The sequence below is a fragment of the Hibiscus syriacus genome, unplaced genomic scaffold (genome assembly GCF_006381635.1).
Source record: "Hibiscus syriacus cultivar Baekdansim isolate YM2019G1 unplaced genomic scaffold, ASM638163v2 tig00117000_pilon, whole genome shotgun sequence".
In the NCBI taxonomy this organism is placed as follows: Eukaryota; Viridiplantae; Streptophyta; class Magnoliopsida; order Malvales; family Malvaceae; genus Hibiscus; species Hibiscus syriacus.
In genome coordinates this window covers 1929201-1998075 of record NW_024063516.1, presented here as the reverse complement: position 1 = coordinate 1998075, position 68875 = coordinate 1929201, and the positions used below count along the sequence as shown (strand labels likewise).

At 35.9% G+C, this 68875-nt stretch overlaps 2 protein-coding genes and 3 pseudogenes across 2 annotated transcripts; 3 read left to right on the top strand and 2 right to left on the bottom strand.

The window, feature by feature from the left end:
• Positions 1-5660: 5660 nt before the first annotated feature.
• Positions 5661-7085, top strand: LOC120194582. Its single transcript, XM_039196845.1, has 2 exons — positions 5661-6343; positions 6617-7085. The coding sequence occupies exons 1-2, from the start codon at positions 5737-5739 to the stop codon at positions 7012-7014; spliced, it is 1005 nt and encodes a 334-aa protein (XP_039052776.1). The 5' UTR covers positions 5661-5736; the 3' UTR covers positions 7015-7085.
• Positions 7086-8265: 1180 nt separating this feature from the next.
• On the bottom strand, positions 8266-12664 carry LOC120194655 (pre-mRNA-splicing factor SYF1-like). Its single transcript, XM_039196904.1, has 6 exons — positions 12541-12664; positions 10971-12478; positions 10592-10776; positions 10205-10375; positions 9210-9662; positions 8266-8834 (listed from the first exon to the last, which is right to left on the bottom strand). Exons 2-6 carry the CDS (start codon positions 12457-12459, stop codon positions 8388-8390), a joined length of 2745 nt encoding a protein of 914 aa, XP_039052835.1. The 5' UTR covers positions 12460-12478; positions 12541-12664; the 3' UTR covers positions 8266-8387.
• Positions 12665-16289: 3625 nt separating this feature from the next.
• On the top strand, positions 16290-17053 carry LOC120194756 (annotated as a pseudogene).
• A 1079-nt stretch (positions 17054-18132) lies between these two features.
• On the bottom strand, positions 18133-52144 carry LOC120194656 (annotated as a pseudogene).
• A 1842-nt stretch (positions 52145-53986) lies between these two features.
• On the top strand, positions 53987-55965 carry LOC120194663 (annotated as a pseudogene).
• Positions 55966-68875: the final 12910 nt, after the last annotated feature.

Genomic DNA, 68875 nt, shown 5'->3' with positions numbered 1-68875 from the left:
AAAACAAATTTCGACAAGAAATGAAACACATTTCTTTATTATATATTTTTATACTTAAATTCAAATTTTAAATGATAAATTAAATATTTAAATATACAATATTTGAATTATTTATATATTCAAAATTTTAGTACAATTAAATATTGCCATAGTTGATTGTAAAACCAAACTAAAATTCAGTATCGTATTAAATGATGAATGAGATATGACTAGAAAGAAACCTAGACCGGAGTCCATCCCATGGATTAACATAAGCTGTTTTTCAAAATATTTTGAGGTACTTCGTTGTGCCTCAATCTTATCAAGTAATGATGAGGTTCACGAACTTGTATATCAAAACAGCAGTGCGATGTGTCTTTGGTTTTGGGCAATTTTGGTCTCTGGAGTTGCTTTCATGTATAGCATTCCTTTTTTTTTTTTTTCTTTTTTACCAAACTCTTTATATCCTTTGATGTAGTATAAAATATAAGTTTTAAAAGCTTTAAAAAAGGGAAGTGATATGATGAAGCAAGCATGAAATAAATTATTAAGACAGAAGTTGCAAAGAAGAATTAATTTCTTCCTTTGCTATTTTTTTTAAAAGCCTATATGTATTTTCACATATTTATTATATTTGAGTTGTGGAAACAGTATTATTTTATGAACAGATGGCTTGATAATTCAACCAGGTTTGCTAATCAAAAGGGGGGAGAGAGCGAAAATAAATAAATATATAAAAGAGGGAATGGTGGGTTTTGGGGTCCAACACAGCTCATATAACCACTGGGAGCCGAACCATTTACTATTCGGAAATTGGTAGGTCACGATAGCTATTATCCATGTATTTACATTGTAAATTCTTTTGCATAAAAACACCGATTATTTCCTTTTTTTTTAATAAATAAATAATTAGAATCAACCGAAACGTGTGTGGTGAAAACCATCTCTGGTAATTCTTTCCATCTAGTATTTTGAGCTTGGAAAGATTGGAAATCAGCTTGCTCAAAGGTGATGTCATATTTGCAGTATATGAATTCGTTTCTAAATTGTTGGTAATATTGACTGCAAAACCACACCGTTAGCACTGACTGTAAAATAAATAAATAATTTGAATCAATCGAAATCGTGATGTGGTAAAAATCACTGTATTAGAAACGAATTTGCCCCAATGTGTATAATCGCTCCAATAGGCAGATCGTCCCCCAAGGTTAACACGGTCACTCCAAATTTTGTACACCCAGAACCGGAGTAGAATGTTGGTTGTACTACTCCTCCGATCGCCGGAAAGACTCAGAAACTTAGAAAGCTTTGAGAGAGTTAAGAAATGTTTGAGTGAATTATGAATGAAGCCAAATGAGCTCTCTATTTATAGGATGCGTCTAAGGTAAAAACGTCCAAGAAAAATCAGAATTAAAATTCTGATTTAATTCCAGAAATTTAAACCTTTGTAACTCCTGATAAATCCAACCTATTTGTAATTCCAGAAATAAATTTATGTAACTTTTGTACTTTGGCACCCTAAAATTTCAGAAGAAATGTTAAAATGTTCCTTCACAATACATTTTTTTGTTCTTTGAAAATTCTTTATGAATTTTCTCATAAAAAATAAAATCTCATAGATTCTTGTCACGAGATGAGAAGGACGGACAGCGACGGCGGTAGTGTGTGAGAAGCTCTCTTTGTTCTTTATCATTTACCAAGGAAATAGAAAATAAAAGCCTTAAATATCTAATCCTGATACATTTACTCACTGAATTGAACATTACTAACAAAGAAAAGAATCCGAAAAGGGTTTTGTTGGTGTGCCAGTGATGCTCCCACCAGGTTGTAGGGCTGCTTGTCTTGTCCGAAATTTTGTTTTTCAGGTGATGCACCCATATTTTTTGGTACTCGAAATACTAAGTACAAGTAGTCTGGTCAGTGTCCCTGTTCCTTAAGTACCCACAAGTTTTCTCAAAAAAAAAAAAATTTGCCATAAGTTGGGTGCCAACATACAATTTGAATACCTGTATTTTTGGAATAAGGGTATCCAGTTTATACTCTCTTTTTTTAAATTATATTAATTTTATAAAATAAATAAAAAATAAAAAATTTAGAATTTTAAAATCCATAATACATAATTCACGCATATAATTTAAAATTTAAAATTACATAATTAAAAATAAAACTTATTAAACATAAAATTAAAAAATACAATTAAATTTAAAATATTCTAAAAGAAATAATTTGATAAATGATTAAGATTTTCAGGGTGAAATAATTCAAGAAATTAATATTTTAGAATGTTGTAGTAAAATAATTTAAGAAATTAAGAATTTAGAATGTTGTGGTGAATTAATTTGAGAATTAAGAATAAAAAATCTAATATAAAATAAAAATAATAAAATATATAAGAAATCGGGTACTGGTCGGAGAGTACCCGATTAAACATTATTTTATGATTTAGACCCAATCTTTTGCCAAAAATAAAGAATCGGATACCCAACCCAAAATTTAAATTTTTTTTATTATAAATCCTCGATAATTTTAGACTAAATTGACAGATCAACGACCCAAGACCGAACATTTTTAAACACCCTAGTTGAAGGTGAATCCCGTTTAGATGTTTGCATTTATGTGATGGATTTATGTTTAAAAAATATAACTTATACTAATAAATTAATTTAGAATAAAGAAAAATAATTTATGTTAAAGACAGGTTAATTCAACCAACGAGGTTGGTTCAAGTGCTTGATATCGTTTAAGTAATGTTCAAGCTCGAGTCCTTGTGTATGCATAAAATCTCCGCTGAGAGACTCCCCACCAAAGTCAGATGTGCAATCCGATCAAGACGAAATCTTGAAAAAGGGCAACCAAAAAAATGGTTAATTCAATTGATTTTGTTCTGAAATTTAGTAATCAAATTAATCTATTTTAGATGATTATATAAATAATCTAATCATAATAATTGATATAATCGAAATCGATAAAATCAAATGTCTATTTAAAGTGTTTTTCCTTGGCCTAAAAGTACAAGAAAGAAAATTAATTTACATATTTTTGTAAAAAAACATAAAATAAAATTAAACTATTTAGGTAGTTATTATTCTCATATGATATGTTTATTTTATGAAAATAATCAGGATATTTCATTTATCAAAAGATGTATCAACAAACGTCTTGTCAATTGCATATTGAACAAATACAGTCAAAACTATCGAAAATAAAATATAATAAGGATCACATAATGATAGCCTGATAAACAAAACCATTAAGAAGTGGAGTAACAATGTACATAAACTGAACACACCAACAACTTTGAGCATTAAAACATAGAGGAAAAAAACTTGAAAAAGAACTAAAATAGGCAACGGAAAAAATGATCTCTCCTTAAAAACAATCACATTCGGCACATATATGCGATAACTAACGGACCGTCTTGTACAAATGAACCGGATATAGAAAAAACAATCAACCATGTATTAAGTGGAAAAAAAATCGAGAAGAATACCAATAAAAATATTTGTATCGAGAGTCTAAAACACCTATAGTCATGATATACTTTACAAAAAAAAAATGGTCAAAATAAATTATTATTAAAAGTACAATAAAAAAGAACTAAAAATAATAAGGTGATGATCGGAAAAGACTATCACCGCTATCATGAAACAAAGAAATTTTAAAAACTGTTAATGTTAACCTTTGCTCTCAAAAGATATTTTTAAAATATGCATTTAATGTTAAAATTCTTGCAACCTCTACTTCTATTGTTACTTGTTTGGCACTACACACTTAAATTAATTAGATTAGCTTAAATTATTCTGACCAATAACATCAATAATAATAATAATAATAATAATAATGGTAAACTACATCATATATCACTGAATTTTAATCGTTTTTTAACTTTTAATTTTGTCAATTATAACACTGAATTTTAATTTTCGTTTCAATTATATCAATAGGCTGTTAAAACGTTAATAACCAGATCAAAACAATATTATTTTAGTGAGGTGTCTATGTCAATAGCCGTCAACTACGTCATCAACCATCAATCATGTTATCATTTCGTTAATGATTTAACGGTTTAGTGTTATAATTGAAACGAAAATTAAAGTTTAATACTATAATTGACAAAACTGCAAGTTCAGTAGTATAGACGATACAATGCCCAAAGTTCAGTAGATTATGATGTAGTTTACCCTGATAATTAAAATGTTTGGAAAATGGTAAAATTCTTGAAATCTCAGGCTTTGTTGCCCGAACTATTCCCCCCTAAGAGAACAAAATTCTAGAAATAGTAAATTTGCTTCTTTGTTTGAAATTGATTGAGAAAATAAGGTACATAATTGATTGGAAACGGAACTTGATTGTCAAAAAAACATTGTAACAATGATCAATTGTTTACCAGCAACTCGTTAATTTAGTGGGTAAGATGTTAGATTATATAATAAAATATCAAAGAGTTAAATAATGATATTATAAATAAATTAAATTAAAAATAGCATACGATAATAAATATTGTGTAATATTAAATTCAAATCAATAAGTTAACCAAAGGTAAACTGTACTAAAGTCCTTAAACTTTTAAGATATTTTCATTTTGGTCATCAAACTTTTTAAATTTACATTACAACTATTAAATTTTTAATTCGTTTTTATTACTGTCATTGCAATTAAAAAAATACTGACATGCAATATTAAAGCGTTCTACCCAAAAAAATTCATAATAAGACTCCATATTTATGATCACCATAAAAGGGTCAATATTTTTATGAACGAAACGATCGCCAGTTAATCACAATAATCGGAAGGATCCTTTTGGTCAGAATATTAGAAGATTAATCTAACGGTCAAATTTTTAAGTTCATATAGTAGTTAACATTGATAAATATTTTTTTTAGTTTTGATTAGTATTGAAGAAGATTAGAAGGTTAGCTAATGAGTTTGGACCGAAAGAAAGAAGATGAGAAGTTTGATGGTCCTTTATTACTAAAAAGATCATCAAGCGGTCTCATAAACAACGATGAAATGACGTAATAATCTAAAAAAATTAAAAGTTATTTTTTTAATCTATCGTTGTTAATCATCATATCAACTCGAAACCAAAATTTGTTAATCTTTTGGTTAAATAAAGCTGTTTTAATGTTAGGATTAATCGATAACCACCCCATTCATCATAAATTTAAGCCTATGTAAGAGCTACAAATTTTTTTAAAAAAAATATTTTTTAGTAAAAGGACTTAACATGCCACATCGATATTTTTAACAACACCTAACAATAGCAACTACAATAAAATTGAATTAAAAATCTAATGACTATAATATAAGTTTTAAAAGTTTGGTAATCAATATAAAAATATCTTAAAAACTCAATGACTACTCATGTACAATAAGAGTGAATTAAAAATTTAATAATAATATGTAAGTTTTGAAAACTCGATGGTCAAAATGGAAACAATAATATCCTAAAATCTCAATGACTACTGGTGTAATTTACTCATTAATAAATACAAAACCAAATAGTACCTTCAGGTCTCTACTCCCTACCGTCTACAGACATTAAGGTAAAACGATTCTGAACCGTCAAATTATAATTTCACTTAAATCAAGGGTCAAGATCAATTATAAACAGTATCCGCACTATCCCTCTCTATATATTTCCATTCACTTCGCTCATCACTCTGTCCAACCCACGTTAACCCGAAAAGAAGAAGAAGAGACCCTCTAACCTTGAAAGTGCAAGTTAAACAAACAAACCAATTTTCTTTATAACCTATGATAATGGCGTCGGCGAGTACTTGGATGTTTTTGCTGAAGGTACTCCTCATTTCTACTGGTATATTGGGCATAGCTTTGGGACTTAAAGTATCTGTTCCATTGGTTATGGAATTCTTTGTTTCTCAAGCTCCGTTATGGTGGAGTACGATCCGTTCTTGGCTCAAGCCTCCGTTCCTTTACTTCGTCATCAATGGAATCATCATCACAATTGCAGCATCGTCACGGTTTAACCAAATCAACGCCGAGAAAGATCAGACGGAGCAAATACAGCTGCGACCGAAGATCTCGGTGGATCGATGGCAAGCGGAGGAGTACGATACAAAGAGCGGCTGGGAATCCGATGTAGTAGAGCCCAGTGATTTATTGTACGATCAAAATTATAAAGGAAAAGAGGTGGAAACGACGATTCTTGGGGATGAGAGCAATGTGGCGGTTGAAGATGACAAAAGTGGAGATAGCGAGTTGGTTATCTCCAAGTCGGAGTGGATCCCTCCAACTAGAACGGATTCTTCGGAGATTCCATTGGATGCTCTGTTTCCACCGGAGAAACCAGCGCTTTCTTCTAGGTTCGGTCACCGGAAACCTGTTAAAACCAACCCTGAAGGTATATTCAGCATTTCCCTCTCGAATCTCTTTAACGGTTATTTTGTTTATATCTAAATTACCGAAATTCAAAAAAAAAATTTAAAAAGAAGCTCAGAAAACCACTTCGACGGCGTTTCAGTGTTCCGTGTTCCGCAAAGGCGTCTACCTGACGCACCGTTGTAAAAAGTCCAAAATAGTCCTTTTTTAATGTGAGTATACAATAAAAGAAAAGTAAAACATCTGAACTACTTAATTAAGGAGATTAATGCTCCTGTGCGGATGCCTAATTCAGGTGGGGGGGCGTTGAGAGTGGCAAAGCCAAAACTGCATGAGACGCTGGAGAACACGTGGAAGATGATCATGGAAAAGAAAGCAATGCCGCTGTCGGGACACTTGAAGAAGTCGGACACTTGGGAGAATCACGACCGTGATATCAACGGGGAGGCATCGACCGCCTCACCTCTGATGAAAAAATCAGAAACGTTCAAGGACAGGACCAATTATCAGCTGCCACCAGTACAAGCAAGCCCTTCCCCGGCTTCCGGAAAGGCGAGGAAAGAGCCATCGCTGAGTCAAGAGGAGTTGAATCGTCGAGTGGAAGCCTTTATTCACAAGTTTAACAACGAAATGAGGTTACAGAAACAAGAGTCGATTAATCAGTATATGCAGATGGTTAATGGTGGGAATTAATCATAACTATGCTTAGATTAGTTTATGGAAATATGTTTGCTCCAATGAGTTTTAGAAGGTTGGAGACTTTATCTTAAAGGTAGGTTACTAGGAATGAATAGTGTCTTGTAAACGAAGGCAAGTTTCAATGAATGACTCTGGCTTTACTAAATCCTCATGCTCACACTTCAATTTATGTGATTACTACTCTTAAATTGAAGCTTGGTGATAAAGACGTAGTCTAAATCCAGTAATTATTGTATGGGATTCCTTTCACTTTCTATAATAAAGGAGAGCTACCATTTAATGCATTATTTATGTTAGTTATTAATTTTTTTTTTCAGTGGCCCGAAATCCGTTAAAAGAAATGAAGTAAATGTCAAAAATAGCATAGAAAACACTCACGATGTTTTTAGTTTATTTTTTTAAAAAAAGAAAGTATTTATTTAACTGTATATCTTTTCAAGTTATTTTGTGCCACGTAAAGAGAAAAAAACCATAGATGTAAGGTTGGGTTAAGTCTTTGTCTTCTTGTCAACCTATAATTAGAGTAAGGGCTGGGTCCTTGAGTAGCAAGGGTTGGATTTATTGGGATCCATAACACATGTGCTCTGGTCGGCTTTCTTCCTCTAAATTGAAAAGAAAAATAGATTAGGGTTTGGTTTGATTATAAACCAATTGATTTTATGTTGGACTCTTTTCGTAACTTGGATGAAATGGTGAGACGAGAGAACGATCAAAATTTTGTTTCCATATGCTTAGTTGCATGTTTAACCACAGATAATGATGTGATAATATTAGGAAACTGAGTGAAAGTAGCCTACGGAATTAGGGTACAATCATTTGAGTCATGAAACACTAGCAATCATAATAGCATCTAGCCACTAACTCATCTTTAAGGGTCAAGCTTTACGGCAAAAGAAGCGTATTACTGTAACTTGAAGCTTGATACGACTAGTACACCACTATAGTGACAAATTGATACACATATAGCGACAGGTCCCATTCAAGCTCAAAGAAAAAGAAAAACTGACTTTAATCCACTTCGTGACTTGCGGAGTTATTTGATTGATGGTCTGTTGAGGTGAAAAATGGTAATGTCAGCTTCATCTGGTAATCATCAATTCTTCCAATTCACCTCCTTCCAGTACTTGACCACCTTACGGTGTGGATGTCTGATGAGCGAAATTTATTTGTTCAATCATTTTTATTCCCTTTTAACATATTTTTGTGTGTGTGTGTGTGGGGGGGGGGGGATAAGAAATCCAAAGCTTGAAATGGACTTGATTTTGATCCAAATATAGAAAACCCTAAAGAACACGCACATAAAATTCCAGAGTTAGTTCCACTGATTTATCAAAGATAACTTGGTAGGAGTTGAATATGTAGAGGTATTACTGAGCTTGCTTCTGCCTTTTGATTCGCTCAAGTGCACCCAGTAGTCCCTTCCCACCCTTGTCTTTGGCAGCAGAGGCATCGTCTTTACCATCATTGTCATTGCCATCTTCCCTCTTTCTAACACCTCCAAACACAGCAGATGGGACATCTTTCTGAGCAATTTCAACTCTTTCTTCGTCTGAATCACTTTCCTCCGGCAAATCGATATCTTCAATATTTGCTGTTGTTTTCATCCCACCATCCGCCTGTGACTCAACTCCAGCACTCACAAACCCTACTTTCCTAGAGTTGTCTTTGGCAACAGTATTATCAGCAGCAGGTAATAAATGCCTCTCAAGAGCAGCCATTTCATCCTCGGACACACCCGCCTCTTTCAATTTGTCTATAGCTTCATCAATGTTATGATCCTTCTGCATCAGACACTCGGGAAGAATGAAGTGTGTCTGGAAGAACAAAAACAGTGAGAATTACAATCTGGAGGGAAAAAAGTTGCAAAGATTATACATTAAAAAGTATAAAAGCATATATATATATTAATACATGCAACTGATAGGTTGATGCATGTTAACTCAGAAACATCTATCAATTTACGTAACATTGAGGCCACCCGCAATTCCATAGGAACAAATAGCATCTTTCAAGGTAGCCAGAAGAAGTAGAATTAAATCTAATCCTTAGTTGGTAGCTGATCTATGTAGACCCTATGCAAAATAATAAATACTAATGCGGATTTTGAGTTTACAAGGGACATATCTGATGAAAATAGAAAAATAGTCCCGAGTTGTGTGCAAGGAAAATAAAAAAAACAAGAAGCTTACCTGGCTATAACTTGCAGAGACACTCCGTTTAATCCGCAACATTTCTCTGAATGTATCTTCATTTCCATGTTGCACCTCAAACTCCCTCCATTTATCCCAAAAATCTGCATCAGAGCGTGGATCAGCAAACTGGGATGCAAATACATATATTCCACGGGCACGATCAATTTCTCCTAAGCTCTTTTCCAACTCTGCATATCGCAAACACATTGTCTTCACATCTTTATCCGGAAGACCAGACTCTATTGCCTGCTCATAAATTTCTCTCGTTTTTGGAACACCAAAGATCTCAGCTGCACGGGCAATGTAAATCTCATACATGCCAAGTTTCTCATGGTTTGGAACAACTTTAGTTGCTTGATCATAGACCTTCATAGCTCGCTTTGCTAGCCCAAAATCCTCCTCCAGCTTGGCATACTGAAGATAAAGGGGTTTTACTGCATCAGAAGGTGCCTGGAAAAATAAAGGAAAATTGATGTCGAAATGATTATCATAAAACGTTGGTAATTCAGCATCATTCAAGTCCAATATAAAGTTCAGGTAGAAAAACATAGGAGTGGGAAAAAATAAAGCCGGTCATAGACTTTATAAAGGAGGTCACCAAAGTCCAAGCAGCCAAATTCATGGTTCCATGTAATCGTATCACTGCACAGCTTCAAAACCTATGCTACTATCAGCATAGCAATCACCTAACAATTATTATTTCTTGCAGTACAAGGCACACCGAGTAATGCCATCAAACTAGTATAAAAGTTCTTTTAGAGGATTTTGGCAAAAATCTCTGTCTAGTGACCAAGCAGAAATTTTGAAATCAACCACGAACAATTGAATCATTTTAGCATTTAATCTTGGCTACAGAATCTTTAAATGACTACAATGTAATACGTGACCTTAAACCTACTTCGATTACATAAAATGTAAATCAAGCCACGCTCATAATACTTCAGCAACAATAATGTCTGCTTAAAGGTCTGAAAGGATAATAACATGCATACCGTTTCAACGGCATGCTCAAACAGTTCCCTTGCTCGTTCCAGTTTTGACTTCCCATATCTCTTTACAAACTTCGACAAATAAGTGACCCATATATCCTTCACGTGCGGATACTTGAATATCTTGACACCTCTTTCATATACTTTGAAAGCATCTTCAAAATATTTGTTTTCCTGCAACAATTTAGAATGCTTGTTAGTCTACAGAACATTTTGGGGGTGTTTGGTATGGATGGTCATCTCAAAATCCAAGGTGATCTGTTCAGATATCTTGTACTCAGTGCCTTTTTCTCCTTTTGATATCTAACATTGTGGTCATTATCACTGGAGATTTATAATGTTCTAACAAACATGATATTATATGCTGCACAAGTATTGAAATACTTTTACCTCCAATAAAAATGCATAGTTTATAATAATTTGTGGAGTAGCAATTCTTAAATCCAGTATTCTCTCATAAACTGCTCGAGTTGACTCCAGAGTACCCAAACTTTCTTCCAAGTCTACATAGAACGTCCACAGCCTCAAGGATTTATGTAGCTTCATCTGAACAGGTTCATTTCCGTCAGCAGCCACTGCAAACGACAAAATAGAAAAAAGAAGCAAATATATAAGGTATTATAGATGATACTATTCTCATTTAAAAAAGAAAAGAAAGAGGTTTTAAGATGAGACGAAAAAGGAAAGGATATGAAGCAATGCAAAGGAATGCAATAATGTAACAATCAAATCAGAGGCAACTGTTTCAAGAAATATAGACAGGGATTACCTCTTCGTTTGACCTCAACAGAAGGCTCAGCTGTGGCACGTCTCATCAGCTCCAGTGCCCCTTTGAAATTTTTATGCCTCAGTTCCATCTCCGCCCACTCAGCCCATACACTTGCCAGGTGATCAACAGTCTTGTAATTTACTTGAACAGCTTTATCAAAAATGACACGAGCATTTGCCAGATCTTTATAAGTCTCATATAGCTTTGCAAAAGCCACCCACAAAGTATGGGGCTTTCCGACAGCTTTCATTGGGTCAATCGTCCTAACCGCCTCTGTGTATGTCAATATTTGCTTGGTGGGATTTCCCTCAAATAGCTTGACCCTACGATGCCATTGCTCCACATTATGTGGATTCTGGCGCAAAAGGACACTATTAGCCAGTTCGGGCCTTCTATTCATTAAATGCTCTAACCGAGCCAACCTCAAATCAACATCATTATCATCATGTAACCAAAACCCCTTAAATATCTTCTTCTCAAACTTTGATTTTGATTTGCATAAAGCAATGTCCAAACGGATGTCCTCTTCATCCTCTTCAACATCATCTTCTTCCTCATCACTCAAATCCATGTTCTCCATTTTAAGAGCAACCATACTCTCTTCAAATTGTGAATAAGCATCAAATATGACACTGAAATCCCTCACGGTAACCACAGTCGTCATTCCCTCCTCAAAAATATCCCTTGCCTTCTCGAACAGATTTCTTCTGATGTAATAATCAGCAAGTGAAGTCCAAAGTCTCCCAACTTCATCTGTAAATTTTCTAATTCCACCTCTGATTATTGCATCCACGTTGAGCCCCGAAACATCTGTTGCGTGAGTTGTGAGCAAGTCACACAACTCTAACCACAACCTATGCTTGGTTTTACGCTTTATCGAATAAAACTGATCATCATTCAAAACAGATGCTAACCTCTCCGCTGCTTCTTGCCACAGACTTGAATTCACCAAAAACTCAATAAAATCCTCAATATGACTAGGATCATACTTCAAATATCTCCTATAAACCCTAAGCGATGTCTCAATGGGGATACCCCTTTGACTAACGAAAACTAAGTAAGGTTCCCAAATTCTATCATGTTGAGTCACAGGCAATGCACAAAGCGCTCGATCAAACGCCCTGCGTGTCTTGATAATCAACTTCTGCTCAGTTAACGTCGACAAGTACATTATCCAAATCCTAGGCATCTTATGCATTGTGACAAGCGCCCTCTCAAAAGTATTATTAAGGTTTTCATATTGAGGGTGAGTAACAGGTAAATTACGAACAAGTTCAAGACGCTCACGCAAATAAGCATGCCAAAGTTTGTAACTGCCAGGCAAAGCTTTCAAGGCTCGCTCGTATATTATAAATCTTTTCTTGAAAGGGGCGTCTGATCTAGCTATTAAATACCTCCACCAGAGTTTCAAACTAAAGGGGTTTCTCAACAGTTCCTCTTCGTAAAGGAGGTCATCTTGAGATGGGTATAGTTCCTTTGCCAGCGACATTAAAGAAAATATCACAAAACTAAACGAAATAAATATATAAAACCTAACCCTAAATCTAGGCAAAGGAACTGCTTGACTGACCTGAGTGGAGAGCACAGCAAATATTCCTAAAACTCAGAGAAACCCTTTGGTAATTGATAATGAAGAAGCTAGGGCTTTTGGGCGAAATCCCGATCCTCACGTATGAAAAGAAAAAAAAGAGAGGGGGAAGTGAATTGGATTTGGATGGGGATGGCGCCCACCAAAAGAAGAATAGTAAAAGCATTAATTGCGTCGTGCTGGACCCAGTGGGTTTTCGGGTTATGTGAAGTTTATATAGCAACAAACGGGTTTTGTCTAACCCGCTTCAATATTTTACCAAAAGGGCCCAAAGTCCATGAAACATGCTACATTGGACCGTCTAACGGAACATTCAAGCCTTATTTGAATTTGACTGGGCCCATCTATGCAATGTTACCTATTCACACTTCAATTATGGGTAAGTTTTTTTTTTACAAAACTAAGGTGATTACAAAGTAGTATATGTTTTAAATACTTTCAATCATTTGACAATGAAAGCTCAATCAACATGTTTTAGTCGCTGGTGCTTGAATCTGTGACCTCTAAGAACAATAACAATTCCTTTAACCATTGAAGTAAGTTGGTTCGTACATAGGTAAGTTTTTTTAAATATAGAAATAATTAATTTTATTTAAAAGAGAATATATTTAAAATTACAATGAAATTTATAATAAACTCAATCTTTATATAATTTTATAAATAAGTATTTAATTTAATTTAATTTTAACAAATATTAATATCATTGCTTTAAGTTTCTTATAACGTAAAAAATTAATTATATATTTAAACTAATTATCCAATATTTCGAACGATTTTCAACCCCACAAATCAAGTTTTTTTTATATTGAAGTAACTAATTTTATTCCAAATAGGAAATATATCAAATTACAATAAATGTTTACAATCATAATCGTAAATAGTAAATTAAGCACATAATTAGGAAAATTTCCTATAATTATTAAAACAAAACTAGTATCTTAAGATCACATAAGGAACGAAAGATTAAATCTAAACAATAAACTCGAACAAAGATAAATACAAATAGATCTGATCGCATTGACAAACAAATCACAAAAAGGGGATCAAATCGTTTAAAGACCACCGACAAACCGCAAATCAGACTCGAACGACTTGAAAAGTTATCCATGAATGAAAATTTATAATCAAATCTAATATGAGGGTCAAAAGTATGGAAAACAACAAGATATCAGATAAACGACATCTTGATTAGTCGTGGCGATGTCAAATTAACCCTTATAAAAAGAATAAATGAAAAAACGACCAAATAACCAAAAACATGTCAAAAAGCGTGTAATAAAAGTAAATGAAAATGTGAAATACATATAGTTTTTTTAAAAATCAAAAGACAAAATAAAATAAATATATGATATAGAAAAAAAATGACAATAAAAAATAAATCGATGATCGACAATCAACATTAAAATTAGTGTCTATATTAATTAACAAAGACAAAAAAAAAACAAACAAACAACACACTAGATAAAAATATTTTTTCTTCTAAAATACTACCCAACATATCAAGTTAAAAAGACAAATTTACTCGTTAATTTTAATTTTTTATATAACTTGATGATTCCTAGAAAAACGTAACGCGGCAATATATTTTAAAAAGTATTTAGATTTTTTTTATAATATAAAGTGTTTATAAGTAGTATTATTTATTTTAAAAACTTTTAATCATATGATAATAAATATTTAAATTTGTATTCTATAGTGTTCGAATATGTGATCTCTAAAAATAAAATTCATTCATTTAATCACTGAAATAACTTAATTCATGCAAAAAAATACTTAATATTTTTTTGATTAAGTTAAGATGATTATAAATTAGTTTTTGTGACCCCTAAAAATACTTTACTGCAAATATTAAAATAAATTAGGTTTACTTATTAACATATAAAATTAGATAAATATGTCAAGCCAAAAATCATATATTATATTTTTACATTATATCAAATTTTAATTTTTTAATAATGTATTTTTATTATAAAATAGCATTTGTTTAAAATATTTTTAGCTGTTAATAACACACCTACATACATAATTATTTAAATCTAGAATTTTGAAAAGTGTTAACTTTATTTAATTATTAAGATCATATGATAGATTGAATTATAAAATTTAATTTTATGTATACCTCTGTGTATATATATATATATCATTTAAAGATCAAGCACCAACCTACGATTTTATTGGCTAGAAATGAATTAATGAATGGGTTACGATATTACCGAAGAAACAAAAAGAAAATGAAAAGATAAAAGTATTATTTTATAATATATATTTTTTATTAAATTAAAGTAATTATAAAATAAATTTTATTTTAAATATTTTCAATCATTTAATAATAAATACTTAATTATTATGGTATAGTTGTTGGTGAGAATACATTTGAAAAAAAATAATTATTTTAATCATTAAAACAAATTAGTTGGTGCTATTATTTATTTTAATTTTTTTAAGAAAAGGAAAGGGCTACGACTATGGGCAAAAGTGTGGGTGGAGCGTTGAGAGCTATAATATAGAATAATAATACAAGAGAGCGAGCGTTTTTAATTTTTCAGGACATCCAACTGCTACACGTAGCTGCCGTAAGCACCTAATAATTTCATCCCACACGCTACCCCTCCTCCGTTCTCTCACTTTGCTGCAACTGCAAACAATACAAACATCGTTGCACGACATTCAAAGCCGCGTTTCGCATTCTTTCTTTGTGCCCCTTTCCACTCACCATTTCCATGTTCTTTTATATTTGTTGTCCTTTAGCATACCAATAAATTAATAAGGTAACTTTTTTGTGCACTAAAATTTTGCATAGTTAACGTTGAAGGCTTTACCCATTTGGAATGAAGAACTAAGGTAAGAAGTTTTCTTGGGTGCTTTCTGTTTTCGTTTTTGTGTTTGATCTTCACTTTGTTGTGTTCTTTAGCGTTATTTTCTTTTTCTGGGCTTCCAGTTTGGTTGCCTAGGGTATCAGATAGAAGTAAAGAACAGTGTTAAATGTTTGATGTTTCCCTTGTTTGATGATGAAGAATTCATAAATATAAAAGTTCATATTTTTTTTTGTTATTTAGGGTGCGTTTGGTTCACGTAATATAAGATTACTAGTGGAATAAAAGATTATTAAGGAATGAAATTATTTTGAATGTTGTATTTTGTGTTTGATTAGTTTAACAGGAATGTAAGATTACTGTGTTTGGTTAAAGAAATAAAAAATTATTGGAATGTATATTTAACCAAATTATCTTATTATATATTTTTTTAACAAATTGAAAAATATTTATATATTTTTTTAAAAAATTTTAAATATATATAATTTATATAATTTTTTTATAAAATTAAAAATATAAAATATTTAATAAAAGAGTAAAATTTTATTTTAACCATTGAAATTTATATAAAATTTTAATTATAGATTTTTTTTATAAATTTAAAATAGTTTAAGGATAAATTTATAATTTAATATTCGTAAAATTTTTATTATTCAATATCAGAAGACATATATTTTTGAAAAAAAAAATTAAAGGTATTTTAGTCTAAAATGTCGGTAATCCAACAATACCTAAGAGAATTCAATAATGATATTCCCGATAATATACCTAAAAAATTCACTATTAATAATAAAACATTACTGAGAATGAATTCTCAACCAACTAAACAGAGAATCGAACCAAAGATCCCTTAATGATTTGAACATTGACTGTGTTTAGTGTTATGCTGCAAAGTATTCTTTTTTATTATTATGAATGATGAATGGTAATCTGATTATTCTCCTTTGCTTTTCTTTCGCAGTGAGTAAAGGTCAGCTCTCTGCACGTGTCCTGTTTACTTCTCCAATCCTCCCAGCTTCTCCAAACCTGTGTCGCAGTGAATAAAGTTGAGTTTCCCCCATTTTATTTGATTCCAAGTTGACCCATTCATTCAATAACATATCAAGTCTTTACCTAAATGGTCGTTCAGTTATGGCACTATCAAAGCAACAGAGGAGCTTGAGAAAGCCTATGTGAAGGATATTATTTTATTTTCTCATCATCTGATTGTGCAACTGAGTGCCTAAAGCTTATCGTCCATTTTGAAACCTTAACTTCTACGCTCAAAGCCTAAGCCACTATCCCTAGCATTCATTGTTGTACAATCTACAAATAAAAATGGACTGCCCGTACGCTATAAATCATCTGGTCATCTCTGGGGTGCCCGCTATTTAGAGCATCGAGATTCTGCCGCTTCATCTGCTGCTATCCTGAGTGAATGTGTGCTGAATTTTATTAATGCCGTCATGATTTCATTGAAACTCAATATGGTGGTAATTGAACAAGTGCATCCTTTGCCGTCTGTCCTTTCAGCAACACTTAATAAGCTTGGTATTTTGCCAAAAAAGGAAAGACAAAGCTGAAGGAATGGGTTTCAAGGTTTTCCAACATGGAGGCAGTAGATGAGCTAGGTAGCGCCTTGACTTGGATTCCTCAATCATTCATCTATGGTAGCTTTTCCTATTGATGGTACTTGGAAGTGATCCAATATACAGTTTTCTTTTCTTTCTATTTTTTTTGTTGTGTTAGTACTGTCATTTTATTACAATGGAAATTGGAAATTTGTCACATTTTGACTTACAGTTAGGGGTAACAAAACCCGATTTGACTTAAACTTGATTTAACTAAAAAAATTCGACTCTAATTGATTTTGAGTTGCAATTTTATAAATTCGATTCGAAAAAATTTCAAGTTTAATTCTAGTTATAAAATGCAACTCGAAATTATTAGTAATTAGAGGATTGATTTTTAAGCTTAAGCCGAGATCTTTGATTTTGTATGATATATGTATATCACATATGAAAAAAATGAAGAAATATTTTTGTATTGTATATGGTTCTAGAAAGCTATTTAAATTGGAATAAAATAATATTATAATATTTATAAATATTTGCAATTAACTTTTTGACTCGACTCGAAGAAATTTTAAGTCAACTTCGAGTTATAAAATAATATTCGTCAACTCGAATAACTCAATTTTTTTAACTTAACTCGATCGAATGCTCACTCCTACCATGGTCAAAATTGTTTAAATTTGACTTTTTGTCCTGTTAAATATATTATTGATAAAAAATATAAAACTATATTGATTATAAAATTTAAGTAATTGCAATATTTAAAATAATTAAAGTCAAGGTTAATTTTTTTTTTTATGAAAGTGACTACAATTGCTGAAATTCTTCAATTAAAGTCGAATGATGAGAGTGCAATGGTTAGATAATGTCGGAGACTAGCCCTTGCAGATTGCTTTTTTCAAAAAATCAATTTCACATGATTTTCAGTTCTAATGACAATCTATGCCATCAGATCATTGAAGGGTTAAAAGATTACAGTTCCAACTCCATTACTCCCACGCACATATTTTCAAGCATGAAATATGGCAGGCAACTGCGAAGCATGCCAACAAAACAATATAAAATCATCGTGGTGCCATTCTTCTGCAGGGAATTGATTTACATTCTCAATTCTTAATCTGCGGGTGAGCTCCTGAAATGAACTACCTTAACATCGACCTCACTGAAGAGAGGATATTGGTTTCTTATCCCCGCTCCTTTTGTGAACAGCCTGTAATGAATAATGCCGATGTGGACGAGCAAAAAAACTGTATCGCCATCGACATAATAGTTCATTCCTTGCTAATGGTCAATATAACATAAAGCACTGATCTAACCAGGGGTTGATGTGGGTGCAGATACTTAAGAAAACTGCTGGTGGCTCCCTGTCAACATCTTGATGACTAGTTCTGAGATTGAGACTACTGCTAATTTTTTCTTCTCCTAGGCCTCCACCAGGTTGTGTCTGAGTAACTTTTAAATTACTCTTACCACCGGAGGTCAACATGCTTTACTGTCTCAGGTAATATGTCAGTGGCATCTTGAAGTAACCTCATCATGCTGCCGGAATCAGAACCAGGTGAAAGCTCTTCTTCTCGCTCAGGTTGGATATTCAAGTCAATTTGGCCTTTAAAAGGTGAGGAAGATTTTACTCTGTTAGGATCATCATCTAAAACCTCGGCGGCAACCTTTTTTGGCTTTGGTATGCAATTTTCTGCATTTGTGCAAGGGGAGTGTCTGTTGGTAATGCTCAATCCCACATAGTATTGGAAATACTATTGTGAATGGGTATTTAAGGTTTGGATTTCCCACTTCCTTGTTGAGTGATAGAGAACAAGGGAGACTCTCGTGCACCGCCGCCGCCGTCTGTCTCGGCACGGCTCGTGGTTGTGGTCATAAGTGTCTTCGACACGTCCGCGCGGATACTATCTTTTTAGAAAAAATTCTTGAGGAATTTCTCTTTGAAAGAAACAAATGGAAAATATGAAAGATTTCAACTGATATTTATAGTCTGCTGAGGACTGTTTAAATTCAAAATGATAACAACTTATTTATGAGTTATCAGAAATTAAACAACTCTTTTCTACATTAAATCAAAGAACGATTAAGATGTATCTGGACTGATTTCCAGCTTTGTACAGAGGAGACAAGCTGTTAATATCAAGAGTTACAAGAGTTATTTGATTTAATTCCAGGGGTTACATGATATAATTTCGGGAGTTATAACAGCTGAATAATGATGCAATGAACCTGGACTATTTCTGAGTCAGGTTCATCTAGACGTTTCAGCTATTACAAAGAAGAGATTTAATCCTGAAATTTTATGGACAATTTTAACCCTATTTCTAGCCTATAAATAGAGAGTTATATTCAGCTTCTCAACTCACTCTTAACATTCACAATTCACTCTCAAAGTGTTTTCTGCAATTGTTCTTTCTGTGCTTTCCGATCAGAAGTGCAATACCACCAGCAGTCCACTCCGGTTTCGGGTGTACAAAATTTGGAGCGACCGTGTTAACCTCGGGGAACGGTCCGCCTACTGTAGTGATTACACACATCGGGGCGAATTCGTTTCTAAGGCGGTGGTTCTACCACGACACGGTTTACAAATCTGTTCCTTTTACATTATTGTTTATCTTTCCTGTCAGTGCTAACGGTGTGGTTTTGCAGTTTCTATTTTCCCAACAATTTAGAAACGAAATTTGATATACTGCAATCATGTCAACACCTTTGAGCAAGCTTATTCCCGATCTTTCCAAGCTCGATGCACTTGATGGAAATAAATATAGAAGGTGGTCCCAGCGAATCTTGATTTTCTTTGAGCAGCTTGATTTTGACTACGTGCTGCTCAAGCAACCACCTACCATGCCGCCATCTCTGCTATCGGTAATGATACGGATGCGGTCATTAATGACGATGCCTTAGCAACTACCGCCGCCGCTCTTGCTACCTACGAGAAGTATGAGAAAGACAATAAAACGGTGTGAGGACATCTGCTCAGTCACATATCAAATAAGTTATTTGATATGTTCCTTAGAGAAATGAGTGCCAAGGCAATATGGGACACTCTCGAGAAGAAGTATGGTGCGGACGATGCGGGCATAAAAAAGTACGTTGTGGGTGAATGGCTCAAATTCAAATGACAGACGACAAGCCGATAATGGATCAAGTCCATGACTATAAGAACCTAGTCGCCGACATCATCGCCGAAGGGATACAAATGTGTGAGGTACTGCAAGCAAATGTTCTCATTGAGAAGCTACCCAAGTCCTGGTCCGACTACCGCAACTCTCTTAAGCATAAGAAGAGAGAAATTTCGCTTGAAGAGCTCGTGGGCCATATGAAGATTGAAGAAGCCAACCGTTTAAAAGATAAGCTTACTAATTCTATGAGTAATTTATCTTTTAGAGCTAACTTGGTTGAGTCTAAATTTAAAAAGATCATGAAACGTAGGAATCAAGACAAGAAGACGAAACCTCAGAAGGCTACCAACTTCAAGAAGTCAGGAAAGGCCAAACCTGAAGGAAAGACGCACAAGTGCTATGTCTGCGGTTTACCCGGCCACAAAGCCTACCAATGCCAACACCGCTCAGATCACCAGAATGACAACAAGCCATAGATGCACGTTGTAGAAGAAGATGATGAAATCATTGCTGTGGTGGTCTCAGAAGTTAATCTGGTGGAAAACAGTTCGGAATGTGTTGTTGACACTGGCGCTTCAAAGCATTTCTGCGTAAAGAAAGAGTTTTTCACTGAATTCGAGGTTGGGAATGAAGGTGAACGTATGTACATGGGGAACTCTAGCAGCTCTGAAGTACTAGGCAAAGGCAAGGTTTTACTCAAGCTGGCCTCTGGTAAAACTTTGGCTTTAAATAATGTTTTGTATGTACCTGCCTTGCGTAGAAATTTGATAAGTGGTGGGCTTTTGAATAAGGCAGGCATTAAGTTAGTTTTTGAGGCATATAAACTTGTACTTTCCCGAAATGGTGATTATGTTGGGAAAGGGTTTTTAAGCAATGATTTATTTGTCATAGAAACTCAATTTAATAAAAATAAAGCTACCACTTCTTCTTATATTATTGAATCCATTGATATGTGGCATGCTAGATTATGATACGTGAATGTTCATGCTTTAAAGAAATTGATAAATATGAATGTTCTGCCTAAACTAGACACAACTAGCTTTAACAAATGTGAAATTTGTGTAGAAACTAAGTATACTAGACTTCACTTTAAGACTGTTTCTAATAGAAAGACTGAGCTGTTAGAACTCATTCATACTGATCTAGCAGATTTTAGAAACACTGAAAGTAAAGGAGGAAAACACTACTACATAACTTTTGTAGATGATTATTCAAGATATACAAAAGTTTATCTCCTAAGGACTAAAGATGAAGTTGAAAATTTCTTTCTTATATATAAGGCAGAAGTTGAAAATCAGTTAGATAGGAGAATCGAACGGGTTAGATCTGATAAGGTGGTGAATATTGATCTAATTTCTTAAAAGATATTTGTGAAAAGAATAACATAATTCATGAAACTTCAGCCCCCTATTTTCCTCAACAAAATGGTATAGCCGAAAGGAAAAATAAAACTTTAAAAGAGATGATGAATTCTTTACTAATAAGTTCTGGGTTATCTGATAACATGTGGGGGGAAGCCATTCTATCGACAACTCATATCTTAAACCGAGTTCCTCATAAGAAATTAGATTCTACCCCATATGAATTGTGAAAAGGATACGCTCCTAATTTATAATACCTGAAAGTGTGGGGGTGTCTGGCCAAAGTGGGTTTGCCAAACTTTAAGAAGTCCACCATCAGACCTAAAACCGTTGATGCAGTGTTTATAGGGTATGATACGAATAGTGTTGCATACAGATTCATGCTTTTACAAAATTATTCTATTTGTGAGTCAAGAGATGCTGTTTTCTTTGAAAATACTTTTCCTTTAAAGGAACCGAGATTAAATGTCGAAACACAAATAGAATATATTACATCCAATTCTTCTAGTATTCCTGCTAGGACTTCTCAAGAAAATGATTTCGAGCCTAGAAGAAGTAAAAGGAAAATAGTTCAAACCTTTTTTGGACCAGACTTTATTACTTCTTTTATTTCTGAGATAAATGATTTAGATTCCATTTTAGATCCTATAGCTCAAATTTTTCTGTTAGATGAGGATCCTAAAACTTTTGAAGAAGCTATAAGATCTATCGATGCTAGTTTCTGGAAAAGCACTATTAATGATGAACTAGAATCGATAATGTTTAATCATACTTGGGAATTAGTTGACTTGCCTAAGAGATTCAAACCAATCTGCAATAAATGGGTCTTCCGAAAGAAACTGATGCATGATGGTTCGATTCAACGGTATAAGGCAAGGTTAGTTGTCAAAGGGTTCACTCAAAGGTTTGGTTTAGACTACTTTGATACATACTCTCCCGTTACAAAAATCTCAACGATTCGTGCATTATTTGCACTAGCCTTTATTCATAAGTTGCAAGTACATCAAATGGATGTTAAGACTGCTTTCTTGAATGGATATCTAGATGAGGAGATTTACATGGAGTAGCCACTAGGTTTTGAAGCACCTGGTATGGAAGGCAAATTCTGTAGACTCAAAAAGTCACTCTATGGACTTAAGCATGCTCCTAAATAGTGGTATGAGAAATTTCATAAAACTATTCTTAGTTTTGGTTTTGTTGTGAATGGTTCGGATGCTTGTGTGTATTCGAAGATGTTTGACACTGAATGTGTTATCATAAGCCTGTATGTTGATAACATGTTGATTTGCAGTTCTAACATTGAGTCCATTAACAAAGTTAAAAATTTCTTGTCCACTAAGTTTGAGATGACAGATTTGGGAGAAGTAGATGTAATCTTAGGAGTCAAAGTTACCAAAACTGAAAAGGGATTTTCTTTAAGTCAAACACATTATATAGAGAAAGTGCTAAAGAAATATGACAGTTTTGATGCCGTCCCTGTTCGAACTCCTTATGACCCTAGCATACATCTAGTTAAGAATAAAGGATGTAGCATTTCCCAAACTGAATATGCTAAATTAATTGGAAGCTTAATGTTCTTAATGAATAATACTCGACCTGATATTGCTTATGTTGTGAGTAGACTGTGTAGATATACTTATAATCTGAGTGGTGAGCATTGGATTGCTCTTAAACGCTTACTGAAGTATCTTAAGGGTACTTTGGATTGAAAATTTGAGTTTGTTGGCTTTCCTGCAGTACTGGAAGGATATTGTAATGCCAACTGGGCTTTTGATAATGATGAGGTAAACTCTACGAACGGGTATGTTTTTACTTTGGGTGGAGCAACAATCTCGTGGAAATCATCAAAGCAGTCTTGTATTGCTCGTTCTACCATGGAGTCAGAGTTTATAGCTCTTGACCTAGCTGGGCAAGAAGTTGAGTGGCTCAGAAGCATGTTAGCAGATATTCCGTTGTGGGGAAGACAGACTCCTCCAGTTTCTTTGTTGTGTGATTCACAAGCTGCAATATGTGTGGCTAAGAACCAAGCTTACAATGGTAAGAAAAGACACATTCTCATAAGACATGAATCAGTTAGACACTTAATAAAGAATGGAGTGCTCTCTTTAGAGTATGTGAAGTCGGAAAGGAACCTAGCAGATCCGCTTACCAAAGGGTTAAGTCGGAAGCTGGTCCTAGATTCGTCGAGGGGGATGGGTCTAAAGCCCATTGGTTGAGGAATTCATGGTGGATACCCAACTTAGTTATCTAAGTTCCATGTGGTCAAACGAAACCATGGAAAGACTCATAGTGCACATTCTTACTGCCTATCCCTATGATGAATAATGTGCATACCCAGGATGAGCTCAATTACTCTTAATAAATTCATAGCCCATGCTTTGGGTGGTCTTAGTGAGAAAGACTTGATGAATTTACCAATTTTGGCTGAATATCTATTCTTAATAAGTTCATAACCCAAAGTGAGTGGGTAGGAAATGATGAACTTACCGACAGAAAGGTTGAGTTTGTTAAACTCTTAATAAATTCAAATTCAAGTATTTGGATGGTTCTAGTGAGAAGGACTTATTGAATTTACCGATAAATGAGGTTGAATATTTATTCTTAATGACTTCTTAGCCCAGAGTTTGGGTGGTTCATTTTAATGAACTTGAAGAAAGTCACCATACCCTTTGTGAGGTTGAGCTATTATAAAAGCTCTTAATTATTTCATATCCCTTTTAAGGGTGGTTTATGTCGAGATAAACTTGTTGAAATAACCTATGTAAGTGAGAAGGGTTAGCCGCCTTCTATGAAAAATGTTGGGCCATTTTTCTAGCACACTTACTAGAATCCTGGGGTAAGATGGCCAAATATATACTTTTGTATAAATATATCTTACACATCGAGGACTCAGGTGGATGAAGGGGTTAGTTGTGTGTTATGAGTTTACCCCCATCTTAGAAAGTTCCAAACTAGTTTCACTTATCTAAGAAGAGGATTGCTCATCATTGCTATGTACTAGTTCCAGATACGTTCACTAGTGCTAAAGCAACTAATCTCGCTATTGCTCTTCTGGAAAGTTTATTTTTGAGTTTTAAAAGAATTCTTTCAAAATAGTGGGGGAATATTGGTAATGCTCAATCCCACATAGTATTGGAAACACTATTGGGAATGGGTATTTAAGGTTTGGATTTCCCACTTCCTTGTTGAGTGATAGAGAACAAGGGGACTCTCGCACACCGTCGCCGTTGTCTGTCTCGTCTCGACTCGGCACGGGTCAGCTCGGCTTGGCTCGACTCGTGGTCGTGGTAATACATGTCTTCGACACGTCCGCGCAGAAACTATCTTTTTAGAGAAAATTCTTGAGCAATTTCTCTTTGAAAGAATCAAATGGAAAATGTGAAAGACTTCAACTGATATTTATAGGCTGCTGAGGACTATTTAAATTCAAAATGATAACAGCTGATTTATGAGTTATCATAAATTAAACATCTCTTTTATAAATTAAATCAAAGAACGATTAAGATGTATCTGGACTAATTTCCAGCTTTGTACAGAGGAGACAAGTTGTTAATATCAGGAGTTATAGAAGTTATTTGATTTAATTCCATGGGTTACATGATATAATTTCGGGAGTTATAACAGCTGAATAATAATGCAATGAACCTGGACTATTTATGAGTCAGGTTTATCTAGACGTTCCAGCTGTTACAAAGAAGAGATTTAATCCTGAAATTTTATGAACAATTTTAACCCTATTTCTAGCCTATAAATAGAGAGTTATATTCAGCTTCTTAACTCACTCTGAATATTCACAATTCACTCTCAAAGTATTTTCTGCAATTGTTCTTTCTGTGCTTTCCGATCAGAAGTGCAATACCACCAGTAGTCCACTCCGGTTTTGGGTGTACAAAATTCGGAGCGACCGTGTTAACCTCGGGGGACGGTCTGCCTACTGTAGTGATTACACACATCAGGGTGAATTCGTTTGTAAGGCGGTGGTTCTACCACGACACGGTTTACGAATCTGTTCCTTTTACATTATTGTTTATCTTTCTTGTCAGTGCTAACGGTGTGGTTTTACAGTTTCTATTTTCCCAACAATTTAGAAACAAAATTCGATATACTGCAATCATGTCAACACCTTTGAGCAAGCTTATTCCCGATCTTTTCAAGCTTGATGCACTTGATGGAAATAATTATAGAATGTGGTCCTAGCGAATCCTGATTTTCTTTGAGCAACTTGATCTTGACTACGTGCTGCTCAAGCAACCACCTACCATGCCGCCAACCCCGGCTTCCTGTAATGATACGGATGCCGTCCTTAATGACGACGCCTTAGCAACTGCTGCCGCCGCTCTTTCTACCTACAAGAAGTACAAGAAAGACAATAAAACGGTGCGAGGACATCTGCTCAGTCACATGTCAAATAAGTTATTTGATATGTTCCTTAGAGAAAGGAGTGCCAAGGCAATATGGGACACTCTTGAGAAGAAGTATGGTGCGGACGATGCGGGCATAAAAAAAGTATGTTGTCGGTGAATGGCTCAAATTCCAAATGACAAACGACAAGCCGATAATGGATCAAGTCCATGACTATGAGAACCTAGTCGCTGACATCATCATCGAAGGGATGCAAATGTGTGAGGTACTGCAAGAAAATATTCTCATTGAGAAGCTACCCAAGTCCTGGTCCGACTACCGCAACTCTCTTAAGCATAAGAAGAGAGAAATTTTGCTTGAAGAGCTCGTGGGCCATATGAAGATTGAAGAAGCCAACCATTTAAAAGATAAGCTTACTAATTCTATGAGTAATTTATCTTTTAGAGCTAACTTGGTTGAGTCTAAATTTAAGATCATGAAACGTGGGAATCAAGACAATAATACGATACCTCATAAGGCTACCAACTTCAAGAAGTCTGGAAATGCCAAACCTGAAGGAAATACGCTCAAGTACTATGTCTGCGGTTTACCCGGCCACAAAGCTTACCAATGTCAACACCGCTCAGATCGCCAGAATGACAACAAGTCACAGATGCACATTGTAGAAGAAGATGATGAAATCATTGCTGTGGTGGTCTCAAAAGTTAATCTGGTGGAAAATAGTTCGGAATGGGTTGTTGACACTGGTGCTTCAAAGCATTTCTGTGTAAGGAAAGAGTTTTTCACCGAATTCGAGGATGGGAACGAAGGTTAACGTGTGTACATGGGGAACTCCAGCAGCTCTGAAGTGCTAGGCAAAGGTAAGGTTTTACTCAAGTTGACCTCTGGTAAAACTCTGGCTTTAAATAATGTTTTGTATGTACCTACCTTGTGTAGAAATTTGATAAGTGGTGGGCTTTTGAATAAGGCAGGCATTAAGTTAGTTTTTGAGGCAGATAAACTTGTACTTTCCCGAAATGGTGATTATGTTGGTAAAGGGTTTTAAGCAATGGTTTATTTGTCATAGAAACTCAATTTAATGAAAATAAAGCTACCACTTCTTCTTATATTGTTGAATCCATTGATATGTGGCATGCTAGATTATGATACGTGAATATTCATGCTTTAAAGAAATTGATAAATATGATTGTTCTCCCTAAACTAGACACAACTAGCATTAACAAATGTGAAATTTGTGTAGAAACTAAGCATACTAGACCTCACTTTAAAACTGTTTCTAATAGAAAGAATGAGCTGTTAGAACTCATTCATATTGATCTAGCATATTTTAGAAACAATGAAAGTAAAGAAGGAAAACACTACTACATAACTTTTATAGATGATTATTCAAGATATACAAAAGTTTATCTCCTAAGGACTAAAGATGAAGCTAAAAACTTTTTTCTTATTTATAAGTCAGAAGTTGAAAATCAGTTAGATAGGAGAATCAAACGGGTTAGATCTGATAGAGGTGGTGAATATGGATCTAATTTCTTAAAAGATATTTGTGAAAAGAATGACATAATTCATGAAACTTCAGCCCCCCATTTTCCTCAATAGAATGGTATAGCCGAAAGAAAAAATAGAACTTTAAAAGAGATGATGAATTCTTTACTAATAAGTTCTGGGTTATCTGATAACATGTGGGGGGAATCCATTCTATCGACAACTCATATCTTAAACCGAGTTCCTTATAAGAAATTAGATTCTACCCCATATGAATTGTGGAAAGATACGCTCCTAATTTACTTACAATACCTGAAAGTGTGGGGCTGTCTGGCAAAAGTGGGTTTGCCAGACTTTAAGAAGTCCACCATCAGACCTAAAACCGTTGATGCAGTGTTTATAGGGTATGCTATGAATAGTGTTGTATACAGATTCATGCTTTTACAAGATTATTCTATTTGTGAGTCAAGAGATGCTGTTTTCTTTGAAAATATTTTTCCTTTAAAGGAACCGAGATTAAATGTCGAAACACAAATAGAATATATTCCATCCACTTCTTCTAGTATTCCTGCTAGGTCTTCTCAAGAAAATGATTTCGAGCCTAGAAGAAGTAAAAGGTAAAGAGTTGAAACCTCTTTTGGACCAGACTTTATTACTTCATTTTTTCTTAGATAAATGATTTAGACTCCATTTCAGATCATATAGCTCAATTTTTTCTGTTACATGAGGATCCTAAAACTTTTGAAGAAGATATAAGATCTATCGTTGTTAGTTTCTGGAAAAGCACTATTAATGATGAACTAGAATCGATAATGTCTAATCATACTTGGGAATTAGTTGACTTACCTAAGGGATTGAAACCAATCTGCAATAAATGGGTCTTCCGAAAGAATTTGAGGCGAGATGGTTCGATTCAACAGTACAAGGAAATGTTAGTTGTCAAAGGGTTCACTTAAAGGTTTGGTTTAGAATACTTTGATACATACTCTCCCGTTATAAAAGTCTCAACGATTCGTGCATTATTTGCACTAGCCTCTATTTATAAGTTGCAGGTATATCAAATGGATATTAAGACTGCTTTCTTGAATGGAGATCTAGATGAGGAGATTTACATGAAGCAACCACTAGGTTTTGAAGCACTTGGTATGGAAGATAAAGTTTGTAGACTCAAAAAGTCACTCTATGGACTTAAGCAGGCTCCTAAACAGTGGTATGAGAAATTTCATAAAACTATAATTAGTTTTGGTTTTATTGTGAATGGTTCGGATGCTTGTGTGTATTCGAAGATGTTTGACACTGAATGTGTTATCATAAGCCTATATGTTGATGACATGTTGATTTTCAGTTCTAAAATTGAGTCTATTAACAAAGTTAAAAATTTCTTGTCCACTAAGTTTGAGATGACAGATTTGGGATAAGTAGATATAATCTTAGGAGTCAAAGTTACCAAAACTGAAAAGAGATTTTCTTTAAGTCAAGCATATTATATAGAGAAAGTGCTAAAGAAATTTGATAGTTTTGATGTCGTCCCTGTTCGAACTCCTTATGACCCTAGCATACATCTAGTTAAGAATATAGGAAGTAGCATTTTCCAAACTGAATATGCTAAATTAATTGGAAGCTTAATGCTCTTAATGAACTATACTCGGCCTGATATTGCTTATGATGTGAATAGACTGAGTAGATATACTCATAATCCGAGTGGTGAGCACCGAATTACTCTTAAACGCTTACTGAAGTATCTTAAGGTTACATTGGATTGAAAACTTTATTTTGTTGGCTTGCGGTACTGGAAGGATATTGTAATACCAACTGGGTTTCTGATAATGATGAGGTAAGCTCTACGAGAGGGTATGCTTTTACTTTGGGTGGAGCAACAATCTCGTGGAAATCATCAAAGCAGACTTGTATTTCTCGTTCTACCATAGAGTCAGAGTTTATGGCTCTTGACCTAGCTGGGCAAGAAGCATAGTGGCTCAGAAGCTTGTTAGCAGATATTCCGTTGTGGGGAAGACCGACTCCTCCAGTTTCTTTGTTGTCTGATTCACAAGCTGCAATATGTGTGGCTAAGAACCAAGCTTACAATGGTAAGAAAAGACACATTCGCATAAGACATGGATCAGTTAGACACTTAATAAATAATGGAGTGCTCTATTTAGAGTATATGAATCTGGAAAGGAGCCTAGCAGATCCGCTTACCAAAGGGTTAAGTCAGAATCTGGTCCTAAATTCATCGATGTGGATGGGTCTAAAGCCCATTGGTTGAGGAATTCATGGTGGATACCCAACTTAGTTATCTAAGTTCCATGTGGTCAAACGAAACCATGGAAAGACTTATAGTGCACATTTCTACTGCCTATGCCTATGATGAATAATGTGCATACCCAAGATAAGCTTAATTTTTCTTAATAAATTCATAGCCCAGGCTTTGGGTGGTCTTAGTGAGAAAGACTTGATGAATTTACCGATTTTGGCTGAATATCTATTCTTAATAAGTTCATAACCCAGAGTGAGTGGGTAGGAAATGATGAACTTACCGGCAGAAAGGTTGAGTTTGTTAAACTCTTAATAAATTCAAATCCAAGTATTCGGATGGTTCTAGTGAGAAGGACTTATTGAATTTACCGATAAATAAGGTTGAATATTTATTCTTAATGACTTCTTAGCCCAGAGTTTGGGTGGTTCATTTTAATGAACTTGAAGAAAGTCAACATACCCTTTGTGAGATTGAGCTATTATAAAAGCTCTTAATTATTTCATATCCCTTTTAAGGGTGGTTTATGTCGAGATAAACTTGGTGAAATAACCTATGTAAGTGAGAAGGGTTAGTCACCTTCTATGAAAAATGTTGGGCCATTTTTCTAGCATACTTACTAGAATCCTGAGGTAAGATGACCAAATATATACTTTTGTATATATATATCTTACACATTGAGGACTCAGGTGGATGAAGGGGTTAGTTGTGTGTTATGAGTTTACCCTCATCTTAGAAAGTTCCAGACTAGTTTCACTTATCTAAGAGGAGGATTGCTCATCATCACTATGTACTAGTTCCAGATACATTCACTAGTGCTTAAGCAACTAATCTCGCTATTGCTCTTCTGGAAAGTTTGTTTTCGAGTTTTAGAAGAATTCTTTCACATTAGTGGGGGAATATTGGTAATGCTCAATCCCACATAGTATTGGAAACACTATTGGGAATGGGTATTTAAGGTTTGGATTTCCCACTTCCTTGTTGAGTGATAGAGAACAAGGGGGACTCCCACGTACCGTCGCCGTCGTCTGTCTCGTCTTGGCTCAGCATGGGTTGGCTCGGCTCGGCTCGTAGTAATACTTTTCTTCGACACGTCCGCACGGATACTATCTTTTTAGAGAAAATTCTTGAGGAATTTCTCTTTGAAAGAAACAAATGGAAAATGTGAAAGATTTCAACTGATATTTATAGGCTGCTGAGGACTGTTTAAATTCAAAATAATAACAGCTGATTTATGAGTTATCAGAAATTAAATAGCTCTTTTCTAAATTAAATCAAAGAACGGTTAAGATGTATCTGGACTGATTTCTAGCTTTGTACAGAGGAGACAAGCTATTAATATCGAGAGTTACAAGAATTATTTGATTTAATTCCAGGGGTTACATGATATAATTTCGGTCGTTATAACAGCTGAATAATGATGCAATGAACCTGGACTATTTCTAAGTCATGTTCATCTAGATGTTTCAGCTGTTACAAAGAAGAGATTTAATGCTGAAATTTTATGGACAATTTTAATCCTATTTCTAGCCTATAAATAGATAGTTATATTCATCTTCTTAACTCACTCTTACCATTCACAATTCACTCTCAAAGTGTTTTATGCAAATGTTCTTTTTGTGATTTCCAATCAGAAGTGTAATACCACCAGCAATCCACTCCGATTTTGGGTGTACGAATTTCGGAGCGACCGTGTTAACCTCAGGGGACGGTCCTCCTACTATAGCGATTACACACATCGGGGCGAATTCGTTTCTAAGGCAGTGGTTCTACCAGGACATGGTTTACGAATCTGTTCCTTTTACATTATTGTTTATCTTTCCTGTCAGTGCTAACAATGTGATTTTGCAGTTTTTATTTTCCCAACAGGGTTACCATCCCCTACTTTATCAGCCAATGAAGTTTGATGCTTCTTGCCAGTGGGTTCAACTTCTTTTCGTGATTGTTTCTTCTCACGTCGCTGCATGAGGGTGCAGAATCATCTCTTTACTGTTTCACAAACATTACAAGTACATGTTTGCTTGCGTTTGGGGCCTTTTCCACTTGGGGGTTGAATGCATACGATACATGAGTAACCAGGTCTATGCTAGGGGTGCTTTGTGGTGACCTGAGATGAAGCAGGGAGAGCATCACCCTCTCCCAAGATAGCTAGGTTGGCAAGGGTGTCGACACCCTCTAAAGCATCTACATTTTCTGGTTCAGGTTTAACGGCCTTCATTTTCTTAGAAGCATCTGTCAATCATAATCAATTCGTTAATTTCATAATGGTAAAAAACTAGAAGAATCAGATGTACAACTCAAATCATCAAGGAATCAAATTCATGCATAGTTTACTCCAAGTGAGTTTTAGAATACATTAAGGGTTTTGTTTTCTTCAAGCAACAAATACCTGGATTACATTGTAACAACAGATTTTCCAGCGGTTTGGCAGTCAATTCTTGAGTGGCCAAACAAGAAGATCTGCCAGTATTAGAAGATAAGGATGAGTTTAAGCAATGGCCACACAAAAACAAATTTTTAAGCTTTTCACTTTTCCCCAGGGTTAAATTTAGTTCATGACAGGTTGGCATTAAATTGATTTGGTTGTAGAGTTAAATCAATGTGTTCTTACCTTTCTGGATCCCATGAGTTATTGGAAGATGTCCACTTAGAAGGAAAAAGTAAATTAGAAGGCAATTTTCGCCACTTAATCTTCACATTAAGCCCAATGTATCTTTACCTTGACACAAGAAACAAAAATTGTATTTGCTTGGTTTAAGATAGCTATTGCGAGTTGAGACCAAGTTACAACCAATGCAATTTTCTTTAATACAGAAATTAGCATCCAAAAGAAAGTGAGTTACCCCATAGTATCAGCAGCAAATATTGTTGGTTTTCCAAGAATCGGTGCATCCTGTTATTAACACAATGAAAGTGAGAAATTGTGGAACTACTACGGAAAAAGGGAGAGAATCCCACAGAAAGGATAGAATTTGTCGAATATATAAATATCGAAAGAATACTAATAGGCAACCTAAAAACAATGAACTGATTAATTAGTAATCACATCATAGCAAAAGAAAACTGAACAGTCGCTGATGAAAATGGATTACATTTTTTAACGAAAAACTTGAAAAAGTCCAGAATTAGAAAGAATGAGATGTTGTTTTTGCATTTAATTATTCTGGTCCTGTGGTGGCATCCATTAACAAAAAACAATATAAAAAGTTCCTGAGCAACCCTTTAAGTCTTCCACAAGGGTGTACCAACCATAGAAATTCTAAGATATGCATGTTAGAGTTCAATTTGCCAAAATTGAGTAACAAACACTAGAAAGACAAAATAAAAGTGGCTTTTATTACTGCCAGTTATAACCAAAAGTGATTTGAATCACAACAGATATTAAATATGGACAGAAAAAAAGGATAAATAAAGATATAACATACCTCTTATTCTTCAAACTCAAAACTTTCAATGGCAACAACACTTGCTACATGATTAGGAGGGGGCGAAGCAGCCCTTGAGCTTCTTCCCACGTTAATTTCAGCTTTATAGAGTCTTCATTATGAGTTATTAGTCGCTTACTCTTTGAACCTAGCATGATATTCTTCCTCTTTCTGGAAACTGCTACTTTGGCTCCTAATGCTTCCTTTGCTATGTGTCATATCGATTTTTTACCATAAGCTAGGATCTGCCATTTCAGCCTGATTCATGGATAACAAGTTACGTGAACCTGAGCTATTTTCAAATAATTGTAAAGTATATCAGCAGTTTTATCTTTTGAGGCACTGACATCTCCATGCATAGAAATTCCATTGCTAGTTTTGGCTTCATTGTCCTGAAATAAAAATACACATAATATAGCTTTTAGAAAGACCAACAATAAGTTTTACCATAACTGAAGTGTAACTGTATCCTGAGAATGAATTAAAAATAAGGAGAACAAAAGCACTCATATGAACCAGTTCTATTGAATTTTATCTTAGCCGTAGAGCATATAGATGCACAATCAAAATAGATGCAAAACCAAATTAGATGCTGAAGCAATTGAAGTCTTTCTGAAACACATGATCAACTTTCCTCCAGGCTCTAACTGATTAAATGTTACTGCGAAAATAGAATAACTATGAGTTTCAAATAGATGCAAGTATAAAATTATAATGCATGATCATAGAGAGAAAAAAGCCACGGGCAGGTAAGAAAGATAAAACAAATGCATGAGAGTGTGAAACAGAACTATAATCACTAGAGCAATAGGCTAGACCTTGTCATTATGTATATTAACTGATAAATCCAAAACTAAAAGAAACCAGAAAGGTTTTGAAGTGTAAAAATGACAGAGGAAAGGTACAGACGTGGCTATAAATTGAACATAGCATACTTTAAGTCTCGGAGCCTAAAAGATTAAAATCCTTAAATCAATGTATTCCAGTGATATCAACTTGTTAGTTGTTACCTAGCTACATCACCCGCTTGCACTTGCATGTGTTGTATCCAAGGAGTAACCCTCTAAAACAAACATTCTGCTATTATTGTTGGGCCATAAACGAAACTGAAATATCTATTCATTTCCTTTAGAATCATGGACTTTAAGAGATAAACCTTCTGGCTGAGATATTGAGGGGATGGGCCTGCCTCATAATAAGTGCATTTTATTATGTCGCAATACTTTAGGAAACAACTAGTAAGAATCAAAGATTTACTACACAAACACAAGGCTCATATTTAACTTCAGCAAAAGAATCAGAGAAATAATAACAGTACAAAACTAGATGAGTGTTTCCAGTATAAAAGTGAGAGCAAAAATGCAAAAAGTCAAAACATGCTACGTCACAATAGCAATCCAGATAATTGATGCTTTTTTTGGTAAGGTAAAGAGCTTAATTTATTAAATTATGATAAAAACTGACATTGCAAGGCGCATCGTTAAAAAACCTCCGTACACCTAATTGGAGGAAAAATAGTGCACCCTAAACAATGGCACTAAAAAAAGTTTACTGTCAAGCTTTTTATTAGAAATCTATTAAAACAAATGTTAAATTAAATTAAAAACTTTTAAGTTGGTTAGACTAAGAGTAATGACTCACTCACTTCCGCACATTTTTTTTGGCAGCTCTAGACGTCCAATTCGCCCAACATCACTAGCACTTAAACATTTTCTCAAACAAAGGAGTGATTAAAGAATTTGAACTTAAATATAGTTAAGTCTAAGTGAAGAACAATGCAATTAAAGAATGTATATGATTAACACATAGGTATTAGTCATTACGTCTGCAACAAATACTTTAGACAATAATCCAACTTAAAGTATCGACATTGGTGGAAGTTTTTATGAAAATTGTAAATGACTCTAAAAGAAGAAAAAGTATCAAGAATACCTTATATAACCAAAGGATAATCTTCAATTATTTGTTGCAGGTCTTGGTCAGTACACCTAGGCCAATAACGAGGAAATAAGTTATTTTTTCTGCGACCATCTGGTTGAGGCCTCCCATTTCAAATATGAGTTTCACTTGATAAGTCAATCCCATTTTGAAGAGCACTATCAAATTGCTTAGCAGGTGGAGGTTGAGGGCTTGGTCGCAAATGAGTGTCAAAAATCTCGATTTGACCATTTGCTTCATCTGGAGATGTATAAGGTACAACTAACCCAAATGGTGGATTAGATGGCTCATCCTTCAGAGAAGACTGCTGAAATTTAGACAAACAAGACCTATGATGCTCATCAAAATTGATTCCTGGACAAAAAAAGGTTTACACAAGGCTCATCAGCCACCAACAAATTTATACAAACAATTTTTGCAGAATAAAATAAATGTCCTAGCATGTGAGGTGACATTCACATGAAACAGGTAATGCAAGAATTAATGTTCTTATTGTATGTTTCCCCAAGACTACAATGATCGGTACAAGGAAAAGTTTTCTAAACCTGCATTTCGCTTCTCCTTTATATCCAGCCTTCCAGGCTTTAGATTTTCATTCATTAACCTTTTAGAGAAGTCCTCAATTTTCTTCTTTTCCAGGGAATGAGTAAATAATCTGTCATAGACATTTAGTCTGTCAATACCAGTGGATAAGCCAACTTCATAGGGCACTCTAGAATGCAACTCATGATGAGAAACATAAGAACATAACAAACTGGGTGTTGAAAGTCAAAATGACTTTCAGTGGATGTGCCAAACTTTCTATGCAATTTACAGAAAGTTGGCTGAAATTTGTCAACAAATGGGGCACTGAATTAGGTGCAGATTTTGTTGAATATTTTGCATTGGAAAATTACTCTTTTAGTCCCTATACTTTAGAGTATTTATAAGATTAGTCCTTAAGCTTCAACTATAAATACCCTAACCCATTTAGCTTCAAAATCATCCCAAATTATTTCTTCCTCCTTAGTAAAAGATTTGGTTATCAATTTGCTCTCTTTAGTAAAAGATCTGCATCAATCCGGAGACGTAGGCATAATTGGATGAACTCCGTTATAAATTTTGGGTATTATTTTTTCACTTTTATTTCAGATTCTCACTAATCTGGTTATAGGGAAATTACTCGGTTAATTCCCAATAACTGGTATCAGAGCTTTTGATAGTTAATTTTATCAGTTTTTATGTGAGGTTATTATTCATGTGAATAGTGCATTTCGTGAATAGTAAAATTTGATCGGCGATACGAGTTTGTTAATGGAGGTGTTTTAATATATGATGGTTTGCAGGAATTGTTAGAAACGATTTAAAAGAAGCCAGATTCGAGTGGGACCGATGGCTTTGAGAAACGAAGTGGATGAGCTCAAGATGGAGTTGCTCATATCCAAGAGAGCAATGAGTTAATGTGATGTGCTCAAGACCTTCTTGGAAGGACTTAGACCAGGGGTAATGCTCGGGGGAGAGCAAAGTAATGCCAAATACTTTCGGAGGCCATAGCTGTAGCTGGAAAGCTGACTGAGCTTGCAGGTGATAAGCCAAGTAGCGATGTGTCGTTCAGGCCCATTCCTAGAGATAATGGCAACAATGGTGGATACCAGAAAAAAGGTACAATAGGGAGATGGTAGAGAAAGCTCTTTGAATGGCCAAGGTGAGTCATCGACTGTTCGTAGCCAAGGAAAGCCATCGGGAAAGAATGATAAGGCTAAGTCCGGTGTAAAGAATAAGAGGAGCAAGAAAAAACTAAAGTGTTACTTCTGTGATGGTCCTCATTTGATTAGAGGATGTCCTGAGAAGCGTCGCCTTATAACCATCATGAAGAGGATGGGAGAAAGAGAAGTAGTAGGAATTGGCGTGGTTGCAAGTGTTAAAGTTGTCAAGCCAGGAAAAAGACTTGGTTCGATTAATGGGATCAATGCGACCAAACAAGGATCGAGACGAGGTAAGGCTGTTGATGTTGAAGTAGCTGAACTCGAAAGAAAGCCTGAGATTGTGAGTATCCAAGCAATCAAGACAGGGGAAAGACTTGGTGAGGCTACTTGTTCCAAAGTAGTCGAATCAAGGAACAAGAGTGGTACGACTACAAGTTCTCAAGTAGTCAACCCAGGATCAAAACATGACGAGACTGCGAGTGTCAAATTAGTCAAGCACAAGAAGGGACACAGTGCGATAGTAAGAGATAAAGCCATCAAGCCGATGGTGCAAAGTGAGCAAGTCTACTCACAGTATGCTAGGATGGAGGCGTGGTTCAAGTTGAGGCGTTTCAGGAATAAAGGGACACTTAAGAATTATGTGAGTTGATTTAGAAAACGCATGCTCAAAGTCCCAACGCATGCTAGGATGTGTGTGCAAGTATACACAATCAAACAAGTAATAAAGTGATAAGTAGAGTATCGTCTCCACAGGGAATTGGAGAAGTCAAATAGGTTTGTCAAGGCACTTTACTTTGTCACCTAAGTAAAGTTAGTGATGGTATATACAAATGATAATGCTGTGGTAAAATGGAATGATGGTGGTGTGGTAGTAATTGGATATGTCGTGGCAAATGAAATTGTAATGCATGCAAACAAATGTAAATGCCAAGGCAAAATAAAACGCAAATACTAGATTTAATATATAGGACTTTAGCTTTCTCACACGACAAGCAGCTATGGGAATGAGCGATGGGAGTCACTAGAAAAATCTAAGTCTATTTCTCTGAATGGTATTTCTTCTATGCCTATCCTGCCTGAAAGAGTCTACTAAGGTGCCCTATGCTATCTCTAGTAAGGGACTCGACAGATTAAAGATGCCCTGACAATTTTAATTGGCGTAAACCCCAACAGTGATCCTATTGGTCCAGATAACAGGATATGTCTCGGCAATACCTTTTCACGGAATCATTAACATCTAACCTATCGGCTATGCTCTACTCCTTTTAGTCGAATGAAATCCTATCCTTATCTCTAAGGTAGATTAGGACCTAGAGCCCTTTGTTTATGTAGTTCCTCCCTAGCTTCTCTCGAAGACTATAGATATTTTTGCCAAGGCATTCTCTTGAACCCTAAGCACCTTCTAAGGAAATACTACTCTCATAGCTCTCACAACCTCAAAGCATTAAGTTTCATAAACAAAACAGATTAAAGCATAACATAGCAACCATTCATTGAAATAAAAACTTAAACATCCAAGTGAACTCCCACCAAATAGGATTAGTTCATGGTGGGGTTAGAAATAAACAAGCATAAAGCAAGTATCATTTGTTCCTTACAACCCAATAACAAAATATGAAAGCAAAGAACTAAGGGAGGAGAGAAAGACTTCGACGTGCACTGCCCAATGCTTCCCTCGGCATCCAATCACTGCTCCTAGAGAATTGGCTCCTCTTGAATGCTCAGGACGCCACTCCCTCCGGCTTGTAAAGGAGAAATGCCACGACAAGTAGGATTACCGAAGAAAGATGATACATTCTCTCTCTATCTTTTTAAGCTCAAATCTGGGTAGAACCAAAGTCTCTAACAATGTGGCTTCATCCTATATTTATAGGGGGAAATTAACCCTTGAACTAAGAGTTGACTTTCCCAAACCATGGTTACTTTGCATGGGAGTCGGGCAAGACAGGTGATTAAACAGCCTGGGTAGCTGGTATGAGTGACCGATATAATCTCGTGGTAGACGCCCAAGGACAGGTAGGATCTGTAGGGTCAGGTGGCGTCATCAGCAGAACCGACGGGTAGAGTGTCGATCCCTCCAGGCGGATCTTCGAGGGGGATTTCTCAGACAGAGCTCTCATACAGTCGGATACAGCTGGCTTCAAAAATATATTCTCGCACTTTAAGCACTTTCGAAATACCGGATGAACTTGGCAAATTCATTTTTCTCAGCAATTTCCTTATGTCACGGCATTTTATTTCCTCTTTTCCTTGCTCTCAATACCTGCACATCATCAGACAAGTACATTTCCCATAAAGTAGCACCGCTGTAAAAATAAAATGCCACGGCAAACCGAAATCCACCACATACAACTAAATGCTTCTAAATGCATCTATATAGTTCTAAATGGGCCTTTAAACATTCAATAACTTAAGTTAAAAGTCCCCTAAAATATAGATTTTTACGGAGTTATCACACCCCCAAACTTAAGCTATTGTTTGTTCTCAAGAAATGGATAGTAATAAGCAAAACAAAGATACCATGACAAGTTCAGAAGACAAATAGTTTCATGGAATAAAATTTTAGCCCTCAGCACATATGGCTTCAACATGCTAGACTAGGTCAAGAAATCTAGTATTGTCCCCTAAGGCAAGATTCTTTGTGTAAGTGAGTGCATGTTTGTATCCAATCCATGCTTAACAAACTTAAAAATTTCCTACGCAATCTTTCTTTAATTTGCCATGACATTTTCTAAATCGGCTCTCACTTTGCATTTCTTTTCTTTTTATTAGTTCTGCTACGAGGGGAGTCAGCCCATCACTTTACCATCCCACGCTCTAGGTGAAAGGGAGCATACCTTCTACCCCCGATCTAGTCGGATAGAGTCATCCCATGACATCTTTCATTCACTCATATGCCATGGCATAGCGGAGTGTCCCTCTACAGGTATGCCTAGGCATTTATTCATAACTTCAAACTCTTTTTTTATAACAAAGAAACGGGGCTTTCAACAGCCAAAGTTTTATACCAAGACATTCTAAGAATTCTCTTATAAAATTTTCTAAGTTTCTTAAGCATGGAAAACATACAACCGTGTAATCAAGGGTTTCAAAGAAACAAGTCCTAAAGTTGGTTCTATCATCCTCAATCAGCCATGTATATTTCATCCTAGCCATCAAATTCATCATCATTGGGCATCCTTAACTAATTACAGAAAACTATTTAGGCAATTACTAAAGTCATGGCATTTTTAATTTACTACTATAGAACCCTACTTCCTCCAAACTTGAGAGAAGCATTACCCCCAATGGTTACTAAAACTAAAGAAAACAAAAACTACATGTTATGAATGCAATGCAAATGCAATGTACCTTGGCTTAAGCGGGTGGTGGTGCAGCGGTTGTGCGGCGAGTGCGCTTTCGTAGCTTGGCGGGGCTAGAGTGCTCTAAGTTAGACGCAGGTGCAACTGGAGGAGTGCTAGGTCCTTCTGGAATTGCTGGGAGTGGGGGATCCTGATGTTGAGATGCCTTCCTAAGGCGACGTCGGCTCCTACACAAAGGAGCTTACCGTGGCATCTCGAATTGTGACTCATCGGTTGACTCAGTGGGCTGTGGTACTTCAGGGTGTTTTTTCGCCAAAGGTTTAACAAGTTATGCTGGCTCTGGGATATTAGCGAGTTGGAGGTTGGCTTCTTGATCTGTTTCGGGTGCTATAACATGGACAGGGTCAGGGTCATCGGTCTCTTCAGCGTTAGCAGGCTCTTCAGGTTCAGCAGGCTGGGGACTCTCTGCACCATGCGATTGAGGGGTGTCGGTATAGGCATGACGAGGTGCTTCTGCAGATGCCTCGGCATCCTCATTCGGTGGCACGAGTATGTCCGGTAAGACAGGAATGGTGAAATTCGTGTGCGGGAGGAATTCCATCAAGGCATTGGTGAGAAATTCATCTTGGCGTTTGGCATAGTCGAAATATGTCATCAGTTTGTCAGACAGCTGCCCGACATGATCTTGAGTGCACTGGACTGCCTGCTTCAGGGCATCTGAATTTGCTTTGGCATGTAGAGATGGTGAAACACGAGATGTGGATGCCTCTTTTTTCTTCCCATTTGCTTCCTTCAATCCCAATAATAAAGGGATTTTCACTTTGGTGATCCCAACAATACCCGGTAAAATCTCATTAAATATTTCTTCGGGGACCTTCTTTTTACGGCATAATACAGTGATGAGATTTGGAAATATCAAGGCACTTGTAGGGCGCTTCAGGCACAAATGAGCCTGGTCCACTATAATCTTCCCTACATCAATGGCTCGCCCAAAGATGATAGAATGAAGCAGAAGCATTCGCTGGCAAGACACGGTCGTGTTGTGGGAAGTGGGTAAGAGTTTTTGCTTCATGAAATGATTCCACGACTTCACTTGTGAAAGGAGCCTCTCCCGGTCCACGGTCTTACGGCTCATTTGCTGCCCATTCCATTGTGTATCCAGAAGACAGAGATCTTCCGGTATGTCTTGGTAAGTTTCATTGTCAGCATCTTGAGCAAAACTAGCATGATGGTCTTCAGTAACCTGCAGTTTAAAATAACAATTAATTGAAGAATGAGTAAAATGGATAGAAATGCCACGAACAGTCACGTCATGCTGGTTTGGCTTGGATATATTGGAGTAAAACTCCTTCACTAAAGTGGCGTTGACGGCTGCGGGATGCTTGGAAAATTTTTGCCACTTATGCGTGGTGACAATGTCAAGAACCTCACTTTCTATGGCCACATCTTCCTCCTCATATAAGACAAATCCCAACTCAAAAAAGACTCGGCGGTTTTTGAGTGTTTGGAACCGTTCGCGGGTAGAATCATCCACAAACCGTGGTGGCGAAAGTGGCACAGGGGATGGGAACGGACCATGATGAGAACACACAAAGGAACTAAGAAGAAAAAACTTGGGTTGCCGGCTATGGAGGTTCGGTCAACAAGAAGAGAGAAAGAAGATGAGATAAAGTTAAAGTAAAAAGATAAAGTGAAAGTGAAATGAAGATACAAACAAAATGAGGATTTTGTGGGGAAATGTTAAATAAAAAAATAGGGCCTAGGCGGGAAAGAAACAAAATGAAAGTAAAAAGAAAACTAATCCCAAGTCAAAAAGTTAAAAATTTCCCTCATTTCCCTGTTTTCATTTGCCGCCCAAATTTTTCCAAACTTCCTCTATACGCCTCACGTGCATTGTGTGTGGGAAGGCCCTTGCAAAAATAAAATTAAACAGAATTAATTAAAAACAATAAAGACTAAAATAATAGCACTATAAAAATTATTTATGCACATGAGTAAATTTAAAATGTCATGGCATCCTTAAGATGTCGGACCAGTGTCAACGTCGTGCAAGAGCAGTGCCGACTTGTCACGCGCATGTGGGATTCCTTGGTAGGCCTTCAGGCATTGGCCATTGACTTTAAAAATGGATCCATCGCCCATGTTCTTGATATCAACAGCGCCATATGGATAAACATGGTGAACTTCAAACGGTCCCGACCAACGTGACTTTAGTTTGCCAGGGAAGAGTTTAAGCCTTGAGTTGAACAACAATATTTTATGGCCTTCATGAAAATATCGTGGCAAAAGCATTTTTTCATGCCACTTTTTGGTTTTTTCCTTGTAAAGCTTGGCATTTTCATATGCTTGTGCTCGAAACTCCTCCATTTCATTCAAGTCGAGCAATCGTTTCTCCCCAGCAAGTTGTGCGTCGAAGTTTAGCTTCTTAATTGCCCAGTATGCCTTGTGTTCTAACTCAACTGGGAGGTGGCAGGCTTTTCCATATACCATCTTAAAAGGCGACATTCCCAGAGGCGTTTTGAATGTCGTCCTATAGGCCCATAATGCTTCATCGAGCTTGGAGGACCAGTATTTCATTCGAGGGTTCACCACCTTCTCAAGGATTTGCTTGACTTCTCGATTGGACACTTCAGCTTGCCCATTCGTCTGCGGGTGATATGTCGTGGCAATCTTATGTCGCACTCTATATTTTTGCAATGTCTTGGCAATTAATCTATTGTCGAAGTGGGTGCCCTCATTGCTAATGATGGCTCTCGGTACTCCAAATCAAGTGAATATATTCTTGTGAAGGAACTTGAGTACCGTCTTTGAGTCGTTCCTCGGTGTAGCAATTGCTTCAACCCACTTCGAGACGTAATCCATCGCAAGCAAAATGTATAAATCCCCAAAAGAATATGGGAATGGTCCCATAAAATCAATTGCCCAAACATCAAAAAGTTATATCTCCAGAATATTTTATAGCGGCACTTCATGTCGTCTGGAAAGGTTTCTAGTGCGCTGACATCTGACGCACGCTTTGCAAAACTCATGGGCATCTTTAAATAGCGATGGTCAATAGAAGCCCGATTGGAGGACCTTTGCAGCAGTCTTCGAACCTCCAAAATACCCTCCACAGGTTGTTGTGTGGCAATGGTATAATATATTGTGTTGCTCCTCTTCGGGGACACACGACACATTGCTTGAACAAGTACGGCTCGTCCCAAAAAAAGAACTTGGCATCATGCAGAAACCTCTTTTTGCCTTGGCTGTTTAGTTCATAAGGAAAAACACCACTAACAAGAAAATTAACAAGGTCAGCGTACCACGGAATTGTCGTGGCATATAAAATTTTCTCGTCAGGGAATTCTTCTTTAATATCAAGAATGTCATGACATTATGAAATGTTCTCTAGCCTAGATAAGTGATCTGCAACCTGATTTTCAGTTCCTTTCTTATCAACTACCTCCAAGTCATTTTCTTGCAAGAGTAATATACATCTAATCAGTCTAGGCTTGCATCTTTCTTGTTCACTAAATATTATATAGCAGAGTGATCGGTGTGAACTATGACCTTTGTGCCTATCAAGTATGGCCTAAACTTGTCAAATGCAAATACCACTGCAAGTAATTCTTTCTCAGTGGTAGTGTAATTCAATTGTGCATCATTTAAGGTACGACTAGCATAATAAATCACATGAAAAATTTTACCTCTACGTTGTCCAAGCACAGCTCCCACGGTAAAATTACTTGTGTCGCACATTAATTCGAACGGTGCCGTCCAGTCTGGGGGAACTACGATCGGTGCATAGATGAGTTTTTGCTTCAGCTCTTTGAATGCGCCATGGTATTTTTTTATCGAACACAAATGGTTGGTTCTGTTTCAGCATGGTGCACAAGGGCTTGGATATTATGGAGAAGTCCTTGATGAATCTTCGATAAAATCCAACATGTCCAAGGAAACTCTGAATGCCCTTGAGAGAGTTTGGTGGGGGGAGCTTCTCGATCACCCCGATCTTGGCCTTGTCCACTTCAATGCCCTTTGCTAAAATTTTATGTCCTAGAACAATGCCTTTGGTCACCATGAAATGGCATTTTTCCCAGTTTAGTACGAGATCGGCTTCCTTTCACCGCTTCAGTACCTTTGCCAAATTGCCGAGGCATTTTTGAAAGTCGTCACCAGAAGCAGAAAAATCATCCATGAAAATTTCAAGATAATCCTCAACCATGTCGGAGAATATGGATTGCATGCAGCGCTGAAAAGTTGTCAGGGCATTACAGAGTCCAAAAGGCATCCTTCGGAAAGTATAAGTGCCATAGGGGCACGTGAACGTGGTCTTCTCTTGGTCCTCTGGTACGATGGAAATCTGATTATACCCCGAGTAACCGTCCAAGAAACAATAAAATGCCTTGCCTGCAAGTTGATCCAGTATTTGATCGATGAAAGACAAAGGGAAGTGATCTTTCTTGGTGGCCTTGTTAAGCTTGCGGTAGTCCATGCAAATTCGCCATCCGGTGACCGTGCGAGTAGGTATCAATTCGTTGTCTTCACTCGTCACCATGGTCATGCCTCCCTTCTTGGGCACGCATTGAACGAGACTTACCCAAGAACTATTCGAAATGGGGTAGATTACTCCAGCATCAAGCCATTTGAGAATCTCCTTCATCACAACTTGCTTCATGATTGGGTTCAATCTTCGCTGAGGCTCTATGGATTTGCCATGGCATTCTTCCAGCAAGATTTTATGCATGTAGATTGTTGGACTTATTCCCTTGAGATCTGCCATCGTATATCCTAACGCTTTCTTATGTTGTGACAAAACACTTAACAAACTCGATTATTGGTTAGGAGTAAGGGCAGAGAAAATAATCACAGGCAAAGTTTCATCACTACCCAGATAAGAATATTTAAGATGTTGTGGAAAATTCTTAAGTTCTAGGATAGGAGCATGATGTAATGAGGGCTTTGGAGGAACAAACTCTTTGAAATTAAGAGGTTTAAAACGCATACCTGGGCTAACATTAAGAAAGCTAGCCTGTTGTTCCTCGGATGAAAAATCATTAGGCTCTCCGGCCTTTGAGTCTTCCAGCAGCCTCTCATTAACCTTCAGCTTAATGAAATTGTCATGGAAAAATTGATCTGCTTCTTTTGCAATTACTGTATCTACTTCAAAAATGCTATGGCATTCTTCAGAATCATCCATATACTTAAGTGATCGGAAGACATTTACGGTGACATGTTGATCGGCCACTTGCGTAGTCAGCTCGCCCCTCTCACAGTCGATGAAAATACGATCGGTGGCTAGGAAGGGTCTTCCCAAGATGATGGGTGTTGTGGCGTCGACCTCACAGTCCATAATAAAAAATTCAACAAGAAAAATGAATTTGTCAACCTGTACGATGACATCTTCAATTCGCCCCTCTGGATGAACGTGCGAACGATTAGCTAATTGCAAGATGATCGATGTGGGTTTCGCATTTCCTATCCCAAGCTTGGCGAATATTGACTTAGGCATCATGTTCACACTTGAGCTAAGGTCACATAATGCCTTCCCAACAAACTTGTCTCCTATCGAACATGGGATGATGAAGCTGCCCGGATCATGTCTCTTTGGTGGCAGCTTACTTAAGGAAGAGCAAAATTCTTTTGCCGTGGCAATTGTGTCGTACTGCTTAACCTTTCTCTTCTTGGTAACAATCTCCTTGAGAAATTTGGCATAAGTGGGCATTTGTTCCATAGCTTCCAGAAAAGGGACATTGACTTGTAATTGACTCATAATGTCAACGAACTTCTTAAATTGGATATCTTCATTGTGCTTCTTCAGTCGTTGCGGAAAAAGAGGTGGGGGTCGGGCTTCCTACACTGACGGGGTGCTAACAGAAGTTGCCTTGGCATTTTTATTTGCCCCCTCAGTTTCTTTACTTGATGACTCCTCAACCTTTTCCTCTTCCACTGGTGCTTCTTTCTGCACATCGTGATCAGCTTGCTTGGTTATAGGGGGTGATTCATCCTTTAGTCTTCCCCCAAACTTGTTTTCAACATTAATTTATGTACTGCTTTGGAGAGTCAGCACATTGCAGTTCTCCTTGCCATGAGGTTTAGTGACTTTAGTGTCACTCGGTAATTGTCCTGGTTTGCGTTCTTGTAATGTCGCAGCAATCTGACCAACTTGACTCTCCAATGCCCTTAGCGACGAACTATGGCTTTGAAGCAGGGCTCATTGATTTTTTATGGAGGTTGCATGGTCTTGCAGCATTGTCTTTGTTGTTTCAATAAACTCTTTCATTGTGGCTTCCAAAGAACTGGTGTTTGATGAAGATGATCCTCCCTTGTTAGAATTATGCAATGGCATATTCGATTGATAACCATGGGAGTCATTGTAATTCTTTTGTCGAGTTGGTTGATGGGCATTGTTGGATCCTTGATTTCCCCATGAAAAGTTTGGATGTTGACGCCATCCAGGATTATATATGTTAGAATAGGGGTTATTGTTGCCTCGATTAAAATTACCCACAAAGTTTATGGATTCTTGATTGGTCGGGCAGTCACTCTCATTTTGATTGCTGTGGCATAATAAACAAGCTGAATGGGTTGCCTTCACTTCTCTAACCTCACTTGGCTTTTGCAATTTTTTCAGCATGTTGGTGATAGCAGCAAGTTGGGCGGACACATTATCTTTAGAATCTAGCTCAAAAGCTCGGTGTGACTTGCGCCCAACTCCAAGCCTTGTGGATGGAAACTGATAATCATTAGTGGCAATCTTATCTAGAATGTAAAATGCCTCTGCTGGTGATTTGTCAAGTAACATTCCATTTGCCGAGGCATCTAGCATCATCCTCGTGGGTGCGTTTACTCTATTATAGAACATCACCACTTGGGTCCAATCTTGAAAACCATAGTTTGAGCACTTGCGAAGCAATGCCTTGTATCGATCCCAGCATTCATACATCGACTCGTCATCAGCCTGACGAAAGGAAGCAATGTCGTTCTTCAGTTGGGTGTTCATATTTGGAGGATTATACCGCAGCAAATATTTTTTGCACAGATCAGTCTACGACTCCATTGAACCCGCTGGAACACCACTCAACCACGCCCTTGCTCGGTCACGTAGGGAGTAAGGAAACAACTTTAATTTCAGAACGTCTTCGTGCACCCCTTGTTGGCGGAACGAAACGAACACCTCCAAGAAGTTGCGAATATGCTGCCTGACATCTTCATTTGGCATGCCCCCAAACTATCCTATAGAGTTCAACATATTGAACATGACGGGTTTAAGCTCGAAATGGACTGCTTGAATATCTGGGGCCACAATTCCAAGATTTAAATCTTCTAAGATCGGGTTTAAGTGGTCAAGAATGACACGAAGTATGGCTGCATTCCCATCATTTAAATTTGCCCTGACATTATGATCATCCTCATGACCAATACCTTGATTTCCGATTTGGTATATGTTTACACGTTGAGCGCGTCTTCTGTGTCTAAAAAACCTCTCGATTTCAGGATTAATAGGTTCTAGTGGCTCTTCAGGGTTACTTCGGGTCATGTACCTTTAAAAATAAATGAAGAAAAATTAAGGAAAGTAAAAAAATAAAACTAACTAAAAAGAAAATAGGAACAAGTAAAATAAAAATACTATGACAAATCAATTTAACTTCCAGTTGCCAATTCCCCGGCAACGGCGCCAAAAACTTGTCCGCTCTTTGTGAGTATTGAATATGAGTGTGGATACGTTTGCAAGTATACACAATCAAACAAGTAATAAAATGATAAGTAGAGTATCGTCCCCACAGGGAATTGGAGAAGTCAAATAGGTTTGTCAAGGCACTTTACTTTGTCACCTAAGTAAAGTTAGTGATGGTATATACAAATGATAATGTTGTGGTAAAATTGAATGACTGATGAGTAAATGGAATTATGGTAGTGTGGTAGTAATTGGATATGTCGTGGCAAATGAAATTGTAATGCATGCAAACAAATGTAAATGCCAAGGCAAAATAAAATGCAAATACTAGATTTAATATATAGGACTTTAGCTTTCTCACACGACAAGCAGCTATGGGAATGAATGATGGGAGTCACTAGGAAAATCTAAGTCTATTTCTCTAAATGGTATTTCTTCTATGCCTAGCCTGCCCGACAGAGTCTACTAAGGTGCCCTATGCTATCTCTAGTAAGGGACTCGACATATTAAAGATACCCTGGTAATTCTGATTGGCGTAAACCCCAACAGTGATCCTATTGGTCCAGATAACAGGATATGTCTCGACAATACCTTTTTGCGGCAACATTAACATCTAACCTATCGGCTATGCTATACTCTTTTTAGTTAAATGAAATCCTATCCTTATCTCTAAGGTGGATTAGGACCTAGAGCCCTTTGTTTATGTAGTTCCTCCCTAACTTTTCTCGAAGACTAAAGATATTTTTGCCAAGGCATTCTCTCGAACCCTAAGCACCTTCTAAGGAAATGCTACTCTTATAGCTCCCACAACCTCAAAGCATTAAGTTTTATAAACAAAATAGATTAAAGCATAACAAAGCAACCATTCATTAAAATAAAAACTTAAACATCCAAGTGAACTCCCACCAAATAGGATTAGTTCATGGTGGGGTTCGAAATAAACAAGTACAAAGAAAGTATCATTCGTTCCTTACAACTCAATAACAAAATATGAAAGCAAATAACTAAGGGAGGAGAGAAAGCCTTCGACGTGCACTGCCCAATGCTTCCCTCGGCCACCAAGCATTGCTCCTAGCGAACTGGCTCCTCTCGGATGCTCAGGACGCCACTCTCTCCGGCTTGTCAAGGAGAAATGCCACGGCAAATAGGATTACCGAAGAAAGATGAGACTTTCTCTCTCTAACTTTTTAAGCTCAAATATGGGTAGAACCAAAGTCTCTAACAATATGGCTTCATCCTCTATTTATAGGGGAAAATTAATCCTTGAACTAAGATTCGACTTTCCCAAACCATGGTTACTTTGCTTGGGAGTCGGGCAAGACAGGTGATTAAATAGTCTGGGTAGCTGGCATGAGTGACCGGCATAATCCCGTGGCAGACGCCCAAGGACAGGCATGATCTACAGGGTCAGGTGGCATCATCAGCAAAACCGGCGGCCAGAGCGTCAATCCCTCCTGGCGGATCTTCGACGTGGATTTCTCGGGCAGAGCTCTCGGACAGTCGGATACAGCTGGCTTCAAAAATATCTTCTCGCACTTTAAGCACTTTCGAAATGCCGGATGAACTTGGAAAATTCATTTTGCTAAGCAATCTCCTTATGTCACGGCATTTTATTTCCTCTTTTCCTTGCTCTCAATACCTGCACATCATCAGACAAATACCTTTCCCATAAAGTAGCACTGCTGTAAAAATAAAATGCCACGGCAAACCAAAATCCACCACATGCAACTAAATGTTTCTAAATGCATCTACATGGTCCTAAATGAGCCTTTAAACATTCAATAACTTAAGTTAAAAGGTCCCCAAAATATGGCTTTTTAAGGAGTTATCACAAACAAGGGGCATAGACTTAAGATGCCAGAAGTGTTGTAAAATTACCCGATGGGAGCCGAGTCATCCACAGTGATGGATGAGCCCAAGATCAAGCTGTCCAAATAAGAAGATGAACCCAAGATCGAAGAGGCGTTGAGAGTTGGCTCAATAAGGTTCATTTCATCCAAGGCGAGTAGAAGCCAAGTGCAAGAAGAGTTGTCCGTGTCCAAGGAGTTTACCGAGCATTTTCGTGTAGAGAACATGGCTTCAGAGACCATCTTAAGAGAATGGTCGAATCAAGGGCTTGTCGGGGATGTTCAAGTGAGGAAAAATCCTTCAAAGACTAGTGGACAAGAGTCGAAGGAAGCCAAGACGTTGAGGGATAAGGCAACCACGGAGAAACTGCCCATTCACAAGATGGGAAGTGAGCTCTTCATGTTAGAAGGGATGAGGCAAGAAGAGGCATCAGACTTTGTCGTGAGAATGTGTTGATGCATGATGGCGCAAAGAACTCCAATGACAAAAGTTCAATGTGATGAGTGTCAGACTTCAGGGAGTAAGAAGGGTTGACGCAAATTTTTGAGCAAATGCCAATGAAATCAGAGGGGAATGTACATCTCAACACTACTCTAGTGTTCTTTTGAGTTTGATTTGATGTTTTAAGTGAGTATAGGTCGAGCAAGACCTAACTTTTAAAGCGGAGGAAAAAAATTTTGGAGGGGATCCAAGACTTTTCCGCAGGACCGGGAGGGTCCAAATCGAGGCAAATTAAGACTTGTAGGAAAGAGAGTTCCTACGCTAGAGATGCATTTGTGGACGTGTTAGCCCATTTTATCACTTGGCGGCAAGAGCTGAAGCAAGCACAACCGTTATGGGAGGATGAGTCCTTATGGGGGGACATGAGCAAGTGGTGGCGTCGAAAGGCAACCAAGTTGATGCAAAGTATTGCGTGAAAGATCGTGAAGTTACATGCGGCAAAAGCCAAGACAAACAGTTCGTATGAGAGGACCAGAGTGCTATGATGAAGCAATGCAGGTGGAGGATTCAGTCAAGTGGGAGTCTTCCATGAAAGATGAGATGGACTCGCTTATGTCAAATCAGACTTGGGAATTAGTTGTATTACCACCAGACAAGAAAGCGCTCCATAACAAGTGGGTTTACAAGACGGTGAGAGTAACAAGACCAGAAATGCTTCTGCATTGATCGAGGTGTGAAGACATATTAAAATCAGTATTCAAGTGGGAGATTGTTGAAAGTCAAAATGACTTTCGGTGGAGGTGCCAAACTTTATGTGCAATTTGCATAAAGTTGGCTGAAATTTGTCAACAAAAGGGGCACCGAATTAATTGCAGATTTTGTTGAATATTTTGCATAGGAAAATTACTCTTTTAGTCCCTATACTTTAGGGTATTTATAAGATTAGTCCTTAAGCTTCAACTATAAATAGTCTAACTCATTTAGATTCAAAATCATCCCAAATCATTTTTTTTTCTTAATATTAAAGAGTTTAGAGAGTTTTTTTGTGAGTTGTGAGTGTTTTGTAAACACCTGTAAATTTTCTCTCTTTAGTAAAAGATCTGCAGCATTCCGGAGACATAGACATAATTGCTGAACTCCGTTATCAATTTCGGATATCATTTTTTCGCTTTTATTTCGTATTCTCACTAATCTGGTTATAGGAAAATTACTCGGTTAATTCCCAACAATGGGAGCTTGCCGCCAAGGTACAGGACTTGAACCAGCTAACTGAGTCCAACCTTTAGCAGAATATTCTTTATATCTCTCAGGCAAAGATGAATGGAAAAGCAAAGATTGTGACAAGGAAGAACTCGATCTCTGAGATAGGATGTCAAATAACATGGTTTACAGAATATTATATAGTCAAGGAATGCTATCAACTAGGAAATACAGTTCAAAGCCGCAAAACTTAAAGTAAGAACACATTGACTAGGAAAAATTGTCTTTTTTCATATATGATCACAAAGTAACTAGGAATGATAGATTATGGCCCTATATTAAAAGGTTAACTCCATCATTAAGTCTTAAAAGAGATTCTGGAAGAGACACATCAGAATAGTGATGTAAATTATCCAAGCTCACCAAAACAACATTTTTTCTCGCACGCTATGCACTCTATTCCTCCAGCATCCAACAAAGTAAACGCATGAACTGAAACAATGCATCCGCAATGAACCCGCTGCAGAGATATAGTGAATGTAAAAAAAGGTAAAGTAACCAAAGGAATCTAAAACTAAAACTAGGGAAGATCAAAGAACATATTAGGTATCCTAGCACCAAAATAACGCTCATAATTGTATCTAACTAACCTTCCCACATGACACGCAGCTCCTCCAACCAGAAGCATTCAAGTGAAAAGTATCACAAAGTCTTCCCTCCTCAAAAGCAGAACTAAAATCAATGAACTTAATTCAGATTAAAACATGGAAAATAAATTAAGCAATTAACTTTTAAGACTTCACGTTTTAAAAAATAAAAAAAAAATCTTGATTAAGCAAGTCATATCAAATATCTAATTCGAGCGAACAAAATTTACTAAATTAACCAACGGGATAACCGTAAAAGGTCAATGATTCTACAATCACTAAATTGAAATAAAAAAATTTTGAGAAAAACGACTAAAAATGAAGTCAAAAGAGTCTCAAGAAAAAGTGAAACTCACGCGCATCGATCACAGAGCTCAGCAAACTCTCCTGTTCGCAACCGCCAGCCTTTCCTCGGTCTTTACGATTTCAAGTCCTTACAGTCCGAATTGAAGCACAACTTAGAAGACGAAGCTGCTTCCGGAGTTGACTTCATAATAGTATGTATAAATGAATAGACAAGCAGACAGACAGATTAATATTTTTTACATAAACACTTTTGATAAACGATCTGTTCTTCATTATTTATTATTTATAACCATATAGATAAGCAATCTTAATTCATTCAAAAGTTGGTTTTAAAAATTTAAAATTTTGATATTAAACATCTGTATCGAATTAAAATGTTGTCGTTTGAAATGAATTATGCTCTTTATTACAATTTTTTCGTTCATTTTTTCATTTACTCAGAAAACAAAATATGTTCGCTTCTTTAATTGATTTTTTGAAAAATAAACTCTATACGTTTATACTTAAATGACACGCCGAGTCCTGTCCCTGGCCTCTTCTATATTTGACTTTGCTTCTTTGTTGTCAATTTTTAGATAAAATTTAATTTTCTTTGTTTTTTTGGTATTTAGTTTTTGGGGCCTTTTGACCTTTCTTGGACGTGTGATTTGCTTTACAACATTAACCCTTTGAAAATAAGAAAATGGAATGAATACCAATTTACCAATTACCAACATACTGCATCTGTACCCTTTCACACATATTCAGTGGGAATGGACAGTGATAAGTGGAATATTAGATTAGTAAAGTATCAAACTATTTGATTTGAATATTTTACTACTCATTAAATTCATCGTGGTTTATTTTGATTACAAATTAATTTAATTATTGGGTATTATGTGGAATTTGATATTTTAAAATCACGGATAGTTGATATGTGTGACATAATTAACTTTTCTATTAAACTTTTTATGTGCAATTGAATATTTTTTTATAATCAATGATGAAGACAAAATAGAATATGTTCAAAGATTTTTAATTATTTAATAATAAATGTTTATATCTCTAACCTAATTCTAAAATCGGAACCTTAAAAAATAATAACAAATCTTTTAATCATTAGTATCAAATAATGTAACGTAAATCAAACATCCATTTGAATGGGGTTAGTAGTGGGGGTTTTGTTCACTACAATGGTCTTTATACGTAGAGTTGGGTATATGGGCTAAGATCTGCGGGCTACCCGTATAACCTTCGATCCGTGCGGGCTTCGGGTCTCAAAAAATAAGATCGTTTAAATTGTGGGTTTATTAGCCCAGACCGTTAAACCTGTGGGTTTAATGGGTATACCCGCGGGCTCCGCAGGTAGCCCGCTTAATTTAATTATTTTTTTCAATTTATTTTATGTTATGCAATTTTGAAGTATGGAGCCCAAATGCCCACAACCCCATTCACATTTTGAAACCCTACGAGTAAACGTTCCCAATTCATACTGAAGCAAGCAAAACTATAAGAAAATATACCTTTAATGACACATGAACGATGACACACTAATTTATGACTTGCAAAAAATGTGTGTCATAAAAAATATGTCATATTTCTTAAAATCTAAACGATTTATGACTTACAATAATGTGTGTCATATTTAATAGTCATAATATAAAAAATTTAGCAAAAACGCGAAGTACACTTTTCATTGTGTGTCATCTATAAAAGTCATCTTTTAATTCCCCCTCATAATTTAACTTACGCATGCTTTCCCGCTTTCTCAGTGCCCCCTCCCCTCTTCCCCAAAAAAACCTTAATCCCCAAAACCAGCAACAAGGGATAAACAATGGGAATCAAAGTTCTGCTTAGATTCATGAAACCTTTCATTGAACCCATTCACATCAAGAAATACGCTGGCAAGCGGGTATTTCCTCGAATACTTTTTTCTTCTCTTTTATTTCCATTTTTTCCTCCCCAACATATATATTATTCTGCAAGTTTTGCAGGTGGGTATTGATGCTTATTCATGGTTACATAAAGGATATATTTTTGTTTTAGTTGTATGTGTATCTTCTCTCCTGAAGGTCGACTTTTCCAAGTCGGTATGTGTATTTTAACTTTATTATTCTGGAATCTAGAAGAACTTTATTATTGTTATTATTTGTTTTTAAATTTTGATTTTGGAATAAATTGAGCAGAGTATGCGTTTAAGGCAGTGAAAGCATCTGGGATCACATTCACTGGTGTTCGAGGAAAAGATTTCGTCTGTGTTGTTACCCAGAAGAAAGTTCCCATTCGTACTCTCCCATTTACATTTCCTTTACTTCTTTATTTTTAGGATTAAAGTGATTTTTAAGGTTTTCTTCGAATTGGGTATTTAATTTTGAATAATGTTATGTAGGACAAGCTATTGGATCAGATTAGTGTCACCAAGTTCCTTGGATTATTGGTTACTGGCATGACAGGTTTATTTTTTTGCTAAATACCATTTTTTTATTTTGGTAAATGTTTTTCTTAGATATTATTTGTTCGAATTGCCAAGATCTTTGTTTTGTTGACTAGTGAACCAGGGTTTTGGTGATGTAAGGGATTCAGAGCTATAATGATATATCTCTTTTCACACTGATGATAATTGGCATTTCCACACTTCAACTGATGCAAGGACCTTGGTCCAACAAGCAAGGAATGAAGCAGCTGAGTTTCGATTCAGATATGGATATGAGATGCCTGTGGATGTATTGTCCAAATGGTATAGTTACTTGTATTATATTCTCTTGAACTTGACAATATTTAGTTGTTTTCAAAAATTTGGATTTTGTATTTTCTGTATATCTCATATGGATAATGTTTGATCAAGCTTAATGACTTGAAAAGATCAGTTATTTGGATACACACTGGATATAAATTTATGTGATTTTACTTCTGCTAGTAGATATTTGAAAAATATTAAGATCCTGCTCGTTTTAACATCAAAGTTGAAGCGGCTTTATCATCCTTATTTACTGGTTCATGGGTATAGTCTTGGTTCCAAAATTAATACACACGACCAACCACATTTTAACTGTTATTTTGAATTCCTTATTGAAAATTGATTTATCTTTGATGTTTATGGTTCTCATCCATTTTGATGATCATACATTTAATTTAGCCTCTCATGCTTTATTGGTATAGGATTGTAGACAAATCACAGGTTTATACTCAACATGCTTATATGAGGCCTCTTGGAGTTGGTAAACCTATGATTTCTTCAACATCCTACAATTTTGTTTTAAAAGTTTTTCTATCTTTATTTTTTCCATGGGTGATTTGCAACTTTTGAGTTGTTAATACACATGCAAGCATATATATGCTTATGTATAATTGTGTATTCTAGATAACTTACTATGCTATGTTCTGTTTCCTTTTATGTGAAGTTGCCATGGTTTTGGGTATTGATGAAGAAAAGGGACCCCAACTCTACAAGTGTGATCCAGCAGGCCATTTTTTATTGTCATAAGGTAGTTTGCAAGTTGATTTTATCGCTCTTCATGTTTGGATTCTTGATTTTAGTTCTAAATGCCTGGTTCCAGAAGCCATATATTATTACTATGGTTATGATTCATAACTGTTTCTCTCAACTAGGTCTCTTTGACTATATTCTATATAGAAGTTTTGTTTTTGTTGAGAGTGTAGTACAAGATGTGACCACAATAATTTGGTTAAATTTTAGTTAGTTTAGGGTTTGCATTATACATCTAGATTGAATTTTTTACTGATGTTCTACAGGCAACCAGTGTTGGATCGAAAGAACAAGAGGTAATTAATTTCCTGGAAAGGAAGATGAAGAATGACTGCTTTTACTTATGAGGAAACAGTGTAGGTATATATATATTTTATCCTTTATGTATGTTAAAGGAAGTTGTTAAATGTCACAAGTTTAACATTTGCTAACACTACCACATTTGTCTAATGTTTTATTTTCCTACTATTATACAGACTGCTATTTCGGCTCTGCAATATGTTCTTCAAGAGGATTTCAAGGCTACCAATATAGAGGTATAACGAGTCAGCCTATCATATTTGTTTGTAGTGATTTTATTGCTATGTTGAGTCTGCAACCATATAAATGTGTGAATGGATTATATATCTTTTGTGTATTCTGACTCTAATCCAAATGATGTTGTTTCTCTAATATAATTACATGCGTAATTATGTATAACCGCAGTCATTGTGTAAACTGAAATTATTCTTGTTTACCCTCTTTTTGAACTGTGGTTGATAAACATCTCAAGTATCAAATATGTTGTTCTTTTCTTGCGGTAGAGTTAATTGAATTATTTTGATTCTTAGTTTTGACATAATTGGACTGCTTAGCGTTGTACTATTCTTGTTCCTTATCAATTCATTTTCAATTTTCTTTTGCAGATATACAATGAGCAAATAACAGATTTATTAGATCCAAATCAAAGAAACTTGCAGGTAGAATGGATTATTATTTAACTTTTCAGTTTCCATTTTTTACTAGACGAAAAAATTGGGTTTTCTTATACTGTTCTATTATTTTCATCCAGATAAGAAAAGATGTAAAAATAACTTTTCAGTTGAGAAGATGTCTTCTGAAACTACTAATTCCAATGCTGCAAGCACTTTGGTTAAGCTTGTACATCAGATTTACACCCCCTTTTACTTGTTTCAGGATGGGGTTAATGATCTTCATGATTTGAAGAGTTCACTTGCTTCATTTCCTATTAAGCCACTTCAGGCACTCAAGTATGGCTTTTTTATGCTTGCATGATCTTACTATTTAAACAATTCATTATTACAACATAATTAAGATGACATTTTTATTAGCATTTGTCTCATTCAAATGACCTCCAAGTCGTAATTGTCTCAAATAGAAAGCAGTTTCTTGTCACAAGTGTCATTTAATTTTAAAATTATATGCTTTTTGCCATATCCTTCTCATATAGTTTAAGAACATATGTGTTATCTATTACACAAAAAACTATTTTTTTCTTCTGAAAAAGGGAAGGTTGTCAGTGTAATTGTTTTTGGGTAATTAGTTTCTTTTTTTGCAACTTTTTAATTGGTGCAGAGTTTGTTTTGACATTGGTGAAGGTGAGGGTACAAATGGTCCAAATTGGAAAGGTGTTATGCCATTGGAAAGTGATACAAAGTCATCAAGACCCATGGACCAAGATGCTGGAAGACATGAGGGTGAGAATTCCGGGCAAAGTGGCTCTTTCACACGTCAGGTTATTCCAGAGCTTAAAAAGTACTTGAGCGGTACACTAATACCTGATAGTGCCTTTTCTCCTAACAAGGTTATTGGAGATAGGGACAGGTAAACTTTCTCCTAAGTGAAGTTACCCTGAACCCTAAATTGTTATCACCAAACATACATTGCTTGAAATGACTTTTTGTGAAATATAAGTTGTTCTTTCCCCATTATCATGCTCTAGATATGATGAGTTTCTGGATTATGTGGATTGCAAGTCTAGAGGAATCCTAGATGTATAATGTGGTACACTGGGACTTTTCTACTTGGTTATTGTTCTTATATTCTGTAGTTAAAAGGAATAATTGTCTGTCACCATTACCATTAATTTTAATGGCAAAGGTTTGTATGCCAATTTATATTCAATTTTATCAACTTTGTTTTGCAGGGACTTCCCACAGCCTAAATTTCCATCTGAACGCAACTACAGTGGTCCATTGTACCGCCAGAGGAGAGAAGCAAATAACATATCTGGTATAGCCTGGTTTTATTACATTTCATTTATGCTTAGAATGGATGCTACTTATTTGTACGCAAACGAACTCTGTTTTGTTATCTTTGCTTCTTGCATATCAGAGGATGCTTCAGAAGGAGCAGTTGTTCAGCGGGGACGATTTAAGGTGACTTCAGCCGATCTCAGTCCCAAGGTACATTTACTATGTATTGAAACTTTTACCTCTTTTATGTAAAGAAACTTTGCAGCAGATTGGTTACAATCTTCTACTATTATTATGCTAATAGCCAATAACATGCAAATTTGTACTAATAAACTATATGTACTTGAAATATACTTCACTTTAAATAAGTATAAATTATATACTTATTTAATATTTTTTACTTAGGTTGGCGATGGGAATGAAGAATACATGACATTGATGATACTCGCAAAGAATGGGTATCTTATGTGGCAAACTTTATTATGCCGTGATATTTTGCATCGATATATGATTACAATATTTTTGAGAACTTAATGTTAATATATTGTATGCAAATGGATTGCTTATATATAATATGATATATATATATATTTAGTATTATGAGGCATTAAATGTGATTTAGTTTGATTATTTGTCAATCTACAATATATATATATATAATTTACGACATACAATCACGACACACGAATGTGTGTCATCTTTTTTATTGACGTGTGTTTCAATGACACGCAATGTAAGTCATAAATGCGTGTCATAAATTTATAACACACAAATGTGTGTCGTCTTCATTTGTGACGGTGGCTTTAATGACGCGCAATGAGCATCATAAATGCGTGTCATAAATGTGCGTCATAGATTTATGACACACAATTGCATATCATCTGATATTTATGTCGGTGGCTTCAACGATGCGTATTTGTGTGTCATCTGCACCCATAGATGACGCGCAATGCGCGTCATTAAAGGGGTTTTTTTCTAGTAGTGCAACTGAAGCAAACCCCCAAATCCAATTCACACTCTCACTCTCAGTCTCTAACGAACCGGCGACACAACATTGTTGATTTGAACCAGCGCTCGATCTCCTCGCCACGAATCTAATCCAGCGTCGCGGCTCCTCCAGACGAACCTAAACCAGCGTCACGGTTCCTCCACACGAACCAGCGTCGCGGCTCCTCGACACGAACCTAAACCAGCATCGCGGCTCATCCACCCGAACTAGCGTCGCGACTCCTCCACACGAATCATTGTCGACGCTTGTGTCTTCTCCTTAGCCACGAACCAGCGCCACTGACTTCTTCTCCGCAACCACGAACAACCTAGACATTTCATCAACCGCGAGTCCGTCAGAACAACACCTTTCTCAACCCATGTAGCGAGTTTTTTGTTCTTTGTTTAATTGTTATGCTTATAGTACTTGTGTGTGTTCTTGAGTTTTTGTTCTTTGTTTGTTAATTGTTATGCTTATAGTGCTTGTGTGTGTTCTTGATTTTTTATATTGATTTTATTTTTTAATTTTTCTCATGATATAATGTGATTGCTTGCCTGATATGTAAAATCTGGTTCTGGTTTGGTCAATTGATTGATGCAGCTTCAACTGTGTTTATTGAACTATGGATTTCTCTAGTGATCCCTTAGATGAAAGTGTTGGTACAGTGGATGATATCGGAATGAAAACTAATGAAGCAAGTTGTTGGATCATTTTTTAAATGTGTAACAGGTTAGAACATTATTTTTTATTGCATTTAAAGCATTTAAAATTGTTGTTATTTAACGGGTCGCGGGTAAGCCCGTTAGCCCGCAGGTTAAATGGTACGAGCCGCGGGACTTAGAATTCAAGACCGTTTATGATTGCGGACTTTTTAAACCGTTTCGTTTAAGCCCGCACCGTCAAAACCCGCGGGCTAAACGGACGGGTAGCCCATATACCCAGCTCTATTTATACGGCAATGGGGAAATCATGCATGGTCGCCGCCACGGTCATGCATGTTTCACGTAACACATGCTTCATTTTCTCTAAACTAACACGCGCTTTTCCGGGCATTTCCTTTTTAACTATTCTTTTGGTTTTGTTACATTTTTTGTAATATTAATTCAAAAATATTGAGTTTTGTACATTTTTGTACCTGCAATTTTACAAACGTAATTCATCATCAAAATGTGCACATCTATAGTGTCGAAGACGGTTTTCTTACCAAAAATAACACTCTCAATAAGTTATTTTATGAAATATTATAAAAAAATTATTTCTCTATATCACTACAAGAAAATATACCTTTAATGACACACGAACGATGACACACGCTAATTTATGACTTGCAAAATATGTGTGTCTTAAAAAAATGTCATGTTTTTTAAAATATGAACGATTTATGACTTACAATGATGTGTGTCATATTTAATAGTCATAATCCAAAAAATTTACAAAAACACGGAGTATAGATAATTTTGTGTGTCATCTTTAGGAGTCGTATTCTAATTCCCCCCTTATTTTTCATCATTTCCCGCGCGCTTGATCTTCCCCCCTAGTTAACAAAAGTTCACGCTGTGCTTCCCCCATTTTTCTTTGTTTTCCCTTTTTGTCTTTGCATCCTCCCACCGGTTTGGCCATTCACCACAACGCAGTCGAGGGAGTCAAAAATCAAGGGTTTCCACAGGTAATCCTCGTTATATATTCCAACATTTATGGGTTTGTTGATTTCTATTTTGTCTGATTTAATGGGTTTGATGCTTTTACTTCATATATGTTTTTTTGAATCAAGATTTGTTGCATGCATGCTTGTTTTATTTTCTATTATTTGTTTAATCACTACTGATTTGTTCATTTCATTCTTCGTTTAAATGGGTTATTTCGGTTTTTTTACTTCAGTGGACTCTTATGCTAGTTCTTGATCTCTTTTTGATTTTTGGGTTTTGATGGATTATGTATTTTGGTTAAAAAATGTTGAACTTTGATTGTCTTGTGATATATGTTTTGTTATGCTTGTTGAAATGTTTACAAATATATCTTGCTTCACTTGACTTGAAGTATCATTGTCCGACATAAGGAGGGTATGGTGATATGACTCTCCAAGTACATAGACAAACCTCAAAAAGAATCTTGTATCCGTTACTCACTTCCAAGTCTAAGCGATATAGGTCTGAATGACCCTATAATAGTATATATTTCAAGGATTTTTGGAAGGTTATATTATGTTTAGGATTCTTTTGTTTAAAAAAATGAGTGAGGGAGGTGTCTCTGCTTCCCAATTCCCACATATATATTTCATTCGCTAACTAGAATGGTTCCAAGTTTTTACCTAATTATCATGTTTCAGATGGATTTACTTTTGGTTGCTTATGGCTGTTGGTTGTTGACTTTTCATTAGTGAAGAGGCTTTAAATATCTGGTTCTGTCCTTTGCATTGGTACTTAATGTTTCACTAACACAACTTTTCCTGCCTTTTTCTGCTTTCTATGTTGTTTGGATTCTTCTTTTCATTTGAAGTATCAGTATCTGACATTTTGTATCGGGCATATAGATATGTGGATATGACCTCCAAAGATCTTCTAAATGCATAGAAATAACTTTAAAATATCTAATAATACATGTATTCGACACTCATACTTACGTTCGAGTAGAATAGTTTCCTTTTTATTGTTTTGTTAGTTTAACTAAACACCCCCTCTTGAAATTTAATTTTTGTTTTTGATAAATGTAGGTTGGCATAACTTTGGCACGGATGCTATCATTGGATGGAACATGACATTCCTTTGTTGAGTCTCTCTCAAGAAATGCCCCATATATAATATCCACAGTTCTCTGGGTATATTGGTTAGTGGCATCTTATCTTATTATTTATTTTAGTCAAATTTTGTAACTATATGTTTCTCCGACTTTTCATTCTTTTCTTGAAGTGTTTATTTCTAACATTTTTGTCTGTCATATGGGTACTAGCATATGACTTTTAAGAATCTTCTGTCTAATATAATCGTTTCAGACATGTACTCCTATATGATGCTTACACCCGAATTCAAGTATCGTAAAATACGATTATTAACTTAGATTTAGGCAACATTCTTTGAATGATGATTATGAATATATGCAATGAGGCTTTCTCATGTTACAACCATGTGCTTCAACTTAAATTACAACAAACACAAGACAGAGATTTTGAGGCTAACACCAAGAACGTTAGCAGATATCGAATAGGCTAACACCAATCATTTATCTAACATTGTTAGGGTTTGTTCCAGTTTCAAATGGGTTTTTTAGATTTTATGAATGGGTCATAACCCTTGAACATTGTTCTATAGCATAGTACAAAATGAATTTGTTAGGGTTACTTTGTACTCGGTAATTTGGGGTAAACATTTTATTCTTCATATCTTACATAAATATTTCATCAATCATCAGTTATAAAGTTGTAGTTTTGCTAATACTTTATAATTATTTAGGTTGGTAAGTAATGGTCTATGGATAAAGCATGGATTTCGTCTGATAGATTATCTGATGCATATGAAGTAGGTGTAAACATCTTTCTAGACTTTGCACAAAGTAATGATCCAAATTCAGATCTTATTCGATGTCCTTGTATACATTGTATTAATTTGTGGCACCACTCAATTCAGACCGTGCGCTATCATCTGTTTGCCTATGGATTCGATGAAAGTTATAAGGTTTGGTCTTTCCATAGAGAAAGACAGCCCAAGCTTGATTCTAGATGCCCTAACAAATCTATTCCTCCCGACTTTGATTATACAAGAGATATGCTACATGATGCCTTCAGAGATGTAGAAAAAGAACTCGATTCATTGAAGTCACTTCTTGAAGAATGTGAGAAGCCACTTTACGTAGGGTCAAAGTATAATGCACTTAGTGGATTATTGAAATTCCAACATATCAAGGGTTAATTTGGGTGGTCTGAGGCTAGTTTTGAAGTATTTTTAGGTGCCCTAAAAGATGTCTTACCATTAAACAATAGAATACCTAACTCCCTATATGATGCCAAGAAATTGCTAAAAGGAGTAGGTCTACAATATGAAACAAATTCATGAATGTGAAAATGATTGTGTTCTATTCTGGAAAGAACATAAGGATGCTTCTCAATGTCCAAATTGTGGCACATCTCATTGGAAGAAGAATACCAAAAACGTATCTTCGAAAGTTTTGTGGTATTTTCCTCCCATCCCCAGATTTAGGAGAATGTTTTCGTCACCAGAAATGGCACAAAACTTAACTTGGAATGCACAAGGTCGGGCTAATAACGGTATGCTAAGTCATCCTCGTGATTCCCCCTCTTGGAAGCTTGTTGATAGAACATGGAAAGAATTCGGAGAAGAAAAACGAAATCTTAGATTAGCCTTGTCCGCTGATGGTATCAATCCTCACAAGTCATTAAGTTCCAAGCATAGTTGTTGGCTGGTTATCTTAATAACTTATAATATACCCTCTTATTTGTGCATGACAAGAAAATTCATGATGTTGACTCTATTGATATCAGATCCAAAACAACCTGGTAACAATATTGATGTCTACTTGGCACCATTGATAGCAGATCTAAAACTCTTGTGGAAAACTGGCGTGAAGACATATGATGCTTATAAGAAAGAATACTTCAATCTAAGAGCAATATTACTTTGGACTATAAATGACTTTCCTGCATATGGTAATCTTTCAGGGTGTGTTACCAAAGGTTATTATGCGTGTCCAATATGTTCAGAGAATACTTGTTCACAGTGGTTGCCAAATTCGAAAAAAGTATACTTTCTTGGTCATAGAAGATTCATGCCACTTCAACATCCTTTTCGTAAAAGAAAAAAAGATTTCAACAATAAACAAGAGGATGGTGTTATAAAATAACCATTATCATGTGAAGAGATTTACGACTATCTGACGGGGTTTGAGACTTCATGGGGTAAGAAAACAACGTTTAAGAAGAAAACGTCAAAGAAGGAAACGTCAAAGAAGGAAAAAGAAAGCATCGATGAGAGAGCTAAATTTTGGCACAATAAATCGATTTTTTTAACTTGAATATTGGAAGAAGTTGCTCGTTCGTCATCAATTATATGTTATGCACATAGAGAAAAATGTGTGTGAGAGTGTTTATGGGACATTGTTGAATTTTCCTGGGAAGACGAAGGATGGGTTAAGAGCACGACAAGATCTTGAGGCGATTGGCATTAAGCCTGAATTACAAACTCAACCAAGAGGGAATCGTACTTGGCTTCCTCCTATGTGCTACACATTGAATACCACGGAAAAACACCAGTTTTATGAGACCATGTATACCATAAAAGTGCATGATGGGTACTGTTCAAATTTCAAGAATCTCGTGTCTGATGATGTATCAAATATGAATGGTTTGAAGTCTAATGATTGTCATGTACTGATGCAACAACTTCTCCCTTTTGCAATAAAGGGGGTGTTACATGTGAAAGTGAGGAAAACAATAATAGGTTTGTGTCATTTTTTCAACGTGTTGTGTAGTAAAGTTGTTGATGTTAATAAGCTAGGCAAGTTGGAAAGTGATATCGTATTAACTTTGTGTTTGTTAGAGAAGTATTTTCCTCCTTTGTTTTTCGATGTCATGATCCACTTGATGGTGCATTTAGTTAGAGAGGTGAGGTTATGTGGCCCGGTTCATTTTATGTGGATGTATCCATTTGAGAGATACATAAAAACACTCAAATGCTATGTACGAAATCATCATCGACCCGAAGGTTGTATTGTAGAATGTTATGTGGCAGATGAAGCCTTGGAATTTTGCTCAGACTACTTAAAAAATATGAAATCAATTGGCAATCCTCATGAACGTGTTTATGAAAGAATTCGCACCGCAAACCTTTATCATGGGGTACAGTCGAGGTTGTAGATGCTAAGCTACTTGATGAAGCTCATCTTTATGTATTACGAAATACTGCTAATGTGGAGCCGTATATAGAGTAAGAACCATTGTGTCTTCTTTGTACTCTATGTAATGCATTAAACTTTTTCTAACTTCTAATATGATTCTATCTTCAAATATTATTTAGGCAACATATGTTGGAATTGAAGGATCATAACCCCCGTGCCTCTCGAAATAGTAAATGGTTGTAGACTCAGCACAGTCGAACATTTATTAGTTGGCTTAAGACCGAGGTTGATACACATTTCGCTAACGGGAAAGACATTTGTGAGAGTGTTCATTGGTTGACCAAAGGGCCAAGTTTGGTTGTGAAGAAATATAGCAGTTTTGCCATAAATGAGTATCGATTCCATACAACATCTCGAAATGAATCAAGAATAACTCAATGTAGTGGAGTATCTCTAGTTGCACATGCTATGCAAATTGCTAGTGCAAAAGACTCCAATCCCGTGTATGGAGCTGTTACTTACTATGGTCGTATACAAGAGATATAGGATCTTGATTATCGCATATTCACTGTTCCTGTTTTCATGTGTGATTGGGTTGATAGTCGTGGAATAAAAAAAGATGACTTTGGATTCACAGTGGTTAACTTTGCTAGGCTTGATCACCAATCTGAACGCTTCATATTAGCTAGTCAAGCCAAACAAGTTTTTTATGTTCAAGATGTGAATTTGTCTGTTGTCTGCTTCACACCACATAAGATGTACAAGTATGGAGCAAATGGTGAAACTGATGATATGTTGGAATACCATGTTACTTTTGATTTTTCACAAGACTCCACTTTAGTAGAACTTGATGATGATTTTTTGTGTACACACCGGGATGGCGAGGGCATATTAGTTTAAAATATTTTTTGCAAAATAAAATCTTTACTTTTTGGTATGTTTTATTTCAACATCTGTATGTTATTAATTCTATCCCAACTGCAAGAAATAACAATGTACTAACTTTTTTTATTTCAATCATGTTGAAATAAGTTGTACTTGGTACCATGGAATCGGATCAGTCTTCGAGTCATGATGAAGACTCTAAACAAAGAGGTCCGACAATAAAGGGGAAAAACTACTAAAGGAAAAGTTATCGTTACTTACAATAAAAAGGGTGTCCCGATTGGCGTTGAAGCAACGAAACTTGTTTCCTTTGAGGGCATGGTAGCAAGATCAATGGTGTCTATCACTTATGCCACTTGGCGAGATGTTGAACAAGAAAAAAAAGAAGACTTATGGCAATACATTTTGGTAAGTCTAACATCTGATCTTAACTTCCAATTAATCTTTTTTTTGTTAAAAATAATATTTTTTTTAATTAATGCTTTATGTTTCAGATTAATTTTGAACTTGATCCAAGGAGTTGGAAGAACACCCTTCAATCCATTGGGACAAAGTGGAAGAACTTTAAGCATTATCTATATAAGAAATTCATTGAGAAGTTTAAGAATGACCCTAATGCAAATCTGCTCAACCCTCCAGAGATGTATCCTTATTTGAAGATAGATGAGTGGAAGGTTTTTGTATCGCAAAGACTTTCAAAGAAGTGGGAGGTTATAAACCAGTCTGTATTTATCTGTATTTGTTATATATATTAGTTTTAGAAACCAGTCTTGACTGTTTTAATGTTTCTAATGCAGGAAATAAGCCACAAAGCTAAAAAAATGCGTGGACATCATAGATACAATCATCGGTTGAGTAGAAAATGATATGCTGGACTAACTCTTGAAATTGTATGTAGTAAATTAATTGAATAGTTTAGATATGCATTTGTTTATGTTAATTCATTGTTGTTATTATTTTTAATTTAGATGCAAGAAACAGGAAAGGAGGAAGACGAGATTGATAAAGCATTGTTCTGGAAAAAGGCAAGACAAATGAAAAAATAAGGTTATGACCTGAATGTCCAGATTGTTGTTGATAAAATGGTAAGTTCTTGTGAACATTCCTACTTTATTTATTTTCATCTTATTGTTATAGCACCATATGAGCTTTAATCCTTTGAATATTTTGAATATGAATATTTGCTTTCACTACAGGAAGAGATGCAGAAGTCAGAAACTTTAGGAGAGGTTAGTTGTGGAACAAATGACATGCTTACCCAAGCCCTAGGTACCTAGGAACAACGTGGGCGTGTACGAGGGATGGGCAAATTTGTAAGGCCACACCAATATTTTGTCTTACCCAATACCGTGAAGAACTGCTTAGATGGTGAGAAGAAAAAGAATGAAAAAAGGTTCAACCAAATTGAAGGTGCAATAGAGAAACTACAAAAAGGGATGAATTATGCTTCTGAAGGCGCAAGTTTCCAAGGGTGGGGCAAAGCATATTTTGAAGACAACCCACCCGAGGAATTACTTGTAAGTCTTATTAAATTATAGTATGAATTAAATGTAAGTCTTGACTACAACTAATATATATATAATTTGTAGGATACTTCCTGTTATCTTGCGATTGATATTGCCTCCAATATAGTTGCCAAAGGAACAATAGTGAAACACAATGATCTATCAGGTATTACAAAAAATATCAGTTTTCTTTTTGACTTTTTAGAATATTGTATCTTAGTAATAACTTTATATAACAGGTGAAAACATTGAAGTAGTGATGGAAATGAGTGTGCAAGGAGACGCTTTACTACCGTTTCCACTAGATGAGGAGTTCATTTATAAGGTTAAAGATACAGTGGGGTTCCTAGTGAAGTGGCCTAGACATCTAGTCATTCGATGCTCTGATTTGGTAATATTTTCATTTATTTAAAGAAATTATATATGTCTAATTTAAATGATATCTTTATATTTTTTTGTAGGAAAAAGTGTTAGCGTTTATAGGAAAAAAACGTGTGAACGAAGATGAAGTAGAAAGTAATAAAGGAAAAAAACGACAAAGAAAACTTGTTGAAAAAGAAGAGGAGAAGGGAGAAGGGACACCGAAGACGGAAAAAGAGAAACAAAAGGAAGAGGGTAAAGGAGAAGGGACACCACAAAGAAAAAAAGGAAGAGGAGAAAGAAGAATGGACACCGAAGAGGGAAAGAAAGAAAGAAAAGGAGGAAGGAACACCGCAAAGGAGGAGGACGAGAGCACAAATGAGGACAAGGCTAAGAGTTGAAAGCAACCGTATTTTGAAAGTGTTTGCACGTATAGTTGATATACAACTTAAAAATGTGGAGTCCGTGAAAGTGCAATGTGAGGACGATATATTTGGGTACGAGAGTTTCACGTACATAACTTGGGAAGATTTTGAAGTGGTTTTTACTGTGGATGAGATGACCGGTTTCTGCGATTACTTGTTATATGTAAGTGCATAATTTTAATTTTATTCAAACACAATATATTTAATCATCGTACTTGTCTAATGTTAATATATAGGTACTTGTTTGAGGAAATCAAGAATGGGCCAAAAATAGATCATGGAATTTGTTTTATGAGCCCGTTTGCAATCTCGCCATCAAGACGTAAGGCAAAATTCAAAAATAATGATGAGGCAATTCGAAGCGTTGCAGATCGATTGTCTCTAAGAAAGGACAATGACATCGTCCTAGTGTCATATAATCTCGGGTTTGTTTTTTCATTTGATTATCAATATATTTTAGTAACTTAATTTGGTTTTTCATTTTTATAGAAGACATTGGGTATTGGCGGTGATAGATATGAAAGCAACAAGTTGTTATTATCTTGATTCCTTAGGGCCCACCAATGTCCATCAGCAGTTGAAGCAAGTTATTGATGCGTAAGTAACATAAATTATCGAAACATTATAGTATATTCTTTGATATATTTCATCAATTTTTATAGGGCAATGAAATTGTACAACTCAAAGTGGATCTAACAAAAGGGTTAGCCTCAATTGGATAAATGTTTTGGTGAGGACTTCGATTTGATATATTTCATCAATTTTATAGGGCAATGAAATTGTACAACTCAAAGTGGATCTAACAAAAGGGTTAGCCTCAATTGGATAAATGTTTTGGTGAGGACTTCGAACGATCATTCCTTGTTTAAATTGCAGCTTTCATTTTGACTAATCGTTTATTGTAAATTGTTTGTAGTGTCCCCGTCAGTCGGGAGGTACCGAGTGTGGATATTATGTTTGTAAGTTCATGAAAGAGATAGTCGAGAACGGACTTCAAGTGCTCAATAAGAATGTAAGCAAACTTTTCTTATACACATCTGTCATATCATACATACACATTAGTCATACAACTATCATATGGACTTGAAGTAGGATGATATTATTGGAAATTTATCTACGATAACATCTTGTCTATTCATATTTCTGTATGGAATGGAGGTTATCGTTTATAATTTGAAACAAACTTAAAAATCTTGTGAATTTAACTTAGTGAAAGATTACATTGATGGTAAACTTCTTGTTATTTACTT

Bases quoted from the DNA above. Each gene is read 5' to 3' on its own strand.
- LOC120194655 (XM_039196904.1), bottom strand. From the start codon at position 12,459: ATGTCGCTGGCAAAGGAACTATACCCATCTCAAGATGACCTCCTTTAC. The intron at 9,663-10,204 runs GTATGCATGTTA...TTATTTTTCCAG, and splicing joins TTGAGCATGCCGTTGAAACG to GCACCTTCTGATGCAGTAAA. The intron at 8,835-9,209 runs GTAAGCTTCTTG...TTGTTCTTCCAG, and splicing joins TCTCTGCAAGTTATAGCCAG to ACACACTTCATTCTTCCCGA.
- LOC120194582 (XM_039196845.1), top strand. From the start codon at position 5,737: ATGATAATGGCGTCGGCGAGTACTTGGATGTTTTTGCTGAAGGTACTC. The intron at 6,344-6,616 runs GTATATTCAGCA...TGCCTAATTCAG, and splicing joins TGTTAAAACCAACCCTGAAG to GTGGGGGGGCGTTGAGAGTG.